Genomic DNA, 71488 nt, shown 5'->3' with positions numbered 1-71488 from the left:
GACTCCAGCATGCCAGGGGTGACAAGCAGCTATGTCTTCACTCATGACACCACTGGCCACATGGGTCTAACTCTCAGTCCTCAAAACTCTGACCCACCCACAGGACATTGTTTAAAATAATAAAACTGAGAAGTCATTGTTGATCTCTCCCAAAAGCTAGTGCTTGTCCTCCCACCCAATAGTTCAGCAGCCTGTGTAGATGGGACCCAGAGGATGGCCTGAGCGAGTCCAGGGCACTGAGGCCTCCATGCTGAATCCACCAGGCCTGCCCTAGAGAGACCGAGGGGCTGGTCAGTGGATCTTGGGCGGTGAGACAGGAGTGTGTTACTGAAATGGCCCTGGGTTTGAGATCCCCGCGGTAGCAGGTTCTGGGCATGTGTCCCTCATCACTATTCTCCAACGGAGAATAGTTTATTTTTTTCATGGCTGGTGGCAAGACAGCACCTGTGATAACCTCATTAGTCAGATCCAAGAGGTCCTCAGAGAGCGGTGAAAGCCTGCTGTTTAGCCAGGGTTTTTGGTCTGGGGCTGCTGGGTGTGGGCGACTAGGGAAACAGGCCAAGGGGTCAAAGATGCAGGGAGGTGATTGAAGTCTTCTCGTCCAAACCCACTCTGAGGTTAGAGAAGAGGAAATGTCTTGACTGGATTTCTGATTGCCTTAATAAGTCTTTAACTAAAAGGATCTTAGCTTCCGAGAGGCTTCTCAAAAATGACTGCTTCTCTAATGGGAAGCCATGGGGACAGGCTCAGATGATAACAAGTGATCCCATTCACTAGGCATCGGTTTTGTGCCTGGCATTGTGTCAAGGCCTTTTGATGCATCTCTTCAGTGGGGGCTGCTCGGCCAGGGGTATTCAGTCAGAACTACTGAATCAGCAAACATATGATGAGGGTGTGTTTTCTTATCCTCAACTGGAAAATGAAGGAACTGAGTCTCTGAGGAGTTACAGAATTGCTCAAGTTCATACGGCTTCTAAATAGAATCCAAACTCAGGTCTGTCTGACTCTGAAGACTATATAACAAGCACCCCCCACCCCCCCATATCTCTGGAGGTCACCAGATTGCATTTTTCCCCAGATGGAAAACCTACAAAGGTTTTGGGTCCAGCTGATTTGGAGTGAAATGAGCTTAGTGGGTGCTTCTCTGGGTCTTGGGCTCCATTTGGTAAATTGAAATTGACCAGTGAATCCCAAAACTTTGCCTGGTAAATTCCAGAAGACAAATTCCATCCTTCTTCCCATAACCTACCCCGCCACCCCAACACACACCCCCTTGGTGAGCTTGGAGTCTCCCAAAGAGGAAGATTCAGCAACTGCCCAGGCACTCCACCCTGCTCATTCTAGAAACCTCACCAGCAGCCGCCCCTGCACCCAGGCTGCTTGCCCAGTAGGCAGCTAAGTTCATCCTTTGTGGATCTAGAGGCTTTGGGGAAGGATGTGTCAAGACCCTAATAGGAAGATTTAGGATGCATGAAGCTTGAAACCCTTGTTCTAAGGCAAGTCTCCTGGCATCCTTTCCATGGCACCTGGTGATGAGGAACGGGTCTTACTTTCTAGACAGAGACACTAAAGCCATGGGCATGACCAGCCCTAAAGGATGTAGGGAAACATTCTCAGGGCAGGATACATTCTCAGTCCTTGGTACTTGAGAGCTGCTACGGTAGGAGACATCCTTGTGTGCTAACAATTAGATCAGTTCAGAGGAGTACTGAACTCCGAACTCTGAACTCTGTTATTGGACCAGCGGTGTTGGAGGCCAGACCTGGTTTGTACCTTAACTTGGGTCAGGGGCACAATGTAAGGTCAACAAGGGGTCAGATGGCCTGGGCTGGGTGCTCACCCTCTTGACTCAGAATCCATGCTGGTTGCTGAGCTCACTACTGCCTCAGTACAGCAGATCCCAGCCCGCATTTATTTTAAAAGCAAAAGAAAATGTTTAATTTTCTTTTATTTATTTAAAAAGTCTGGATAAAGGAGGAATAAATAGGGTTATTCTGTTTGTAATTTACTGAGATTTCCTGGAAAGCAAGCTTGGGAGGCCAGAGCCTATGTCAGAACACGAGAGACCAATGCCCTCTTGCATAAACAGAAGGAGCTGAGAGACTGACAGAGAGTTATGGAGATGGAAGCAGAATTTCCAGTTTGGTTTCAAGTCTTTTCAGGTCTTGATCTTTAGCCTAAAAGCCAGAAAGCCAATCTGATCTCCATGATGACTATGACTCAAGAAGAGATACACGGGGTGAGGAGAGAGGGCAAATGCTAAGTTTGCATGTTCCATGTTCATGGGGCCCAGGGAACTGACCGCCCCTCCACGGAGACCTAGAGCAAAGCCACTGGTCCCTGCTCGTCGTTGGCCTTGCCCATGATTTTAATCATTTTGAAAATGAAGGCCCAGCCTCAAAAGATAACCAAGGAGTCATCTCTCCTTTCAGTCTCGATGCTTCCACAGTGAAATGCAAAATTATTATTCTTGGGATTTTACTCTTTGTTCCTCTGATTTTTACTTAACAAGAATAAGAAGTCTGGTCCCGGGCTGGTCATAGCCAAAGGTTCTAAATCCCAGGCCGTGAGCCAGCGTTCCTATCTTTTACCCTTCACTCCACACCTTCCTCACAACTCAGTGCTGATCCCCCTCTGCCGCTTCCATCGCCCAGGGGCCTGGTCTTAGCCCTTCTGCCCACCAGCGGCCCAACCTCAGGATTCTTTGCTTGTTCTAGGCCTTGTTTCCTCTCAGAAAGAAAGAGTGAGGCTGGTCGCAGGGTGCACTTCCAGTTCTCCTCTCTGAAAAGAACGTGTTGGCGGCCCCCTCCTAGTCTCCTGCTACTGAGCTCAGCCTCTTTGCTAATCCAGTGATGCATCAGTCTCTCTGCCCTGCTTTCTGGCTCTGTGCTTGGGACCGTCTGGTGTTGCCTTCCTCCCTTTCTTGTCTCACTTGGAGACAAGAATGTGTTCTTGCCGAGAGTGAATTCTCCCAATGTGTGTTTCTCTCAGTAAGGGAGCTGCTCCCCACTTCATCGGAAAAATTCTCCTCCTTGTTTTACCTTCAGTATAGCCATTTCTAGAAACTGGACTCATGTCTAGAGGGACAGTGTGGGGTCCTTGCTTTTTCTGAAATCTGTCCTCCAATCTTGGTCTGAATAGGCCTGGATACAGAGTATCCAAACATCATGAATGCTCGTTAACAATACTAACGGTTACCATTTACTGATTGTCATTTGTGGACACATGCTAAGCTCCTTGTTGATTGCATGGCTTAGTAGCTTGCTCCAGCTGAGCCCAGGTCAGCCTGACTGCCGAGCCCACTCTCTGAACCACTATGTTAAAAGCTTCCTCTCTGCCTTCTCTCATTTCATCCTCTGAGACCCTTCCCCTCAGCACCCACTCACCCAGGCATAGCCAGCCTCTTGGGACCCACTTCATCAGACATTGCTTGGCCCCAGAGCCCATCACCAGCACACAAGCATCTCCACGCAAGATCCCCTACCTACGTAGCCTGGCTTTCATGCCCGCAGAGGGTCTCCCACTGCGTACGCCTTAAGTCTCATTGCCTGCTTTGCTAGCTGGAGCCTTGGGTGTCGGGACACCAAGATCTGCCATTTCCCTGAACACCTCCTCCATGTCCAGTGGAACAGGTGTGCAATCCATCTTAGAGCCATCAGTCATTCCCAAGTCTGTTCTTGATTTAGAAAATCTGCACCCAAAAAGAACCAGCCCTTGCTGTGAGTGATGTGACTGGACACTGAATGCTGAGCGTGGCTCCCCAGCATCACTGGTGAGTGGCAGAGAAGGTCCTCAGAGCTCCACCCTCAGACCTCTTCTCCATCATTATTCACTCCCCACATGATCTCATGCTGTCTCATAGCTTTACATGACATCCATCTCCTGGGAACTCCCAAGCTGAATCTCTGGCCTGGGCTCCTCCCCTCAATTCCAGAATGGCATGGCTAACTGCTGACTTGACATCGCTACTGGGATATCTATGGGGCATATTCAGATGAACATATCCAGAATCAAACTCCTGATGTTCCTGCCAACATGCTGCTCCCTCAGTCTCCCCATATCCGTAAAGGGTAATGCTATCCTTCCAATTGTTCAGGCCAAAAGTCTTGGAGTCATCCTTGCCTCCTCCAGGAATTTCACACCCCACATTGAAGCCATCAGCAAATCCTATTGACGATTCCTTCAAAATAACTTCAGACTCCAACAACCTCTTACCACCTGGATTGCTGCTCCACTGGGCAAAGCTACCATCACCTCTCACCTAGATTATTGCAAAGCCTCCACAGGCCTCCCTGCAATCGGTTCTCAACACTGCAGGTAGGGTGAACCATTTAAAACGTAAACCAATTATGTCCCGCCTCTGCTCCCAGCTCTCCTGGGGCTTCCAACCTCACTCAGAGTCCTTACAATGCCCCGTGTCCTTACAGTGACAGTACAGTGTCCTTACAATGCCCTACAAGGCCCCGACTGATATGGCCCCACCCCTCACCTCTTCTCAACTCCCGCTTTCTCTGCTCTGAGCACTGACTTCTACACTGTTCCTCCAACAGGATGGGCATGGTCCCACCTCAGGACCCTTGTCCTTGCTAATCCCTCTGCCCGGAATGCTCTATCCCCAAAGTCCTCATCAGAAAAGCCTTCCCTCACCTTCCTGTAGAAAAGAGCAACCTTGTCACCCCCCAAGCACTCTCTGTCCCCCTTACTTGCTTTATTTTTCTCTATAGCATTTATTGTCACCAGATATATTTGTGTTTATATGTTAATCATCTCGCTGTTAACATACACACACACACATAAAAGAATTTGTCTATTTTCTCCAAACCTATATCTCTCACACTTTGAAAAATGCCTTCCATGTAGTGGGTGCTCCATAAGTATCTATTGAATGAATGAATGAAATCAGACGTGTCCTCAGGAGTAGGTTCAAATCAGAGGGAATGTTGGGCATGCCTCCTGCTTTGGAGGACTTCATGCTGGCCCAGTGCTTGGGTCATTCCATCAGGCAATCTCCTGAAAAACCTCCTGCCCCTCCTGTGCTGGGGTGTGTGTCATCGGTACGTCCTCGAACATGTTACTGCCCAAGCAGCAGAAGGTGGTGATGGCTGTTGGAACTCGTTGCCAATGGAAGTGAAAGCAAAAATGAATAAAGTAATTTCTCCCCATGGGTAGTGTGACATGCCTTCACAGAGGTTTCAGAATCTAGCAGCCCACCTCATGCATTACCTGCTACACAATTAGTTAAAAACAAACACACAAAGCTTCACATCAGAGCCCCAGGTCCTGGATGTCTTTTGATGACCTCTCTCCTTGAAGGATACATCAGAAGAAGTAGGTCACAGGGTCATGAGGACCAAAATCCAGCAGGGAGTTCAGGGACGGTGGTCTGGATTTGGACATCGTGCCCCAAACCACATGCCTTCCAACACTTGGCAGATGGAGGGGGTGACAAGAGAAAGGAGGAGAGGAGAGTGCATTTGAGGGGTATCTAATAGATCTGTGTTTTGCCCTACCCACAACCTAGCTCTTGGAAACTGCTGGGGTATCCAGTGATCTGGGTCATAAGCTTGTCTTCCCTCCAGAGAGATTACCCTCGATTTCCCTTTGCACACATGGCCTCACTCACCTTGAAAATTCAAAGGTCTGGAGACAAGTCACTTTGGAGCTTCCCATGCAAGGAACCAGCCCCCAGTCTTCTGTTTTAAGACATTTGTCCAGCTGCTTCCAGATCGCCAAGCTCCCCCTTTCCCCGCCTCCAGCTGCCACCCACAGAGATATAGGCCCCCTCCAGAGTGAACCAGTGGAGGGACCTCTTAACTTAGCACTTGAACTTCTCAGACAATACACCAAAACAGCTCAGAGATTTCTTTTATTCCTGGAGCACAAGGACTTAAGCAGGTCTGTTAGATGAAAGGCATAGCACCGGCCTGGGCTTCTCTTTGACCGAGTCCTTGGAGCCAGGCTGGGGCTTTGTGTGGAGGGTAGCATTGCCAGATTTTGCAAATAAAAATAGAGAACATCCATTTAAATTTGAATTTCAGATAAACAATAAATACATTTTTAGTATAACTATGTTCCACAAAATATTTGGGACACACTTACAATGAAAAATTATTCTTTTTTTTTTTTAAAGATTGGCACCTGGGCTAACAACTGTTGCCAATCTTTTTTTTTTTTTTTTGCTTTTTTCTCCCCAACCCCCCCCGTACACAGTTGTATATCTTAGTTGCACGTCCTTCTAGTTGTGGGATGTGGGACGCCGCCTCAAGGTGGCCTGACGAGTGGTGCCGTGTCCGCGCCCAGGATCCAAACCCTGGGTCGCTGCAGCGGAGAGTGCGAACTTAACCACTCGGCCAATGGAGCTGGCCCAAAAAATTATTCTTTATTCGTCTAAAATCCCAGTTGCTTTGAATATTCTGTATTTCATCCAGCAGCCCTATTTGTATGGTTCCTAAATACACCAGCAACTCCCAAATCTACCTGGATAGAGCTGGACCTGCCATGTGGGGCACAACTTCTGACCCCAATTCCTGTTCCCACAGGCATCCCTTCCAAGGGGGCTGGCTGGCCCGGCCATCAGAGCACCCAAGAAAGAAAATGCAAGGGAGAAAATGTGCATGGCCACCTCTCCTGGCATCATGCCCTCCACAGTCAAGGGCAGAGGGATCCGTGAAGGGCCTTGTCGAGACAATCTGCCCAGGAGGAGGTGGGGGAGGCCCAGAAGGGGGTGGGAACAGGGAGCGGAGGCAGGAGAGAGGGGAAGGACCCAGCGGGGCCAGTGTGGAGCTCTGAAGGGGCCTTTGAAAGGTGCCATCCTGGGAGGCCCTGATTCCCTGCAGAGCAGCTGCTTGCCCTCCCCTCCCTGAGGCCTCTGCTGGCTCCCACTGTCCCAGGACAACGCAGGGCCTTGGTTCTGGGATCCTCTCATTTCCCTTTTTGATTTATCCCCTCTCCTTCCTCAGTCTCCTCCGTGTTCTGGAAGGCGGTTCTGGACATGATGCAAGCCACGTCAGGGAGGCCCTGCCGCTCTGCCCCACCTCCTCCCTGCTGCTCACAGACTGGCTGTGATCGGGCTGAAGCGTAGTGCTTAGCACACGTTGGTTTCCCAGGCTTCAAACCCCATCCCTTCCTTGTACCAACTGTGTGAACTTGGAACACTTGGTGCTCTGCCCCTCAGTCTCCATCTGCAAATGGGGACTCTCGTCAGGATGAAATGAGTTAACACATGGGAAGCACTTACAACAGTGGCCAACATAGGGATGACACTGTTATATACGTGGGTTACTTCCGCTGCTGCTCTTCCACTGAAAGACTCCCTCAGTCACCCCGCTCTTGCTGTCTTGAGCCCTCTGCCATCCCTGACACATACCTCCCACTGTCTTCCCTCGTGGCATCCATGATGCTGCACTCTTCCACATTTCTGCTCCCTTCTTTGGTGCCTCAGCTTCCTTCTCATGGTTATTTGCCTCTCTCGGCCTCTTCTAACCAGCCCATTTCCCCCAATGTTCTTTCTAGTTATGTCTCTGTGTTACCATCTCTTTATCTTTTTCCCCAGGAGATCTCAAGTAACAGACGGGGATGCCAAGCGGGTCTAGCCTTGGATATGCACAGACTATTTCTACGAGAGATACAAGCAGCGGGGTTTTAGTAGTCGCCTCTGGAGAAGGACAACTGGGGCTCAGGCAGGTGAGGGAGCTTCTGCTTTTCACTTTCTACCCCTCTTTGGATATTGAATCTTTTCCGTGAGCATCAGTTACTTTTATCATAGTAATGGCAATGATGATGTGGGTTCTTGAAGGAGGAGGGATGGCTCACGTCTGACTGGGCTCTCAGGCCTTCTCTATGGAGTAGTCCGCCTTTAAGATGGGGTGGGGAGGATGCTCAGAGTGTATCAGACAGTCTGAGCAAAGGCACGAAGTTGAGACCCAGAGACCACGTGGTGGGGAACGGGTACTTTGGCAAGCTGAGGAGATCTTTCAGGTTCCCTCAAAATTACTCAGGGGCCCACTCGGCCTTCCTGTAAGGCAGGCCCTGGACGCCCCCACACAGGATCCCAAGCCTCATGGGTCATCAAGGCCAAAGGGACACATTTGGGAGAGCGTCGTGCTCTCTGCTGGCCTGGACTCTGTTGCGCTGCCTCCTGGGACTGGCTGCGGGGAGGGGGATGGTTTGTCAAGGCCTTGGGTCCATTGGGTTTGCCCATCAGGTTTGCCTAGGGCAACTGCAGGCCTTCCAGGAGAGGATAAACTCTTCAGAGACCAGATGACCCTTAATAGTCATGTAAGTTGGAAGACAGGCTGTAAATGGGTTAGGAAATGTAGACCCACCCCCTAACATTTGGGGGTCCAGGTAAGAGTAGAAGGGAGACTGGCTTCCATATGTCTAAATATTTGAAAGTTACAAATCAAGCTAACAAACTATTAAATATTCTCTGACTTTGACAAATACACCTTCACGACACCCTGAAGGCCAAGTTTGAATTTAGAATTTGTGGACCCCTTGGAGTTCCACACTGGAACGTGTGGAGAGCCTGCCCTGGGCTAGCTTCATATGTGGCTCCATCTGGCACTAGGAGGGGCCTTGAGCACACATGTCCAAGTTCCACATCCACCCCCAGCAAAATCCACCCCCTGGCCTGGCATTGCTATGCACACCATGGCAGGGTCCACTCTTGTTGGCAGAACAGACTTAAGCTAGAGGCCCATACTGGCCTTGGGATTAAGCTCAGGGAATTGGACAGGTAGCTCCAGGATCCGAGTACCTGAAACAAGGTCCAGCAGTGGGGCGTGTGTGGGCTCTTGTTGGACATGGCCCTTGAACCCGTGGACGCCTGGCCCATGGCTGCTGGGCTGTGGTTGGAGGAGAGCCAGCTCAGACCCCTAATGTGCGGGCCACAGCAAGGGCCACTCCAATCACGGGACCAGCGCCAGTGCCTGGTGGGAGTAAGGGTGGCCAATGACAACTGGAAGGAGGAGTTTTGGAGTTTCCTAGAAGAGTCCTCAGGATGCCCAGGCACCTCTCTGTCCTGGGCTGGGAGTCTGCCCGACATCTCGTGCTTCAGGGTCATTCAGGTGTCACCATCTCAAGCTCCCGACACAGTAGGGAGCTTGTTCTCCTCCTCTCACACTCCTTGACTCTAATCCCCACCAGCCTGTGCCACTTGGCTGGCCTCCTTGGCAGAAAGGTGACAAAAGGATGTGTCTCTGGAGAGTCAGATCCCTCAGCCAGAACCCAAAGCCTCCTTGGGGCCATACAAGCCAATGATTAAGGGTCCTGACCTCCAGTTACTGACCTCGCATCCTCTCACCTCTCACTGCTCAGGTGTTAGTGGGAGTCACTCAAAGCAAGTTCATCCATCTTCAAAGAAGCAGGAGCTATCACACTGCTTAGAGCAGGCCTCTTTTCTTCTCTCCTACACTCACGCTCCTCCCCCACTGCCTGGACCAGCCTTCTCTATGGAACCTTACCTTCCAGTGTTTCCCAGCGTCTGCCTCAACTCCAGCCAGCTCACCTCCACCCCTCGGCTTCTCTCTGCTCCAACAACTCCTCATCTACCCTTGGCTCAATTCCCTCCTCATTTCTATCCAGACGCCTTTTACCCTTCATGGTACACTGTAAGTTTCACCTCCATGGAAGGGAGCCAATACTTCCATTAAGTCTCCTCCTGGTTTATTGCCTGTGCTGTTCACCACCTGGACCCCTCATGTGGCCCAGGAATTACATTCATGGTAGTACTTTTTACCATATGGCATTATTCTTCTTTCATTTCATTGTTACATAAAATTCATAGGAATAGAAGAGATCTTAAATACCACCTAACCCAACCCTCGTTTTTTGAAGATGAGGAAACCGAGAGAGAGAAAGGTTTCATCACTTACCCAGGCTGAACCTGCTGGAATTACATTCAACCCTCCTGACCCAACCCAGGACTTCCCCACAGCGCCTGCTGCCTCTCTCCGTGGAAGTCTGTGTCACCCGCAGAATGGGAGGCCATGAGGGCAAGCCCCTGATAGACGCATCGGTTGGGCAAATGGTGCCTCCCACCTACTAACAGGAGAGAACCCAGAGCTGCAGCCCACCTCTGTACACCCTGTTTTTCAAGTTCTTTGCTCTCCATTTTAATAACCACCCAGGAAAAAAGTGATTAGCAAAGGTCACCCAGATTTTCTCAGACCAGCTCTGATTCCCCAATGTATCCCCTTTAATTCAAGGAGAATAAGCCCAATTCCTGCTCCACTGTGGCAGGGCGCCAGCTCCTCCTGCTGCTTGTCCCCATGGTCCCTTGTATTTTCATTCTGGAAGCACAGAGAGCATCTTAGCAGTGTCCCCTCTGACTTTCCCAGGGGCCAACAAGAAGCCCCAGGTAGGAGGCTGGTGGGCCACAGAGTGCAGGAGGCTGAGTAGGCAGCCAAGGAGTAACCCAGCGGAGGGTCTAGGTTGGAGCCCAGCTTTAACAGAGGGAGGGAACAAGCAAAAAACAGACAGGGGGCCAAGGGGCTGGGAGTGACTAGGGACAGGGTGACCTGCTCAAAATAAGGCCCGTAAACTCCCCCATTCAAAAATCAGCCAGAATAAGGCAGAACAAACACTTTTTTCCCCTCCCTCCTTCTCTGGTCGCCCTGCTCACTGCAAGGAAGAAAAAGAGAATAATGAGCCACGTTGGAGAGTGTCACCCGAGCAGCTCCGGAAGGACGTGGGCAGACGCCTGGCTGGGCGGCTGATTTTCTCTGTTTCTGGTAGAGATTTTATAAATATTTGGGGAGTTTGATCTGAGGCTGGTGGTGGGGAGGCGAGGGGAGCAACAGAGAGGGGATAGCTCAGCCCACGGGGGCTCTCGGACCTCCCCCAAGGCCTGCTTTTCATTAGCGTCGCCAAGGCAACTGCTCATCTGCTGCAGATCCCATCACGCCTTGCAAAGCGTCCACAGCACGTTATGCGTTTCCTTTCATAGTGAATCAGCTGCAGTCGGCCTTCCTCCAAACCCTCTCCCCTCAGCCCATCACCTCCTAGCCCGGGGAAGGGAAGACGAATAAGGGGGAAAACAACTATGATCCCAGCCCTCTGCGGCTGGTGTGGAGAGACAGCCACGGTCATCCTGCTCCAAGGGCAGCGATTTGCCCCAGGACTGTTGGAGGCTGGGTGGTGCCAAGCCCTGAGTAACCAGACGGCAGCAGCACTCCAGTTCCAATTCCTCATCCGTTCTGCACACCCAGCCTTGACTCTTGCCTCCTCCCCATCTGACCTGACCTTTCCCCTCCATGCACACCTTTATTCTTGACCAAGGCAAAACATTTGCAGAATTCCCATGGAACGACCTCGCCAGTTGCTGTGCTGATAAGTTCCAGATGCCCACTGAAGCATAAGCCCGTGTGTGTCTCTGGTTTCACTAAGGTGTGCAGTGGGTTCTAAAAGGGTGGTGTCAGGGGAGGTGGAGGCTGGGAAGGGGAGAAAGGGAGACCAAAGGCAAGGCAGTGTGAGAGTGGGCGAGTCATCCCAAAGAGGTGATGGTTTTACCTTGGAGAAAAGAGAGCCAGGTTGCATGATCGGCAGGGGCAGGTAGGGAATCTGAGCCTGTAAGCCCAACATCGCAGGCACCGCCTTTCTCTGCATTTACTCCATGGAAGTCCAGTTATCTGTTTAAAAGTCAGCTCCCTCTAGCTGTGAGCTCTGTGGGGCCACAGCCAGGGAATCCTGGTCTCAGCTGCATGCCAGTGTCAGCACAGCACCTGCGCACAGGAGGCCCTCAGCAACGTTTGTTGGAAGAGGGAGAGTTGTCAGGGGGCCACAGGGCTGGGTTTTCTGGGTTGTCTTTCTAGCCCGTCTTTGTGTTCCTGAGCAAACCTGAGCCTGAGCCTCTCCCAGCCCCTCCTTTCTGTGGAATGCAGGTCACCCCAGCCCTCCTGAAGGATCTATGCTCAGAGCCCTCAAGCCAGCCACAGGGACCGCAACCAAAAAGCCAGCTACAAATGGAGCAGAACCAGGGACCCAAGTCGTCTGGGCTCAGACAAAGGCAGCTCCTGCCTTCTTGCTTTTTGCTCCTTTTCCCTCCAAGATTGGCCCTAGAGGAGCAAACCCCGAGTTCCTCTGCTGATCTGAGCAGGAAATGCCTGTCAGCTCATGGGAGAGGCCAACTGGGGGAGATTTCATCACATAGATTCTCCCCAAGATACAGAATCGTATCAAATCTTATCCCAGCCCTGGGGGAGCAGCCGTCCCCCGCCATCCGCTGTGGCCTCCCTGAAGCAGGCCGCTGCCAGCCTCTCTTACCCAAAGCTGATGCTGGGGTTTTCAACACTCAGCCAAGTCACAGGGAGGAGTTAACAATAATTAGATGCATAGCATAGCTGACTGGGCTGCGTGAGTGGTTTTTCAATCCGTCCTGGTGGCAAAGCTGTATCTGAGAGGAAGAGACATGCCAGCCCCAATGACACAGTTAAGCATGGGTTCAAGAAGGTAGTGGAGTGTAGACTCTCGCTCCTCAGAGTATCATCTTGGGGTCTGCAGCACGGCCATCACCCGGGAGCTGGGTACTGACACAGACTCTCAGGCCCCTGCTGAATTAGGGAACATGCTTTAGCAAGATGGCCTGGTGATCAGAGGCACATTAGAGTCGGAGACGCACTGGAGCACAGTTAAGAACATACGGGTGCTTCCTTGTGGATTCTAATTCCAGCTCTGTCACTCAGTAGCTGGTGATGTCAGGTAAGTTAAGCACCCTCTCTGAGCTTCAGTTTCCTCTCGGTTAAAGCGGAGGTGATATTGCCCATCATAAAGGGTGATATGAGGCATGGGCCCGGCACCCGTAGGCTCCCACCCTGGGAAATGTTAGCAGCACGGAGCTGCTTCCTTCCCAAGCAAGCTACCCAGGAGATGGGACTTCGGCCAGCCCTCTTGCTATTTCACTTTTGCATTTTCTGGGGGCATTTACAGACCCCTGGCTATGAACCCTGAAGCCAACAGTCGTTGCCTTTCATCCCCAGTCTCCTTACGTGGGAAATAAGGGTCCCGAGTGCCCTCCTGGGAGGGTGGAGCTGTGGGCACAGGAACTGAATGAGTGTGGACGGGCAGGGCCAGGTCGTGGGGCGGGGCTTCTAGGAAGAGGCGACACAGCATCTGACTGGTAGTGGAGCCTTATAAACGGCACTGTGACCGTTTCCCACAAGCAAGTAGTATGGAGTCTGGATTTCATTTCTTTTACCATTTCTGTGTTTCCTTGCCAGACGATAGGATTCCGTTGCCGTGGGGTTGGGGCACGAACCCCCTTCCCTTTGTTTTGTGTGGTGTGTTCTGTAGCTGTAGCTCCCTCTACTCTCCAGGGCTAATGTAACCAAGCACCGAGACAGACAAGCCACAGGTCTGTGGGGACCTCGTGGTCTCCACGATCGCTGGGCTTGTTTAGCAGAGCTGCTCTCCCAGCGGCGCTTGGCTGAGGCTGCTTTTCAAATTCGTTTTGGGGGAAAGAGGAGGGACAGCCCCTGGGTGTTCCTTGGAATGAGACGGCTGGTGACCTGGGCGAGTCGTTTAACCTCGCTAAGCCTCAGTTTCCTCCTAGGATCATAATACTAGTAGGAGAACCTCCCTGAAGATGCCACGCAAGTCTCTGCCCATTCTGGGGATGATGGGATGGCTGGAGGATTAAATGAGGTGGTACTTATAAGGAATGGGGTACAGAAAGTGGCATATGGCTGCCATTCTTGTGGTTGTCAGAAGAGATAGGCCTTAGACCATTGGCCTAAGTGGAAAATCACAAATAAGAGAGTGGCTCCATTTGCAAACAGCAAGCCCAGCCTCCCCGCTCCGGTGCAGGTCAGCAACTGACCCTCCCCTCCCCCACCTTCATTTTTTCTTGCTTTAGCTGCAGGAGTGGAGGCATGTGGCTCCCCAGGCTACCCCAGTGAGTTAAAGCTTTAAATAAACACGCGCTCCAACTTCTGTCACATCCCTGCCCCCAGCGTTGCTAGGGGCCCCTCCTGACCTGGGGACGTCTCTCCCGCCCTCTCCCTCTTTCCTCTCCTGCTGGAAGCCAGGCCCAGGCTGAGCCCTCGAGAAGGTGTCTCCTCCGCACGTATGCGGGTCCCGGGGGCCCTGCACAGGGCGGACGAGGCTCATCCTGATCCAGCACAGACTCTCCTCTTCCTGGGTTTGTTAGAAGCCTGACCAGGCCCTGAGTCTTATGACTTCAACAGATGTTTCTGCTTAAGCAGCCCTGGCATCTTTATGGCCTGTTTTTTCCATTCTTGCTTCTCTTCCTCTGTCCCCGCAGCCCTGAATGTAATTTGGACTTCATTTTCTTTCTAATGGTTACAGGGATAGAAAGGACTTCTTTTTTTCTTCTTTTGCATTTTTCCCCTTTTCCTTAGGTCTTCAAGTGACAAACCCACACACACACACACATATACATTCCATATGCATTCAGATTTGTGCTAATGGTGTGTATTTCTTCATGTTGCACTGGCAGTTATTTTTGCTTCAAAATTAGCCCCATTGCAAAGGCTCCCTCCCTGCCTCCACCCACATCCCACTTTCATCCCCTGCTTGTCCCCACACAGGTCACCCCAGGGCAACCGATTGACGTGTCCTCCTAGAGGCTGATTCTGAACACTCGTGCTGCCCTGGGTCTCCGGCCTGTCCCTCCAGTGAGACATGAAGAGCCTCACCATCAGGCTCTGTGGGTCTGGGAAGGGTTCTGCTTACTGATGGAGTGAGAGCTGAGGCTGCACTGGCCACGCATCTCTTCAAACTGCCTGGCCAGCCAGTCTCCCCAGGCTCAGGCGTGGCTGAGTCGACAGTTGTTGAAGAATGGAACGAGTTTTCCACGCATAAGTCTCAAGCTGGAAACCGGTCCGGCCACTCCTCACATCAACACCTATGATTCCACCCAGCTTGCTGGCATGGCGGGACCTTCCCATTTACCTCCCTGCAGGGTGTGGGGTCCCCTGTCTCAGAGTCAGCTTCCCAGGGCAAAGAAAGCCTGGAGACCTGAGGTCTTCAGCAGAAGATCTGTCCATATCAAAGGCACCTGGGACTCTGAACCCCTTACTGCCTCCCAAGACTGGGGAGTGGACCTGGATTCCTCCTCTGGGCTCCCACTGGGAGTACAGACACATCTACCCGGAATGCTGAATGTTGACACCACCTGGGGCCTTGCCTGGGGTTAGCGAAGGGCATCCAGGGCTCTGGCACCTTTCTACCTGAGTGTCGAATGATGCAGACTCATCTCTCAGGGTATGTTCACAACTGAGCTAACCGGCAACTACTGCAAACTGTAATGAGCCCCCCGGATGCTGACTGTGGGGGACGGTGGAGTCCTCAGAATGTCCCATCTTCAACACCCTCACCATGGAGGGGCCTTTCCAGAGGGATGGTGTGCAGACGGCTGAGCTAAGCCCCATGGAGTCCTCACTAGGCGACTACCCCCAACTGAGAAGGGCCAGGCAGCCACTGTCCCCTTCTCTCCCCATTATGGTATATTGCCATGTACATCTCACTCGTGACCCTTCTCCTCCCTCATTCCTACTGAAACAAGTTAAAACCCTGGTTCTGGTTTGTTCATGTTTTGGAGGCTGGGTCATGACATCCTCCCCTCGGTGGATTAAGGGAGGCGGCTCGGAGAAGTCAGCAACGGTGGAATGAGCTTGGGTTCCAACATAGGCTGACACACACAAGGACAACGGGAAATGGAGGTGGGAAGAAGACGTGGAAGTAGGAGCGAGAAGAATGAGGTCCTCCACGCACCTTCTGCCAGGGGAGCTGGGCTTGCTGAACAGCAGCCACACTCTTGGAGCAGAGTGTGCAGGATGCCCCTTTCTGTCGGCTTCCCTTGTCACACGTTCACCTATAAAGAGGAATAGGGGAGCTGTCTCCTTGGCTTTTCCATCCATTAATCCCTCCAGAATACCTCTCCAACATGGACACTTCCACAGAAACAACTATGTGGTGATGTCATAACCAGACATCCCTCTGATGGTTAAGACCAAATCAACACCAACAGTCCCGTTGGTCTCACGTTCTCCTTCCCTGGGTGTTTGCCCCTGGCTGGTGCCAGGCCCTCTTTGTTCATGTGGATGAGTGGGGGGTGACTGGGGAAGATGGGGAGTTGCTTGCTTCAGTTTTGCTGCTCCCCAGGGTCCCGCACACCCAGCTGCAACAAGCAGCTCTGCTCCGGTTGCCAGGGAGCACTGTGTTCCTGCCACCATGTGGGGCTCTGGCTCTGCCTGGGGGTCTTTCAGGATCTCACACAGCCATTGGACTTGCAATCCTGAGCCCTTGGGATGTGGAAGTGATTGGCCAGCCACCCGGATGCCCAACACAGTCAGTCCTCCAGTCACTCTCCTTTGCTCCTTTTCTCCCTAGTGATTCACGCTGCAGGAATGGAGGCCTGGGAAACTGCCTGCCACCTTAGGACTGTGCACAGCCAGGCACAGACGCAGGCGCCAGATGACTTTCAAATGTCAAAGGGAAGCTCGCTCTCCCTGTCCTCTGAAGGTCCCATTCCCTGAGGGAACCGGCCAAGTCCTTCCTTCGAGATGACCATGATGTCGTGTCCCCTCCACACCAGGAGTGAGGACATGGGTGCTTTCTAGGACCTCAAAAACCAAAGCTCATTCCTGCACAGGGCTGACAGGGGAACAACAGCCCGACACCTGGCAGGCCTTCATTGCATCAGAAACATGAAGGCAGAGGTGCAGTGGCATGTGTGTATATGTGTGTGTGTGTGTGTGTGTGTGTGTGTGCAGTGTGTGTGGGGGGGTGTGTGTTCAAAGGAAGGGTGAGGGGAGGGAGGAGGTCTTTCTTGAGTATCAAAGGGAGGCATCTGTCACAAGAAGAGGACTGAGTGACCCCAAATGCTTTAAACACATGCGTTCCAGTTTGAAAATAATCACAACAGGGGCCAGCCTGGTGGCATAGAGGTTAAGTTCACGCGCTTTGCATCAGGGGCCCAGGGTTCGCTGGTTCGGATCCCAGATGCAGACCTATGCATCGCTTGTCAAGGCATGCTGTGGCAGACATCCCACATATAAAATAGAGGAAGATGGGCACAGTTAGCTCAGGGCCAGTCTTCCTCAGCAAAAAGAGGGGGATTGGCAGTGGATGTTAGCTCAGGGCTAATCTTCCTCAAAAAAAAAAAATCACAACAGTAATACTAATCATTTCTTTGCTGTTATTTAGTGAGATCTTTCTCCATGCCAGGCACTTAGTATATATTATCTCATTTAATTCTCAAAAAACTCTGTGAGGTACAAGTATTATTATGTAATTTTTCAAACAGGAAAACAAGCTTTGAAAAGTTAGGTCGGGGGGGAGAGGGGGGCGAAAGGGGTGACAGGGCACATGTGTGGGGTGACAGACGGTAATGAGTCTTTCGGTGGTGAACATGATGTAATCTACACAGAAATTGAAATACAATGATGTACAGCTGGAATTTATATAATGTTACATACCACTGTTACCTCAATAAAAAAATTTTAAAAATTAAATAGCCAAAAAAAGAGAACTATTTCTAAGTCAAAGAAGCTAAATGATAACTTAAAAGATAACACACACATTTAAAAACTTTTCAAGTTAGGTCAATTGCCAAAGGTCACAGATCTGAGAGGTGGCACAGCCAGGATTAGAATCCCGGCTTCTGACCCAGGGCTCAAAGTCTCCCCCAGGATGCTCCTCCACCCATGAGCAGTAACGACAATAGTAACTACACTGATAATAATGACTGCCTTCGCTTACAGTGCACTTGCCATGTGCCAGACACCGTTCCAAGTGCGTTACACAGATTCGCTGAATTCATTCTCCCATAACTCTACTTTCTATTATCTTTTTGTACAGATGAGGAAACTGAGGCACAGAGCACTGGGACACTGATTTCCTTCAACAAGTGTAAGTTGAACCGCTCTGTGTGTTGTGCACTGCACTAGGGGACCCAGAGGCGAGGAAGACGTTGATCTTATCGTCTGGGATCGTCAGCAGGGTCCATGGCCACGATCAGCAGAATGGGCTCAGGGTGGGATTCCAGAACTTGAAATGGGGGATGATAAGAATCGGGCATCCTAGGGTATCCTAGAGAGATGAGCACACTGGGAGGTCACAGCAGGAACCCAAACACAGGAGCAAGACAGCATCCTATGGTCAGACTGAGACCCGAGGTCAGATACGGGCCAGCAGCAGGACAGACAGAACCAGAGCCATGTTACTCCACCTGCAGTGCGGCCTTAAGTGCAAGACTCCAGAGCCAAGCTGCCAGATTCAAATCCTCGCTCTACCTCGCTTTAGCTGTGTGGCCTTGGGCAAGTTAATGGACCTCTCTGGGCCTCAGTATCCTCATCTGGAAAATGGAGATAATAACAGTGCCCACATCATAGTGAGTTAATATGAGTTAAATGAGTTAATACATGAGACACCCTTAGACCAGGGCCTGGCCCATGTTTTGCTCTCTGGGTTGGCTCTCAAGCTCTCATCAGCCTATGATCACATTGGGTCCTTCATGCTGAGACAGGCAGAGGCTGCAAGAGGGGCTGAGTTGTCCTTGTGGCAGGAAGAAGAAAACTAGAAGAAACCAGTTAGGGCCTGTCCCTGTTGGCTTCAAGGGGAAGGAGAGGTGAACGCCGGTGGGACAGAGAGGGAATTCACATCCTTGGTATGAAAGGTCAGCAAACGGGCCTGGGGCTCTTCCTCCTTAACCTCCTGAGGCCAAGATGCAGGTGCCTGGCACTGGGAAGTGGAGAATTTCTCTGGACTGGCATTTACAGTGGCGCCACTGTTGTCCAATTACGGGCATGAAGAGGGGCTCCGCTGCCTTCGCACAGCTCCTCAATCATCCAGGACAGGAATATTGATCTATTCCCAGCATCCTCTCTATAAACTTCCCCAACCTCAGTCTCCGGCTTGGAAGCAAGACAGAGGTGGCCGGGGGCGGTGGTGGAAGGCAGCCATGTTCTGTTGCAGTAAATCTTTCCTAGAAGCCCTGCCTGCTTTCCTAGAAGAGGAGACAGCTGAGCTCATCAGCCAGGGCTGGATCAGCCCAGAAAGAGTCCCTTCCAACCCCTAGAAGATCCCTCAGCGGCTTGGGAAAGGAACAGCTCACTGGGGTGCCTTGTTTGTGGACGTGGGACCGTCAGACTGAGCAGAGGTGTCTCGTGACACATTAGAGCAGCTGAGAAAGAAGGCCGGCCTTTTGGAGGTGGGACAAACATGTTTGCCTGGGAGGAATTTTGTGATTCGCCCAGCTCCCCACCCCCACTCTCTTTGGAGAGCTCGCGCCAAGACTTTTCATAAGCATTGGAGACCACAGTTTCCTCTCCCACAAGCCCCATTAAACTGTGAGTGAACGTGTGTGTGTGAATGCGTGTGCATGCAAGTGTGCATGCGCCAGCGTTCCTTCCCCACCTATTTTTAATCTCTCCAACTCTTGTGCACATTTTGACCATCATGTGCATTCCCACACCCTTCTCCTCAAACGCATTCTCCTTGTCTTCCTCTACCAGCCTCTTCCGGAAGCCTAGGGCCCCAGAAGATGGCAAGAGGGTCTAGAATTTGCCTTGAAATGAGAATTTCTTGCTTCATGATCTCATCATCCATCAGCGGCTAAAGATGAGTGTGGGGCCACTGGGATGAGAAGGGGGTGATGGCGTGGGAGGTGACTGGTTTATCTGCCCCACCCAGACCCAACCTCCCAGGCGGGCAACACCTGCCCCTCACCTTGGAGCACATTTCCTTTCTGGCTTCCTGCTGAGCATAAATGGCCAGCAAAATGGACACAGAAGGTGTCTAAGGCACGCCCAAGTGGCAGCTTGAGTTTCTTGAAGTTGAGCTGAACTGGGAACCAACGGCCTAGATTTTGTCCCAGATTCTCAGCTGGGAGTTTGCTCAGTGCCTAAGCCTTTCCCCCTCTGGCCAAGCCAACCACAGTGTTTCTGTAAACTCCTCGGTGTGCTGGGAGCCCCAGCCTTTATTCTACTACCCTCACAGTGATCTACTCTAATGGAGCAGAACGGTGACACCGAAAACACTAAACATGGAAGATGACTCAAAATGACAGATGATTCACTCCAGAACTCACGCTTCCAGTTGCCTCTCCGGATTTACCTTGCTAATTCCAAGCTTCCACTGCTATTATAATAACCTTGCCTTCCTTGTTGACAAGATGACCAGGGACAAAGGGGAACCAGTCAAGAGACCTCGTTTTGTCTAAAATAATACATCCATGAATGAATGAATTGAGCACAACTGTCCTTTAACATTGATGGAAGATTCTATGGAATTAAGAGAACTTTCAGGGCTGCCACTAGCATGGGTAGATTAAGTTTGTCCTTGTGTTCTGAGCAAGGGTTGTGAAGTCAACTGTGATGCAGTTTCTTTGGCCCGCAAAATGACCAATGGCTTTTGAGGAAGGACTAAGTGACTTATGACCAAGACAAAGGATCAGGCTGGGTCCATCTCCCCAGTGTGTACATTATGTTGTTTATAATAGGAAAAAATAGACGCAACCTAAATATTCGCCCATAGGGTATTAGCTAATGAACATCTGTATGATAGAACACTAGGCAGTCATTAGAATTATGTGCTAGAAGACGAGTTAATCTCATGGGAAAATGTTCACAACATATCATTAAAGGGAAAAAGCAGATTATAAACCAGTATGTGCAATGTTTTATGTAGCAGTTTTATAAGAAAAAAGCATTGTGTACATTTTCTAACTGGAAGAACACGTATAAAAATGTTAACTGTGTTATCTCTGGGTAATAAGATTTGGCTTAATGTTTATTTTCTTTTTTGGATCTGTCTCTTTTTTAAAAAAAATTTTCTCCCATGGACATATATTATTCCAAAATCAGGAAAAAAATTCTGTTAAAAAAAAGATTATCTGAGGGATCAGCAGATGTGCTGCCTGTTTCTTACCCCATGTCTATTCTCCATTTTATTTTGGAGATTCAAATTCCTCAGCCCTTCCTACAACAAATGCTCACGGAGCAAGAGGCCTCGAGTGGCTGATGTCCTAAATAGCATGACCAAGGTGAATTACTCACCATTCAGCTAACAGCTTTGGAGAGGTTTCCTTTCCACCTGACACTGGGAATTAATCGTACCAAAACCATTTTTTTCCCTAATCGGGAATGAGCTTCTCCAAGGGATCTTAAATAAGAGGGTAGGAGCTCACAGAGGACAGCTATAAAGCGCAACAGCTGCTCCTGGGTATTCAAAGACGAGGGTGATTCATCCCTTCTCCTAGCCTTTTCACAGCATCCTATCCCTTGCAGTTTTCAAAATCTGCTGTCTCGATAAGAAGGAAAGGGACTGGGGGAACCATGGCCCTTCTCCTCTCATGGAAGGATGGCGAAGGGAGTTGGAGAGAACAAAACCAAGGAGCTGAGAGAATTCGGCTTTGTTTGTCTAGTTCATAGGACAGTGTCCACGGAGAGGAGTGCCCAGGGAGCACATGAAGGGAGTAATGATTGAGTTCACAGACGGAAACAGTTGGGCCACTGTAAACTCTGCTGCAGAACAGAGACAAGCCTGGGTACACACCATTCCTGTCACAGATTTTCAAGAACCCATCCAGCTTTCAGCTGCTCCCCAGCACCACCTCCTCCCAAAGCAGAACGGTCAAGATCATCTCCCTTCTCACCAGAGGAAATGGCACTACAAGTGTTCCAGCTGTCCTGAAGTCACCATTCCTGCCCGTGGCAGATCTTGGTGACACACCTGGAAGGTAGGGGAGAAGGTCTTCCTGGTCCTCCATTCCAGCTGGTCAACTCTGCCCCTCCAGGGGGTGCCACATCACCTTACTGGTGCATAGTCAGATGGGGCTTTTCTCAGTCAGCCTGTCCTTGGAAAACTCATTCCCCTATTGTATTGGAAAATTCCTCTTGTGCCTGTCATTGTACACATCAGGAGACCAAGGTTTCCATTTTCTCAGAAGTAATTAACCAGTTACTATCAGTGAGACCAAGCTTGTTCCTGGAATTTTTTACTCATCCTTTGAAAGCCATAATCCAACCCCAAGAGACAAGGTTGGAAGCAGGGACCTGAGTTCTCCCAAAGCAGAGAATTCAGCTGAGGCTAGGCTGGGCTGTGCACTGAGTCTGGGGTCCACATCCACTCAGCCTCACCGCCCAGGAGGAGGGCACTCAGGGAAAGTGGGAAATTACCAGATTTTATGGCTGGAGCCTAAAGCAAGATACAAAGAATAAGCCATGGGAGGACAAAGACGCATGCTGCTCACTCTACCCACAGATTCTGGGAGCTCTTCACAGTAAAGGAGACCTGTAAGTGGGGGTTGAAGATGACTAGGGTTTCCCAGGCAATTGAACTGATGTTTTCATTGTACACATGAATGTGTTTCACTGCATCTTAGCTCCAGGGAGTTGAGACACAGCAACTGTGACAGTAGGTGACAACCTTACGTACACCACCATCCAACAGGAACTGCTGTGCTCTTCAACAGTGAGCCCACCAGGCTAGTGGCCTGAAGCACACCTTAATGTTTGATGCACCCAGAAAACATCTCGGACCAGGGTCCTGAAGCCAGTGACGTGTTCATCCAGGGACGGCTCCTTCTCAGGACAATGAGGGTCCAGCTCTACTTAAGCATGTAGGCAAAATGCCCGGACAAAGAAGATGAAGAGGGCTCGCACAGGGTGGATCCAAACTTGCCATGTGTCTGGTTCTTTGGTGATGTCCCTCATTCCCTCTGCCTGCCATATCCGCCCCCTCGCCCCAGAGCATCTGCTAAACGTGCCCTCAAGGTTCAAGACTCAGCTCAAAAGCCATCTCATCCAAGACGACTTTCCCAACACTCTTGGATGGAAAAGTCATCTCCTTTCTTATCCCACCCACCCCCTTGACATATGTTCCAGCTCACCTGTATCAGAAGGCACTCATTTATTTACATATCTGTCTCCCCGAGGGCAGGAAGTGGGTCTTTCTCACCTCTATAATCCCAGTACCTAACTAGGTGCCCAGTGAACTTCCATCGAATGGATGCAGGCTGCACTTGTGCCCTTAGCCTGCCCTAGAGTCTTCTAATAGCAAAAGATAGTCTCTTGCAAATCATGGTGTCCAATACTCCTGTTTCACATATAAAGAAACTTAAGTGTGAAGGGAGGTAAGTCTAGAATTTAGTTTGTGGCAGATCCAGGAGTGTAAATCCCAACCAGGACTGTGCTGAACCCAAAATTCTTTGGAGCCCCTGGACCACTTCAAATCAGATGAAATTCTAAACAAGCCAGAGCCTCACTGAACAGTTCCACAGTGCTGGGCTCCAGCGTGTTCTGGAAGGTTCTCCTGGGCTCTGCCTCCAGAAGGCTGGGGCTGGGAGAAGCCCCACAGGCCCCATGCAGTGTCAGGTTCCCCCTTTTCTGTCAGCAGGCATGGAAGAGCCTTTAAGAAAATGGAGTATTATGATTTGTTTGTTTTTACAGTGACTCATCTGTCGTAACTGGGTTAAAGTCCACTTAGAGAAAGGAGAACAAAAGACCTCCTGTTAGTGCTGGAAGTTTGCCTCTTAAGATATCACTGAGAGGAACTGGGAAGAAAAAACCCCAGCAGGGCAGAGGAAGCTGCAGGCCTTCAGGAACACGGCGGCTTTCATCTTCAGGGCCCTATCTGAGCCGGCCGCTCCCTCTGCGCTGTTTTGTGACCCACTGTAGTGCTGACCATCGGACACAGGCCAGGGCCCTATTCCCACACTCTTTGAACATAGCGAGGCTGCCAGGAGCTGTGGCAGTGTGGGCAAGTCTCCATATCCAGCCAACTGCAGGCTGAGAATGATGATGATGATGATGGTACTAATATATGGAACCCACTGTGTGCCAGACATTATTCTAACATTATATATCATAACTCATTTCATAAACACCCAGGAGGCTAGCATGCTACCTCCCCAGCTACAGCAAAAGCGGGATGCCATGAGGCAGAAATCTGGCCTTGCCCTCTTTGGGAAACTTGCTGGCCCAGTGCAGGTAGAGGAATCACAGGGCTTGTAGGCTCCCAAGTGGAGTGGGACCAGATTTCCAAGTGGCATTTTTCAGGGTGCACCCTCAGGCCATCTGACTCCAAGACCCGAGGACTTAGCCTTTACTCTCTTCAAATGAAAAAAGAAAGTCAGAGGAAGACAAAACTTTACAGTTTTCTTCCCACAATCTTCCATCCGATCAGCCCCAGCTACGTTAAAGGCGCGCCCGTGTCCTTTAGCAATCAGCTCCATGGAAACGTTATCCTAACCCTTAGCCACCCACACCAGGAGGCTGGTCTGTACCATGATTGCCCATTCTGGTGTTGGCCCACTTCACATTAATCGTAAGAAGCTAGAATTTCTCTGCTCCAGGCTATGAAAGAGGGATGAGGACAAGAAGAAGAAGACAGAAATTCCCTGAAAGTCCCAGGTCCTTGCTCCATTCAGAAGCTCTTCACATCACCCTCTTCCTTCCCAGGGGTCTGCTGGTCCCCCAGAGATTCGGGAGGTCCTTGGCTGTGGGTCCCAGGCCTCCACCCTGCAGGGTGGCCAGGCCTTCTGAGTCTCCCAATTCAAATAGTCAACCCTAATCATTCCATTTCCTGAACAAGACGTATTTTTGGTAGTTTCTGACCAAACATCAAGGATTCTTCAACAGAAACCCCAAAATGAGAGTGTGATTGTGCCCATCTATCCTCTCTTTCCTCATGAATATCCATGTTCCACGGCACGCAGCAGACAGGGGTGGGAACAACCACATGCGTGCTAGGCGCCATAGTTAAGCTGCTCCAGTGCAGGGCTGGTCCTCTGATTTTCTGTATGCTGCTCTGTGACTTTGAGGGGATTACTCCTACTAACAAGCAATGCCTCCTCAAACAATGGGTTTAGGGGAAGACTCAAAAGAAGCCGATCCAATGCTCTTCAGGATGCTTCCCCCTTTGGCTGGCCTCAGGGGGATCAGGCCCCTGGTGGAATCAGTGGAGACTGAGGGCTTAATTAAACCCTGGCTTTAGGCCAACATGCCGGTGGCCCCTTGAATTTCCCAGGTCCGCCCAAGTGGCATAAACACTGGACGGGGAATTTGAACCGCTTAGCTGATCCCACAAGAGCCTGTCCTCATTAGCTAAGAGCCTGAGTATCGCCAGCTCACAGGGCTCAGCAGGCGTTGGCAGCCCCAATCCTGCAAGTACAGCCGAACTTTAAGTTAATGTTCCCTACGTCTGCACTCTTTGGGACCACAGCTGGGGGACTTTGCAGACCACATCCCCTATGGAGACTTTTGGGATTGCCTTCCTTTCTTGGCCTGATGAAGCCCAGGCTTACCACCAGAGGCAACCAGATCATCTGCTTAGTGGGCTGTCCCTGATTATTCTTTGCATTTAGAGATCATTTTTCTCTTGAGCAAATGGTAGCATCTTACACATTCCAAAGCATAAGGATTGAGGTATTTCCCAAGTTCTTGTACGAGGGCACCCAAAAAACACAAACACAGCGAGCGCATGCTTTCTTGAGTCTGGCAATTGTGTTGTTGCTTGGACTCAGCATTTGCTTGTGACCCTTAAGGACTCAGCAGAGTAAGCTGCTTAGGTCCCCACGTGGTCCAGGACTGAGCAAACTAAAGATCCATTCCCCCAGCCCCACTCTTGGCTGGCCCGGGGATCCCTCTGAGATGATCCTGCAGCCACCCTCTGAAGCATCGGACCCTGCAACTGGTCTCATAACCAAGCCTTGCCAGTAATTTAGGGGTAGTGGCAAGATGCAGACGATTTAGGAATGGCCTGGCAGTGGAGAGCCAAGTGCGACACTTCCCACCCTGACTAGCTTCCTGACCTGGCTTGGCAGCGTCATTCTCATCTCAGCTACAGTTTCTGTGCCTATAAACATAATGATGATACCTGCCACCAACTTTTCCCTAATGGAGGCTGCGAGAGAGAATTAATGAACGTTTATTGAGTACTTGGAGTTCTTTGGAGAAAGGCCTTTATAAATATGAGTCATGATTAAAGGATATCCAGTTTGCTAACTCTCAGAGGAAGTGCTTAATGGGATCAGGGCTGAATATCTTGATGGCTGAGTTTCAATCTTTTTTCAAATATGCACAGGGCTCTCATCACTCAACTCAGCTGTCCACTCATGTTATTGTCTTAAAGTTTTTTCCTTTCCATACATCATGGGAGGGTCCCATAGATGCCACCTTCCTGCCATGTTCACCCACTGCCTCCCTTCCCTTCTACCAGCTTCCATCCCCTCCACTGAGGTGACCAAGACCACCTAATTGTCAAACCCAATGGCTTTTCTCATTCCTCATTTTCCTTGTCCTTTCTAGAGCATGACACTTGTCACTACCCCCTACTCACCTTTGAAAGTCTGATTCTGTGGTTGCCTCAACCTCAACAGGTCTACACTGAAGCGCTCATCATCCCCAACCACTTCCCTGCTCTATTTCCCTTCACCATCCTCATGGGGCCCAGTCTCCAGATCTCCCTGTCCACTGCCACCCCTCAGTACAGGCCCTTATTGTCCCAACCAGCTTGGTCCTTGCAAAAACCTGTTCCTGGCCCATGAAACCTCCAGACTCCAGGCAGGCATGTCATGTGTAGGTCCCTGAACTGCCCCACAGACCTCTCTGTACCATCTGGACCTCTGGCCATCCTGTTCCCCAAATCCAGCCAGGTCTCCTGCTCCCTTCCTGTGCGCTGCTCCTGCTCCACAAACCACGGGACCTGCTTTCCTGCTTGTCCACCTCCTGCCTGGTTCCCAGACCAGCATGCACTCTTGCTCCCAGTAAGCTGTCTGAACTGACTGAAAATCCAGCAACAGAGGTCCTTTTCTAGGGCACCATGACAGTCTCATCCCCTGCCCATATCCCCCTGACAGACACAAAGACATGCATACGCACTCACGCGGACACATCGGGGGCACACAAACATACAAAGAGAAGCAGGTACACGCACAGGCACAAGTAAATAGGTACGCACACAGACTCACATACACAGATCCACACTCATGTAAACAAACACACAGATACTCAGATATAGACACAGGCATAAATACTCACATAAACAAACAAACACAGACTGATACACACCGAGGCACACATATCCAGATACACACAGACAGACACATAGACACACACACTCACATAGGCATACACATACTGACACACGCAAAGGCACAAACATATACACGTAACATTGTTCCTGCCTTCCAGCATCTTGACAAGCTGAACTGGTCTCCCTCCCCTGTTCTAAGTAGCCAGTTCTCCCTACTTCTGTCTTTCTCCATCTCCATCTCTCTTAGTCAGGGTTCTCCAGAGAAACAGAACCAATAGGAGACAGAGAGACAGAGAGAGAGAGAGAGAGAGAAAAAAGCGCCAACGAGAGAGAGGGAGATTTTAAGGAGTTGGCTAATGCAATTGTGGGGCTGGCAAGTCTGAATCTGCAGGGCAGGCCAGCAGGCTGGAGACCCAGGGAAGACTCAAGGTTGCAGCTGAGTCTGAAAGCAGTCTGGAGGCAGAATTCCCTCTTCCTCAGGAGACTCCAGTCTTTTTCTTTTAAGGCCTTCCACTGATTGGATGAGGCCCACCCACATTACGGATGGTCATCTGCTCTACTCAAAGTCTACTGACTTAAATGCTAATCTCATCTAAGAAATACCTTCACGGCAACATCTAGATGTGTTTCGCCAACTCTCTGAGTCCCATGGCCTAGCCAGGTTGACACATAAATTAACCATCACACCATCCATCTGGTAAGCCAGTAAACATAAATCTCCTTAAACGTTGCTCTCATTCCAATGGTTCCAGCTCCAAAACCTAAACACCTTCCTCTGACTCATTTAAGCACAAGGTAAATATTTGTTGAGTGAATGAGTAACGCATAGCCTTTGTGATGGGCACCACTCAGCTCAACGAGGCAAACCCTTTTGGGGTTCCATGGTGAGCTCTTCCAGGAGGCAAGGATGCAAATATCAAAAGCTACTCTCCGTGTCACTTATCTTGTCCTTCTACCTTCTTGAGGCCAGGGGCTGTGCTGCAGATGAACTAACACCCCAGGGGACCTAATGGCATGCCTTACTCAGAACAGGCCCTCAACTGCTTATAGATCAATTAATTTGATTCTTTTTACTGATCCCTATGTCAAAGTTATCCGACATATAACAGATTTTAGGGCCTTATTTATGAAATTATGAATTGTAGTGTCAAAGTCTGTTTCCATTTTTATTTCTAAGGTACAGATGTTATGAGAGATTTTCATATTCGGGAAGGATACGTATCCCCCAAAACACTGACAGTGGTCTCCGGGGGTGGGATTGTGAGTGGCTTCTGTTTCATTTCTTTTACTTTGCTGTACCCTCCAAATTGTCCTCTGTGACCGTCTGTTACTTCTATAACTGTAAATCACAGTATGTGTTTTTTCTTCATTTTGTTTATGAGTATGAGGCGTTTCGGGGTTCCCCTCTTTCTTGGGGCTCTCAGCATATCTCTTGGCTTCCCTTTGAAAAGCAGCCATTCTGGGATGTCCTTGTAAAAGTCTGTGAGGTCTTAAAAGGTAAAGTCAACTGCAAAGGTTGTTCTGTCTTAATTATGTTCAATTGTCGGGTAACATGGGACTGTTAATAAAAGCGTCTGGGGAGCTAACAGTCAGGGCTGTTGTGCAACTGTGGCCGGGAAGGAGCAGGGAGGCCTGTAAGCCGTGTCTGGCCTCGGGCAGCTCCTCCAGTCCGCTGGCCCTGTCGCTGCTCCTGGGCCACCCGTCAGCATGTTGTCAGGCTGTGTCTGTGCCAGACGAACGCCACCCAGCCACAGTGGAAGCGACCGTTCCTTGACCTTCGCTTCAGACCCCGCCTGCAGGGGTCTCCGGAGGGAAGCGTTCACCTCTAGCCCAAATGAAATGGAGCTTCAGACAAACCACAGCCAAGGCAGCAGCGGCTTCAGGCCCCGAACTTTGCATTTCTTAGTCGGCCAGATGCCCAGCTGCTGAGCACCGTGGAACTGCCAAAAATGCCAAGAAGGAGAAGCCAAAGAGCCAAAGGAACACAGACATCTTGTGGCTGGGGTGTCTGTCTCAGAGTTGCCTTGCATGGTGCGGCCAGGTGTGCTGGGGAGTGGCTGGAGCCCTGGGAGAAGGTGGGGCAAATGGGAACAAGGAGGCCAGGCCCACTCTGAGGCTGAAATCCCAAGCAGCTCACCCTGCATGAGGCCAAGTTTGTGAAATCTCCCTCATTCTGGAAAGGATCCTACACAAATTGCTGGGGTTTCCAGTGTGCTATTTGATAAGTGCAAATGGGCTGAAAATATTCTTGAGATGTTTCAGTTTTGTACAATTAGTGGTGGCCGCTGAGGCCCGTCTCGCCGCAGATAGTGTCCCGCCAGTGGCTGCACTGGTCAGGCAGGGCCAGCATTTGTCCCCGACAGTGTACATCACCACCTGTGCCTGTAGAGGAAATTAGGGGTCCAGCTCCACGTCCTCATGGGCTCGCATCCCCTATAGCCCCTCCTTGGCCTTGTCCAGGCAGAGAGACAGCAGTGGCCCCCAAAAATGCCCTGGTGGCAGCGTGATGGCCCCCAGCCAGATCACCCTTTTTCTCCCTTTTAGTCACCAAATGTCAGAGCTGGAAGAAATCTTAATGCTCATGGACCCAACCTCCTGGTTGATGAGCATGAACCCCTCAGGCTCAAGCTTCCTGAGGGCAGGGCAGGCTGGTTCTTGTCTCTGGACTTTGTGTTCCCAGGGCCAGGCACATAGTAGGGCTCCCTAAGTAAGAGGTGAGTGAGTGAATGAATGAATGAATCAACTGACTCCTTTGTCCTTGTCTTACCTTCAGATTGACACTTTGGACAGGTCCCATTTTACTCTGCCCCCTCAGCTTTTCAGTAGAATGAGCCCACCCTGGGGTTGTTACCTTCCAGCCTCACGGAATCCTAGGCACAAAGCCAGCCACACTGCAGCTCCTCAGACACGGGCCCCGCTCCGTGTGGCTGAGGGCAGGGGCCTCAGTTCCTCTCTCAAGTGTCTCTGGAGGAGCATCTACAGCAAGAATTTCCTAACATCAGCCTCTGTATCAGTTCCCTGGGGCTGCTCTAACAAGGTACCACAAGCTTGGCCAAGCTTCGCTTAAAACAACAACAAAGTATTCCCTCACTGTTCCAGAGGATAGAGGTCCAAAAGCAAGGCATGGGTAGGGCTGGTGCCTTCTGCAGGCTCTGAGGCAGAAGCTGTTCCGGACCCCTCTCCCAGCTCCTGGTGGCTGCCTGCAATCCTTGGCCTTTAGATTCATCATCATGCCAGTCTCGGCCTCCATCTTTACGGGGTGGTCTCCCTGTGTCTCTCTCTTCCTCCTACAAGGACACAGTCACGTTAGAGCAGAGACTCACCCTGCCCAGTGTGACCTCATCTTAACTAATTACATCTGCAATGACCCCATTTTCCAAATAAGGTAGTGTTCTGAGATTCTAGGAAGGACATAAATTTTAGGGGGACACTAACCAAATGCATAGAGCCCTCCTGCCCCCACCACACAAAGTTACATCTTGTTCTCCACCTCCCCCCAATCTTACCCCCTTTCCTTTAGGTGGAGGTATGGGCTTCTGGAATGCAGTCTCATCTGCCCACCAGTCTAAGCAGGAGTCAGGAGGTAGAGGGTAGGGAGCTGTCTGTCTGTACTGCTTCCCCTCCATGGCCATGGACACCCTGGGGCTCCCTGAACTCCAAGTCTGAACTGTAAGTCAGCGCGCCCCGCCCGTGCTGCATATCAGCATCACCCAGGGAGCTCTTCGAACATGTGGAGCCCTAACCACACTGCCAGGAATTCTGTTGCACTTGGTCAGGGTGGGACCTGGTGTGGGTGTGTTTCAAATGTTCATCAGGTGACTCTTATCTGAAGCCTGGGATGAAAACAACTGTGTCAGATGCCATGAAAACAACTCTCTCCTTAGGAAAGGGAATGCAGCCCCTCTCCCCTCCACCCACCCTCCCCACATTCGCCAGGCGTATGGGTTTCTGCCTGGTGGGTCTCAATCGCGCATTAGAGAACCCTCCCACCTAGTTCCCAGGCTGCAGGAGAGAGCAAAGACATACTTGGGGGACCTGAAACAGCAGCAAGCACAAAATGCCTTGAAGTTTCCCATTTCACTTTCAAAGTTTGAATTTTACATCCTCTTCTATAGCATAACCATCTTGCTTTACAACAATTTTTTAAAAGACTGGGGTTTTTTCCTCCAGAAATATCTAAGTGTAAAAATGAGGCTTCAAAAAGATGTGCCATGTTCAAACTGTGGTTTTGTATACTCCTTGACACACCATTAGGTTCCCCTAAGGTTCCTGACTTTGAAAAGCCTGGCCACAAAGAGATGGGGTGACAGCTGATTTGTTTAACCTTTGGAAGGATTTACATCTTATAGAGGAAAGCCTATGCTCAGAGAGATTAAGTAACTCGCCCAGCATCACACAGCTCATTATTAACTGAGTGGGAACTGTGCCTCAGGATCCACCTTTTCCACTGCACTCAACTAGGTCAGCTGCTGGTTTGCTGTGCGACCTTGGACAGGTCTCTTTACCTCTCTGTGTCAGTTTTCTAGCCCATAAAATGCTGATGATATCTGTTCTGCCTCAGAGGATCTGTGTGGAAGCACTTTAAAATTATATGAAAAGGTAATAATACATCGTGATTGTGGTCATTGCAGCCTGACACTTCTAGGTGAGGCATGGAGAGTCCAGCAAGAGTAAACCCTCCAGGGTCAGGCCGAGCTGGCCACTGTCTGAGGGAGGACCAGCATGGCGCACACACCCTGCTCCTTGAGCCAGCTGAGAGGTCCAGGTGAACTCCCTGATGCTCCATGCCCAGGGAAAGCTGCGGCCACACTCCACCTGCCTCCACTGCTCTGAGCTTTTGTCTGCTGGGCCTCAGGCACGGTAACAGGCTAAGAAAGCATTTCCCCCAAAACAACCTTTCTGTCCCCCTCCGAGAGTATGGCAAACAATAGCAGTGCCAGCACCTCCCTTCTGCTTTAACGAGGCCGCACAGACCTTTCCCCACCAGCCATCCCCTCCAGAGGAAGTGGGCGGCCAGCCTGCTCCAGACCCCTCCCTGCCTGCCAGCAGCCTGAGCTGGGCTCCTTGCCCCACATTCGTCTGCTCTTCTCTGTTTACACTGGGAGGGGAGCTTCTGCGGAGCTTAAGTGCAGTTCTGGCCCTTTTGTTTGTTTTCAAGTCAAGTTACAACTTTGCTCCTGGATTTATTGCAAATTCCATTTATCTTCTTCTGCCCAGGGTCTCTGCACAAATCCTTTAGAGCTTCCCTCCCCCACTGCGGACAAATAACCAGGGGCACGGGGAAGGGAGGAGCAGACAGACAGACGGACAGACGGATGTGGAGGAGGCACACACCAGGAAGGGGGGCCAGAGGCTGTCCCAGGTGGCGCTGGGGAGAAAGAGCGGGGCTGGCAATGCAGGAGCAGCCATAGATCACCCAGGGAGGACAAGGCCAAAGGAAGGTCAGCCGCCCTACCTCCAGCCCCCTTCTTGCAAAGACCTCCATAGGGAGGAAGAGGAGGCTGACAGGCAAGGAAATCCCAGGCCTTAGCGGAGGGAACAGAGAAGGGACGCTTCTGATTTGGAGGGAAGGAGCTCATGGCGGCTTCTGGCAGGGAGTGGTATGAGATCAGCAGTCCCAAGGGGCCTAGAAAGGCCACCACGTGGGGTTGTCTGACAAGGGCTGCGGGTCTGAGGGTTGAGCATGGGCATGTGCCCAGGGAGGCCACCCCGGGCACAGCTGGGCACCAGCACAGCATCTGAGTTCCCTCTGTCCTCTTTCCTCCCCAAACACCGCTGTTTCCATAAACTGCTGATGAAGAGCAGACAGCTATAAGCCGGAGCTCACCAGGGAGAGAAAGAGAATCAAGCTGAGCTGGACAAACCGAGAGCCGGGTGTCCAGCTGTGCTGCTGGCTCGTCCTCCTAAGCAGGAAGTGCCGACGGCCTGGCCTCTGTCCCTCGCAGAGTTCCCTGGCTTGGGGGTGTGCAACGGACAGTCACCAGCTTCAAAAGGGGTCTCCCAGTTTGGAGAGGGGGTGGTCTCAGGGGCTGGGAAAGCGGAAACTGCTGGAATCTCAGCACCTAAGGGCTTGACCTCAGAATGGGGTTTTAACCGACCTTGGCCCCGGAGGCAGCTGCAAGTGGCTGGGGTGACCGCAGAGTGCCCCTGAGCAGGCTGCAGGGCAGTGAGCCGGCCACAGAAGGAGTCACTTCTCATGCCCCGCCTCCATGTCCCAGTCAAAGACCTGGAACTCAGGGCTCAGAACGGCAGCCGGGACCTCGCTCAGGGAGCCTCCAGAAGTGGAGCTGAGTGAAGAGAACCGGGCAGGCCCCCTCTGCCTCCAGGAGCCGTCCCGGCTTCCAACAGGTGCTGCTGCGAACGGGTAGAAGGACGGTGCCCAGGCCAGGCCCCAGGCTCCACCCCTTCTTGGCGCCGTTGGGTCCTCCATCTCTCATCACTCTGCCTCGAGACCAGCCTCCCGCTCCGCCGCGCTGTGGCCCTCCTCGGGCCTCCTCATCTCTCTGGCCTCCGCTCTGCTGTCCCAATTCCTGATCGGCCTGGCCCGGGGCGCAACCTCCAATGGCTCTCCTCTCTCACCTGCCCTCCGCCCCACACCGTCCCTTCAAGAGCTTCCCTTTCAACCAAGGCCCCTCAGGGCCCTCAGCCCTTGACCTTCTTTCCCCAGGCCCAGCCTGAGGGACCCAGCAGGGTCCACAGCCCGTTCACTCTGCAGCTTCCAGGCCCTGCAGGGGACAGCCCCACACTGCCGACCCAAATCATGCCTCCGCAGCACAGCCGAGCCCCGCCCTGCCCTCAGGCGGCAGTCAGCCAGGCCGCTGTCCCTGAGGCTTTCACTCGCCCCAGACCCCCTAGACTCCCCGTCTCCTTCCACCTGCAGATCGCTCACCACCCACCTGACGGAGAAGGTCCAGGCCTCTTCACAGGGACTCCTCACATCTCCTCTTCCGCCTCACAGTCCCTCCACATCACCCTTTCATTTCCCTTCCCTCGGCGAGAGCAGATGACACCCCCGCCTCCTTTGCAAGACACTTGGCCCAAGATGGCGGTGGCTCTGGCCTCTTCCACGCCGGCTCGTCCCCCGTCCTCATTCCTGGGTCAGAAGCTGCATGCTCACAGGATTCCCTGCGATCCGAAGCACATTCACAGTCGAGAAGCACGACCCCAAAGCGTGGCCACGTCTTCCTTATCCTAAAGTGGCTTCCCTTGGCCCGCTTTCTCTCGGTTCACCATCGTTTTGCTCTCGTTCCCTCTGTACAAACCTCTTTATACGGTCCTTTACGCCTTGTTCTCCTTCCTATCCTCTGGGGCAGCCCTTGGCTGCTGCTCGGGGCCATTTCACAGGCCCTCCTCACAACAGCGGCCTGCAAGGCAACCCCAGGCCTCCTCACACGGCTCAGCCCCTCCCACCACTCGACCTCCTTCCCTGGGATCCGCTGGTTACTTCCAGCCTGGCTCCATTCTCTTCTCCGTCCAAATGCTCTTCACCTGCTCCTCTGCCCGGCTGGCCTCTCCTCCCAGTGCATCTCCTCTATCTCATCCACCTCCGCATCTTCAACCATCACTTCCATGAGCCCCAAATCTCTAGCTACCAAAATTTCCACATTCCTGCCTGCCTGCTGGCAATCTCTACAGAGACTCCTTGTAGACACCGCAAAGCCTTTCTGCACAAAATTAAGATCTGAACACACCTCTCTTCTTGAGGTTGCCGATTTGTTTACGAATCTCCACCCTCCCCATTGCTCAGGCTCAAAACCCTCAGAAGTGTCTTCATCTCCTTCTCCCTCTCCTTGCACATCTGACTAGCCTGCAGAATCTTCTTTTGCATTATCTTTTATATCCCTCCCCACCCCAGTGTTGCTGTCTAAATTCAAGCCATTGTCATCTCTCCCCTGGACCTTTCAGCCTTTGGGCCTCCTCTGCCATGGTCCACTTGCCCTTGGACACAGAGCCCATCATAGTGGTCCACCTCCCTTTCAGAAACCCATGTGGATTCCATGCTGCTTATGGGTCCCCGGCCAGGGAGAGGCCCTGACTGCCCTTCCAGCCCAATCCTCACTGCTGCCATCATCTATTGACTGAGGACCTGCTATGTGATGTGTACCTGTGCTCGGATCACAGCCACCTACTCTACTCCCAGAGCTTGCCACCCTGCACTCACCCAGTTGCTGGTTCCTCTTTTGGTTCACTCGTTTTATCCACCATAGATGCCTCCTCTTCTTTGTTCCCATATCTACCTGTCAGCACCTCATCCAACCGTACCCAAGGCCTCGCTCATAGCCCACCTCCTCCGAGTAACCTGTGGGAGTCCAAAGGTAGACTCAATCGCTCCCCTTCCTCGTTCTCCCTTAGAGTAGTGTTTGTTTCCTATCACAACTGTGTCCGAATATGTGTGAGTGTGTGTATCTCATCTCCCCAGTGTGTGGTCCTGCAGACCGCAGAACAGTTCTTATTCAATTTTGTTGCCTACAAGTATTTAGTAAGAGTTTGTTGCATTTGAATCAGGTCCTGTTACCTCAATTCACGGATGATAAAACTGTGGCCAGAATGGCCTCAGTCTTAAATGCTAGCTGGCAGCAGAATCACATGCCAGCCCTAGTCTCCTGGTTGCTAGTATAGCACTTGGGAAATAAGGAATCCCAGGCTCACTTGCCCATTGTCTGATCGCACGTGCCCTCCACAGATGTACTCAGCTGTCCTCGACTCTTCTCTTCCTCCCACAAACTGGGCAGACTAGAACCAGAACAGAGAGACACTGGACGAGCAGCCAGAGGTCACCCAGCCTATTTTTCCACCACCACCCCCAGGTCTACACTGAATAGCCAACAGCGAGTTTAATCCTATTTTCTGAACCTCCTGGGAAATTGCTTCCTTGCCTTTTTCAGCAAAAGATGTCATCATCTTCCAACGTCTCCAGGGAAAAATCTTCCACTTTCCTCTCCTCTAAATCTTCCTTCTAACCCTCCAACCCTTGACACCCGCCATAAATCTTGTTTTCTCTAGCTGGGTCTTCTGCAGAGGTGGGAAGAGCTTCTCCTGCCCTCCTCACAGCATCATCTTTATTGCAAGAGGATTTCTGAGGCTTGTTAAGGCTTGTAGCTCCCAGGAGGGAATGTACCTTATAAAAATAAACAAATTAGTGTGTAAAAGTCAAATAGGATACCACCACACTGGGTAGTCACATGGAAGTCATATACAGGAATTTAGAGAAAGCTAAGCTTTTTCACTTAGTGAAGGTTTACATATAGTCTGTGCCTGGGCACCCAGAGCACAGAATGTGCTCAGCCCCGCCAGCAGCTCTGGCCTGGGACATCGCAGCACCTGTTAGATCTACCCTTGCTTTCAGAGCTCCCTGCTTCCAGTCTAGCTGGGGCCTTACGTCAAATCTAGTGAAAGATTCTGTTTTTTAATTTCGGAAGGAATTGGTTCATTCACCTTCACAAAAGCCAGTGGGAGGGTCATGCATGAGACTCAAATCCTTATCATGAATTTCAAAGAACTGGGCTGAGTAAATACAATTGTCACGCCAACCCGAGATGGCACAGATTGCATCAATTGCTCTCAGGAGCAACCGTAGACATTTTGAAAGTCCTCCACACGGCATTCTGTACGACTTGGAACAGAAAAATAGTTATTTCTTTGAAGGAGCTCGTGTACTCCTTCAAGGGCAAGCTGGAGCAGGCTGCCCCAGGAGAGGGCCCTCACAGTTGAGTGCTCTCGCTTGCGTGGGAAGTCCAGCTGTCTCAATGGGGCCCAGGAGACAGACTGACGAGGGGAGAATTCCTGTGTTTGGGACCGGGCTTGAAAAGTCTTCTGTTTGTTACACCCGACTTGCAGAAGAGCAGAAAGAATTTCCAGCTGTCGTTGGGGTGGGAGAGCCCCCTGATGCTGACGGGGGCTGTTTTTGTGCTCTGCACTCTCCTATCCCTTCTCCTGGGCTGGTCACCCCATCAAACACCTGGTCCCATGGGCCAGCTCTGGAATCAGATGACCCTTTGCCACCAACAAACACAAGTGGCAAAAGGACAAATACTCTTTGATTCTGCTTATATGAGGAACCTAAAGTAGTCAATTCATAGAGACAGAAAGTAGAACAGTGGCTGCCGGGGGCTGGTTGGGGGATGGGGAGTTAGTGTTTAATGGATATGGAGTTTCAGTTTGAGAAGATGAAGTTCTGGACATAGACGGGGAACAAAGTGAATGTATTTCATGTCTCAGGATAGTATACTTAAAACTGGTTTAACGGTACATTTTATGTTATGTATATGTTACCACAATAAAAAAAGAAATGCAAGTGGGAGCTCAGCCCTGGTCATAGCACTGCTGAGAGAAGGCCTCCTGGGTGTGTGTGTCTGTGTGTGTTCATGCTCGAACATGTTGTGGGTGTATGTGGCCCTGAAGGAGTGAAAATTGATCCACAAACAATAAGATCCACAACAACTGGACCGAACCATTTAATCTCTGGGCTCTCCCCATGACTAATTCGGGGGTCAGTCTGCATAACTCAGTCCAATGGGAGATAGTCAGTGGAAGCTGTCGTTTAAATGCTAAAGAGCCTGCATGACATCCTTGGAGGGCCACAGGAGAGGCCTCTTCTCTATGACCTGTTCCAAAATGCATGTCGGTTGTTCTAAGAAAGACTAGATTTTTGGAGTCAGAGAAATTGGAGCTAGAGTTCAGGGCCTGTGCTGCGCAGGGGCCAGTCATAATGCCCCCACTTAAACTGAAATGCCTCAGATCGAAAGAGCGATGAATGTGAAAACGTTTTTCATAAACTTTAAAGTGCCTCTTATCGCCTTTTAACCTTGCAAGTAAGCCTGGCTATGGGAGCAAGTTAGCAATGGACTTTAAAAAGAATTCATGCTGCAGGAAAGTCCTAGAATACAATTCACCCGCCCTGCCTGCTACAGGCTTCTTCAGGCGTTGGAGGCGGCCCAGTAGCAACCACAGCTGAGAATAAAATCAAAAGTCCGAAGAGCTAGACTTTTTGAGAAAATAGCTTCTGTACCTTTGGGGAGAGATTGGCCTGAGTTAAATCAGATATTCCTATGAAGATTGGCACATTAAGCCTTTATCTGTTATCAATACTGGGGCATAAAGTCATCTCTATCAGATCCTTATTTATTTATTTATTTGTTAGGAAGATTCTCACTGAGCTAACATCTGTTCCAATCTTCCTCTATTTTATGTGGGATGCTGCCACAGCATGGTGTGATGAGCAGTGTGTAGGTCCACGCCCAGGATCCAAACCTGTGAAGTCGGGGCTGCCAAAGCGGAGTGCACGAACTTAACCACTATGCCACCGGGCTGGCCTCGGATCCTTAATTTTAATTCACATACCATAAAATTCACCATTTTAAAGTGTATAACTCAGCGCTTTTTTAGTGCAATCACAAAGTTGTATAACTACCACTACTATCTAATTCAGAATATTTTCATCACCCTAGAAAGAAATCTCATATCTATTAGCAGTCACTCCCCATTCATCCCTTCTCCCACCCCTGGCAACCACTAATCTACTGTCTGTCTCCAGATCTGCCTATTCTGGACATTTTGTATAAATGGAATACACAATATGTGACCTTTCGTGTCTGGTTTCTTTCACTTAGCATAATGTTCTCAAGGTTCATTCATGTTGTAGCATGTATCAGAATTTCATTCCTTGTTGTGGCTGAATAATATTCCATTATATGGATATACCACATTTTGTTTATCCATTCATCAGCTGATGCACATTTGGGTTGTTTCTGCTTTTTGGCTACTATGAATAATGCTGCTATGAACATTCATGTATAAGTGTATGTGGACACATATTTTCAATTCTCTTGGGTACATATCTAGTAGTGGAATTGCCGGTCAAATGGTAACTCTGTGTTTAACTTTTTGAGGAACTGTCAAATTGTTTTCCAAAGCAGCTGCACCATTTTGCGTTCCCACCAGTAGTATATGAGGGTTCTAATCTCGTCACATTCTTGCAACACTTGTCATTGTCTGTCTTTTTTATTATAGCCATACTAGTAGGTGTGAAGCAGTATCTAACTGTGATTTTGATTTGCATTTTCCTAATGACTAAAAAGGTTGTGCATCTTTTCATGCACTTATTGGCCATTTGTACGTCTTTGTTGGAGAAATGTCTATTCAAATACTTTGCCTATTTTTAAAATTTGGAATGTTTGTCTTTTTATGGTTGCATTGTAGGTGTTCTTTATATACTCTGGGTACAAATCTCTTATCATATATGTGATTTGCAAATATTTTTCCCATTCCAAGGGTTGTCTTTTCACTTTCTTGATAGCATCCTTTTGCACAAACGTTTTTAATTTGGATGAAGTCCAATTTATTTTTTCTTTTGTTGCTTGTGCTTTTGCAGTCATGGCCAAGAAACCATTGCCTAATACCAGGCCACAAAGATTTATACCTGTGTTTTCTTATAAGAGTTTTGTATATTTAGCTCTCACTTTTAGGTCTTCGATCCATTTTGAGTTAATTTTTGTATGTGGTGTAAGGTAGGGGTCCAACTTTATTCTTTCACATATAGATACCCATTTGTCTTGGCACCTTTTGTTGAAAAGACTATTGTATCACTATTGAATTGTCTTGGTAACTATGTCAGAAATGGACCATTCTCTTTTTTAATGTAAGCATTTAAAACTTTAAAATTCCAACCAAATGCTAAGTGAAAGAAGCCAGACACAAAAAGCTACATAGTGTAAGATTCCACGTATATGAAATGTCCAGAATGGGCAAATCCATAGAAACAGAATGTAGATTAATGCTTTCCAGGAGATAGGGGGAGGAGGAATGTTCTGTAATTAGGGGTGATTGTTGCAAGATACAATGAATACCATAAAAACCACTAAATTGCACATTTTAAAATGGTGAATTTTATGTTATCTGAATTATATCTCAATTGTTTAAATATTAAGCTGGTTGTGTGGGTTGAAGAAGAAAAGTTGGCAATTGTTACTTTATTGCACTTGCAATGTAACAGTTTCTGAGGCACTGTAAGAAAATAATTCAGATTGTGGTGATGGCTGCATGACTGTAAATTTACTTACAATAATTGAGTTGTGTGCACTTGAAACAGGTGAATTTTTAATATGTAAATTATACCTCAGCAAATATGTTTTTTAATAAGATTTTTAAAAATTCCATTCAACCTCTGCTTTAGCTGAATCTTAGACATTTTGATATGTTATGCCTTCATTTTCACTCCATTCAAGATAATTTTAAATTATTTTTGCATTGTCTTCTCTGACCCTTGGGTTATTTAAAATGTAATGTTTAACTTCTAAACATTTAAACATTTTCCAAACATCTTCCTGGTTTTTATTCTAATATAATTATTTTGTGATGAGATTTCAAACTTTAAAAACTTGTTTAGTCTTTTCTTTATGGCCCAAATTGTAGTCTATCCTGATGACTATTCCATGGGAACTTGAAAAGAAATCCGTATTCTGCCATTGTTGAGGGGAGTTTTCTAAAAACGTCAGTTAGGTCAAGTCAGTTGACAGTGTTATTCAACTCTTCTATTTTTTCTGCCTATTTGTTCTCAGTTCCTGAGAGAGCAGTAATGAAATACCAAACTATAATTGTGGATTTGTCTAGTTCTTCTTTCAGTTTGGTCAGTTTTTGTCTCTTTAAAAACTTTTATTTTTCTCATTATGAAACTGCCCGTCTTTATCGCTGGTAATATTCCTTGTCCTCAAGTCTGCTTTTGCTGTTATTAACACAGTCATCTAGCTTTCTCAGGGTGAGTGTCACACAGTATCTTTTTCTATTTTTCTGTTAAATTATTTGTGTTTTTACATTTAAAATAGGTTTCATTTACAATGCTTTTTATCCAGTTTCATAATCTCTGCCTTTTAGTTGGGCTATTTGGACCATTTGCACTTAATTATAAGAGCATATAATGTACTTACAATATGTTTGGTTTAGGTATACTGTCTTACTGTTTGTTTTCTATTTGTCCCATGTGTTCTGTGTTCTCTTTTTCATCTTTCCCTGCCTTTTTTTTATATTCAGGGTACTTTTTTATGATTTCATTTTATCTACAACATTAATTTATTAGCTACGCTCTTATGTTCAACGCGCTATTGTTGTAAAATGTTATACATTTTACTTCTACATATGTTATAAACTTCACAGTACTTTCTTCTTAATTTTGCTTTAATATTTTAAAGAGTTTTTTTAAATGGCAACTAAGTCTTTTATATTTACCCTCTTGTTTACCGTCTGGCATTCTTCCTTCTTTTGTATAGATCCTAGTACTCTTTTTCTTTTGTTCTTTCTAAAGTTCTTTGTTCTTTCTAAAGAACTTTAACATTTCTTGTAATGAAGATCTGCTGGTGATGAATTCTTCTAAGATTTTATTTGTCTCAAATAGTATTTTGCCCTTGTTTTTAAAGTATATTTTCATTGGATACAGAATTCTAGATCAGTTTTTTCTTCCAGCGTGTTAAAGGTATTATTCCATTGTCTTCTGGCTTGCATAGTTTTGATCAAAAGTCTGCAGTTTTCTTATCTTTGTGCCTCTATAAACTATGTCTCAGGCTGCTTTTAAGATTTTTCTCTTTATCACTAATTTTTAGCAATTTGATTTTCTTTGTTGGTTTTCTTTATCTATCTTGCTTGGACTTCATTGTGATTCTTGAGTCTCTAGTATTCCCAGTTTTTGTCAAATTTGAAAAACTTTTGGCCATCATTTCAGCAAAAATTTGTTCTCTTCCTTATCTCCTTTCCAATCCCATGTTAGACCACTAGATAATGCCCCAGGTTACTGAGACTCTCTTCATTTTTTTATGTTTTGTTTTGGCTTGTCTTTTTCCTCTCTGTGCTTCATTTTGGATAATTTCTATTGCTATGCTTACAGCTTCATTTGGTTTTCTTCTGAAGTGTCCAGTTTGCTTTAAATTCCATCCACTGACTTTTCATTTCAGATATTGTTTTTTTTTTCATTTCTAGAAGTTTCATTTGGTTCTTTTTTTATGTCTTTCATTCCTTCCTCATTCCATTCCTGACTGTCTTTAAATCCTTGAGCACATTTTGCTTACTTACAATAGCTGTTTTGAGGTGCCTCCATGCTCACTCTTTCAATTCTATCGTTTTCAAGTCTGCTTCTACTGACTGAGTTTTCTCTTGGTTATGGGTCACATTTTCTTGCTACCTTGTGAGTCTAGTGATTTTTGATTGAATGTTGGATATTTTAAAAATTACATTATTGATTGTGTTTTGTTATCTTCCTTTAAAGAGTGTTGGGCTTTTCTCTGGCAGGCATTTAGGTTAGTTATGGATAAGGTTGACCTTTTAGGGGCTTATTTTAAACTTTGTTAGAGTGGGTCTAAAGTTTCTTTTTCTTTGGGGATAGTTTAGTTCTACTAGTAGGGCAGAACCCTTATGGGGTCTCTACTAAATGCCCTGGGTGATCAAGCTGGTTGACATTTGAATATTTCTCAGTCCCATGTGAACTGTGAATTATCCAGCTTATAGCTCCTGGCCGTTCCTTGCCCAGTCTTATGGAGCTTCACTTTGTGTATACACTTAGTATTAAGAAAATACTCAAGAGGACCCTTATGCAGATTTCTGGGGCTCTTTCCACATAGCCCCCTCTTTTCTAGAACTCTGCCCCACGACTTCCATCTAAAATCTCCTTGACCTTCAATTTCGGTCTTTCAGCTCCACAAGACCACCATACTCTGCTTGGGATTCCTTTTCCTGCTCTATAGTCCAGAATGTGTCTCCAGTCAGACACGGAGGTGATCAGAGGGCTTACCTCATTTCTTTCCTTTATCTCAGGGATCACAATCCTGCGCTGCCTGTTGCACAGTATCTGAAGCCATCAGTATATTTATCTTGTTTAGTTTACTAGAGTTTATGGTGTGAGGGTAAATCTGGATGCTGTTGCTCTGTCATGGCCAGGAGCAGACAACTTAAGAACTGATTTTGATAAAGAAATAGTGGTGAGAGAGGGCATGCCCCAAAACTAGACACTGATGACTCACCTGGGGGTCCCAGAGTATAGGGAAACAACAGAAAAAGCAAATGTGGAGGCTCTAAAAACAAACCTCACCTGTGTTCCCAGGGGGCTAGATATCTTCCACTTGCTCCTCTAGGTCTACACTCCACACTTCACTCTGCCCTGTACCCCAGAGGACTGACCTGTCTATACTGCATCAGTGGGGCTCCTTTGACCTCTGGTTTCTAGCTGTGCTCAGGCAAAGGGAGGGACCAGCAGGAAACTGGAAGGCAGGAGGATTACTTATTCTCCTAGTTCCTTCCCTGCCCAATCACTGTGGGCTAGTTTTGTCTTTCCACCAAAGGTCACAGGTCCTATCAGGCAGCCCTCTCCTTATAGGTACTCTCTCTGGGTTCTAGTAACTATTCCTTCCTCTTGACCCTTCCGATTTAGTGATGGTAATGCCTCCTCAATGTTATTAAACCTAAAGTATCACACCATCCTTTGTTGGTTCCCCTAATCCCTGACCAAACCTTGCTAAATAATTCCCTTCATTAAATTCTCCTGTCTCTAGGCCACCATAACCCTGACTGATAGTGCAGAATTGTTGATGCTGCCCCTAACTGTGAACAATCTACTGCCCACTAATTTTATGTCCTTAGGCAGGTGACTTTACTGACTTCATCCTCAGTTTGCCCTTGTCATAGCCTTGACTATTTGGGGCCTTATAAATCGGAAGCTCAAATCCAGGAGGCTGCACCACAGCAGCAGCCCTGGGGCAAGTAGTACCCTCTCCCCATCTCTTACCTTTTTTTCTGTCTCCTACTCCCACACTGGAATTCCTGGCTTAGCTGCTCTGCTTCATAGGGTAATCCCAGTGTCTCTCTCCAGATCTTAGCAACAGATACAGCCTGCTGAGGGCTAAGAGAGCAGCAGGCCAGATGAAGACCACTTACATGGGGACAACTATCACTTTGGGATCATAGTCAAGGTCAAGTTCATACACGCTACTCAGCTTTTAGCCCTGATCAGTAGGACTCAACACACAAGCTTTTTTCTGTCCCTCCTGATACAAACTCCCTGAAGAAGATTTATTTTTATTTTTTAACTATAGAGACAGATGAATAGTGTGAGTAAAGAAAAATGTTAAAAGATCAGGATTTTAAATAATAGAGAGGGAAAAGTCACGAGTTTTGAAAGGTTAGTGTTACATAGAGATAATCCTGAGGTCAAGAAAGCCAGTTAGAGCTGGGCACTGCAGCCTCCCCCAGGCTGAAACAGATTTAGAAATGGAAGACAGGTATGGTGGAAGAAATCCACGAGCAAGAAGAACCACAGAGTTAGTGGCAGTCTACTCGGAAAGATGTTAGGCCAAGCGAAGACCATAAATGAGAACACATAACCTCTCGGGCCAGCATCCCCAGCCCCCTGCCCGGAGAGAAGGAAGATGAAATGGTCCTCCACCCTCTGTGAAAGCCCATGAGACCTCCTTGCCTTCCTGGGGAGGTTATTTCTACAGAGTGCAGCTTCTGTGTCTTCTCCTTGACCAAAGGACACTGAAGGCCCCTTTGAGGTTTCTAGCATGACAAGCTAGTCACTCTCCAGGGCGGACGGTTTTCCTAGAGTTTCACTTGACCATTGCCCCAAATGTAATGCACCTTCCCCTGCCCATGCTGGGACTCAATGCCAAAGCCTCCGGGGCCACTGCTCCTGGGTCAACACCTCTCTTGCCATCTCCCTCTAAGGCTCCTTCCAAGATTTCGGGTAAGGTTTACACTTCTCTGGGAATCACGCCTTCTCACCTTTACTCTTACATAGCCTTGAACATGACATTGCATCTTTTTTAGAGAAAAGGCCAGTGTTTTCCTGTTATTTGTTGACATTGAAGGCAACCCAGACGTCCCTGAGAATGCACCCAGGCAGGTTGTTGGACTGGATCTACTCAGGAGCCCTGGGGTTCCTGACAGAGTCAGCAGGCCCCTGAGGTGGCAGAGCCCTAAGAATAGCACCCCTTCCCTATGGCCTCTACATGACACCCCTTCTGACCTGCCCCCACCCGGGGAGCTGTTGTAATCTGATTCGCTGTTCCCTCTGTTACGGCTCTGGTTTCTGATAAGGACCTTCCATGAAAGAAGCCTTGCTCACACCTGTGCCAGCTGCCCACACTATTGGTTCAACGCTTGGAGGGTATAACCCTTTGACCCCTAACCCTTGACCCTGACCCTAATGAACTATTCCCACTGGGCCTTCCTGCGAATAAACCTATACTTAACATTTTTTGGCTGAAGGGAGAGAAGAGACAATTCACTCGATGATTTGCCATGATTAGAGTAATTAATACTCCAAATCCCAGAGTAGGAGGGGCTGAAAGGCTTAAGGCTCTTGAACGCTTCCTTTTCTCAAACTAATCTGAACCTTCTTTCCCTGCCTCCTCTAATCACATTTCAGGCCCTCACCTGTCTGTCCACAGCTAATTCACTTGGTCTGGGAAGGGATGCGGCAAGAGTAGATACAATGCCTTGCAGCTGACCGGTGGCAGCTATGGAGTTTCCGTAATGAGGGCCTAGAGGTGGACAGCTGGCTGAGGCAGAGGCTAGGGGATTTTTCTTCAGGCTGTTTGTATAGGAAACATATTTTTCACTTAGAGTGCATGTTTATTTAGGACGGCGATTGGCGGGGAGGGGAGAAGGCCCTCCCTAAACCACGACTTGGCACCAACATTGCAGTTGACTGTCCTGCGAAACTGGCTTCACCCCGTCAGTAGATTTTCTCACTCTTCACTCTTTCTCCCCCTTTTTGCTCACTCAGTCCCTGGCAAATCCTATCCCACTGGTTTTCGTCCTATTCATTCATCTGTCCGTCTGTCCACTCATCCACCCATCCATGATGGCAGCGCCTCCCCAACGGGAAGCAGAAGCCCCTCGCCAGAGAGACACTCGTATTTTTCACGCGGGTCTGTGGGGTCATCCCAATTTGGCTTCATATCCCAAGAGCTGCCCAAGGCTGCTGACTGCAGCTCTCCACAGCACCTTTCTCCTCTTCTCATCCCCTCCCATCCCCTTCTCTTCTCCTCTGAGCGTCCTTTTCTGATTCCCCTCCTTTTTCTTTCTCTGCTCCCCATGCTCTAGGCCTACCCAAGGCAGCCACCACGGATATTTTGTAGCCATTGAAACTAAAGAGGAGCAGCTGAGCCCAATCCTCAAAAAGCTGACTGCCCCCTTCCCACAGGTCCCCCGCCACCCCAGTCACCCCCAGTTTGCCCAGAGCAGAGCGAAGCTGGCCTTTTCCTCCTGGGTCTGGATTTTAAGGCCTCCCTGGGGCGCCCAGGACATCAACCCTCCATGTGGGGGCATTGGGCTGGTGATAGCCCCTCCTACAGGGGAAAAACGAAGCTCCTAACACAGAGAAAACTGCTTTTCCTCCTGTTGCTATTGACAACAGAACAACAGAGCCAGGATTTAGTGGCCCAGCAAGAATAAAACAGTGCTGTCAGCAGCCAGGGCCCAGCTCATCTCCTTCCAGCGGTGGCCTGGGTTCTGTGCACAGTGACAGTGATTGTAACCAGACCCAGAGCGCTGAGGTGCAGGAGGCAGGCCCACAGCCACGGCACCACCCTCCTGTCCCTGTCTTCTCCTGCCTCTGGCAGGCCCGCCAGGGGTCTTTCGCCCCACCAGGAGCACGGTCGGCGTTGGGCCCACAGAGGGCTCTGCTTTCAGATCTGCACTCTCAGCCCACATCTTCCTTACTCTCCTAACGAGGGGCCGGGCCCGGAGCCTGGGCACCCAGAATGGTTCTGCAGCCACGCCTCTAACCTGGCCCGCACCCATCTCTGGTCCCCCTTCCACTGTCCAGGCCTCCAGAGCCCCATCGGTCCTAAAATCGCTGGCTTGAGGCTGGAGGGACCTTGGCGATCATCTGGTCCCAACTCTCTCAGAGCAGATGAATCCCTGCTAGGAATTAGACTCTGCACAGGGCTGGGTCCCCTAAACACAGGCGTATCACAGACGGGGAGCCCTTCAGACTTCGGGACACGAGGTGGGGAGCAAATGGCTCCAGTCCCCCCCTATTATTTGGGGCCCCACTGGGCCAGGGTTGGTGCAGATACATTTTGATGAATGTAGACATGGTCCCTCTCCTCCTGAAGCTGTCTAGTGGGGCAAACAGAAAAGGGATCAAGTACAGGGTGATGCTGTTTCCTGCATCCTTGGGACAGGGGTCCCATGTCTGGGGAGGGGCAGTCAGAGAAGGCCTGCCCAAGGAAATGGCATTTAAATGGAAGGCAGGAGTATATTTTTCTCATCAGCCTCTTCACCCAGAGCCCAGCACAGGGCTGGCACATGGTAGATACTCAGTAAGTGTTTGTTGAATGAATGCATCAGGAAATGAACAAACCTCTCAACATTTCCTGAGAGCCCCTGTTTGCTTACAAGATTTGGGGCTGGGTCTATTAACGTATCCGTTTCCTAAAAACCTAACAAAACTCAAAGTCAGGTGGCCTCATGAGGGCTATTCGTGCTATGGACAGGCCACATGCTGTTCATTCCGTTTTAGAGGGGAGCGTGCTGAGTCACGGCCGGGGAAGACGAGACCCCTGAGATCCCAGGGGGAGTCTTCCAGATGCACCCCAGCCCCCATGGATCACACCATGGAGGATTCCGTAAATGGACTCATCAAAGCGGGGAAGGCCAGTCCCCTGACAGGTGACTGGATTTAGATCTGAAAGCAGAGATGGGCTAAAACTCCCTGCGCCCAGATGTCCTAACCACAGACCGAAGCTCAAGAGGAGGCGAGGGGAGACTGGTGCCATGGTGGTAAGAGGTTCTTGGAAATTCCCGTGAAACATCCAGATGAGCCAATCCAGGGCAGTTTCCAGCAGGACTGTGGGTAGACTGACCGGCTGTTCCATCCCCAAGGACTGTCTTCACTTCAAAGACTAGATTCTCCGTCCCAGGAAAAGTTGGCCCTGCTGTGAAATGCCCCAAACTCTCACAGACCTCAAAACACACCCACATTAAGGTGTTGCTCTTGGGCCTCCAGGAACCTGTCTCTAACGTACAGCAACAAGCATCCTCTCCCTTCTCCCTCTCCAGCAAGCACCTCTCTAAGAAGAGAAACTGGAGCTAGTGACATTGGGTGGAGGCAAGGCCACCATGTACAGTTGTGTAGGCTGTTCACTGTACAAGAGGGTGGGTGGGGGCTGAAATCCAGTCCTCACTCTGCATGCCAAGCTGTGGCCCCTGGTATGGCTGCATCCACACAGAGGAAGGGGGCCTTTTTCTGATTTGCACATAGGTGCCATATGGGCTAGCAGTGACCCTGGGTGGAGAGCCCAAAGAATTACATCTGGGGAGAAAAATAAGCCAATCCTTCTGCTGCCACCACCTAAATAGTCTAACCAGGTGTTCCTCAAATGATCACATATGCTAATAGGGCAGACTTCTCAGCAGGTAATAGAATGTGATGGATAAAACAGTAGGCCCAGGAAGGCTTTATGTTTTGTTTTTCTGTCTTGAGTTCAGATGACAGTGAAAATTGAACTACTGAGATGCACTAAGGAAGGATCAAATGTCTTCTTCTGTTAAACTGCTTGAGGGAGAGTAAAGATTTACACTATGTATGACTCCTTTGGGGTGCAACCCCAGGGCTTTGGAACCTTTCCCAGACACTTACCTTCGGCCTTTCGGTCAGGAAGAGGGCCCCTGAAAGATGAGGTGAAGTAGGCATTCTCTCTGGAAGATGACCCTCCCCATGGGGGGCCAGGCTTCTCACCGGAGGACACTCCATCCTCAGAGTGACTAGTTGACCGTGCCTCCATTTGGTGACATCACACGACGTGCTGCTTGGAAAAGGAAGTGGGATTCTAGCAAACACTGGACGGATGCAGAAGGAAGGGCTGTGGTCCCCTTGCTGGGTGCTCTGCTTTGCAGGGGCATGTGGCAAAGGTAACTCACACCCATGGGCAGGGCAGCTGCCCGCCCACAGAACTGCTTCCTCAGTATGAGATCCTCTGCTATCTGCCCATCTGTCCAGTCTTCCTGGAGGTCAAAAAACAAGCCACGGGGTGAGGGGCGGCCCCATGGCCGAGTGGTTGGGTTCACGGGCTCTGCTTCGGTGGCCCAGGGTTTGCTAGTTCCGATCGTGGGTGCAGACCTGGCACCCCTCATCAGGCCATGCTGAGGCGGCGTCCCATATAGCACAACCAGAAGGACCTACAACTAGAATATACAGCTATGTACTGGAGGCTTTGGGGGGAAGAAGAAAAAGAAAACACACAAGCCACGGCTGGGGAAGCTGAGCGGAAAGATGAGCAAGGAGCAGGGCCTGCAGATCGCAGCTCTCCTGGCGCTCCGGGCACCTCCACGGGCCGGAGTGTGAAGCGGGGCCAAGGGACGGAACTGAAATGCTCCCTGAGGCCCTGGAGATGCCCTGAGCTCAGTTCCCTGCCCGCATAGCCCCAGTACTCTGGCTCCTGGACCAGGCAATTACCTGTGCACGACCCCCAGCGGGCCGATCTATCCCAGGTTTCAGGAAGGGGAACCTGCGTTCCCCGGGCCGTGGGAACTCCGAGGACACAGGGGCTGGGACGCATGTGAGCAGCCTGGCCAGGAAAATCAGCCCAACGTCATAAGGATCCTGTGTGATGCTCTCAGGAAGCAGGTGAATGGAGCAGCCAGGACCTCGGGCAATTTCATTCCCAAGTGAGACTTCCTCCTCTTCCCTCATTGTCCCTTTTGTTTTTTCTAAGCAAAAGCTACTGGTACTACCGCACTCAGGACCTTGCAGACAGTTTCATATCTAGAGCCTTCCTATACCTTATGGAGAGCGCATACGATACCCACATACAACCCTGAGATGAAGCACTGTTACTATTCCTATTCTTACTGGTAAGGAACTAAAGGTTCACAGAGGTTAAGCAACTTACCCAGGATCACACAGTTAATAAGTGGTGAAGCCAGGACTTGAACACAGATCATGTGGCTTTAATGGTCACACCCATTACCACCTCACAGCACAGGGACTTTCAGATCTTTAATGAAGTCGGGAGCCTGAGCTGTAATGAGGAGAGAAGATCAGCTTGATGGATCTGCCAGGGCCAGGGAGGGTAGGAATCAAGTAAGACAGGGCCCCATCCTCAGGATGTCCACCATCGCGTTGAGGAGATGAGTGTGCATGAACAATGAGCGGCACTACAAAGGCTGTGCACTGTGCCCCAGCCATGGCTCACAAAGGAGGGGTGGTTTGGGGGTACACAGGGGGACGGAAAAGACTGAAAGCCCCTCAAAGTGACTGAGAGGGCAGGCGTTCTCTCCTCTCTTCACTCCCCATCCAGCATTTCATTTCTGCTCAGTTACCTATTGCTACATAACAGACCGCCCTAAAACTCCGTGGCCTAAACTGATTTCTTATTCTCTCTTACACCTCTGCTGACTGGGCTCAGATAGCGGGTTCTCCTTTCAGGATCTCCTGCAGTGACCAGCAAGTGGCAGCCAGGGCTGGAGTCATCCGAAGGTTCTAACGAGCTGGACAGCCAGGTGGATGTAGCTCGTTCACAAGACTGGCAGTGTTGGTGGAGAGCTCAGCTAGCGTTCTTAACAAGAGCACCTATTTCTAGCCTCTCTTTGTGGCTTGGACTTCTGGCTGGTTTCTAGAGCGCATGTCCCAGGAGTGACGGTTTTAAGAGACCCAGACAGATACCAGAAAGCTTCTTGTACCCACGCCTTGCAAGTTCCAGGATGTCACTCCCATCATATTCTGCTGGTCAAGCAAGCAAGTCACTCTGGCTAGCCCAGACTCCAGAGGCAAGAAGCAGCACACAGACCCCAGGAGGGGAAGATTGAGACTGCCCACCACAACTTTCTCTATACAAAGATAAAATTCCTGTAGTGAGCTGGGACAGGGAGAGGAAATGTGCTGTGGGCTGGGGAAGCCGAGAGGAAAGAGACTTTGTCCCTGTGTCTAGAAGAAGGTACTGCTCCAACTCTCTCCCCACACTGTTCTCTTACCTCACACGCCGAGATACATTCTTAGACTATGTCCTAGGCCCAGAATTCTGGGCCAGAGTGTGGAAGAGAGTGGAAAAAAACCACTTACGTCATCCTGAGTAACCAGCCCTTATTTGAGAATGAGTTTGCTACATGACTGTTGTCGCAAAATTGTTTATCTGCCCTTGCTGCAGCGTGGCCTTTCAGGGACATGATCTGGTGCCAGTGACGTCCCAGCAGCAGTTGCCTTGGAGACCTGGAGGTCAAGGATGGTAAGTGAGCTTCTTGCCAAGATGACCTCACATAGAAATCTCTTTGCTTTTATAACCACCTGGTAATTGAGCTACGAAAGAAAAAGAGCGAGCCATAAATTCCTCAGATGTGTGTCCACCGGCAGAGCAGAGTGGACTCATGCACAGAGTCCTAACATCCAAGTCACAAGATGTCCGTTTGATTCCTTCCACGCCCCTCACGGCCTCTGAGGGGGGCAGTCCATCTAACTTCGCTGGACTTGGGCCCAGGAGCCTTGTTTGGAAGGCTCTGGCTCGCCTGGTGGTTTGAGACTGCCCTTCCCATCCATCTAGAAAATTCAAGCATAATAACTCACTTCTAAGTCTGCAGCTGGCTTTCCCCAGCCTCTGCCTGGCCCTCATCCATTACCTACTGGGGGGCAATCATTGCCAGTACAAAGTAGGATGGGGTACTTTGCACAGCCCATCCCCACAAGTCACTTCAAGCTTCTCCCCCAGCAACAACCAAAAGTGTTTCATAACTAATTTCCTTCCTCCCTTTCTTCCTTCCTTCCTCCCTCCCTCCCTCCCTTCCTCTCTCTCTCTTTCTGTAAGAAACTCTAGTGCATAGACTGGATTAATTGAATTCCCCGGTTCATGACCCAATCTCATCTTTGTACCATACACACTCCACTTCCATTTAGTTATTTTTAAAAAATAAATAAACACCGTCCAGCCGACAACCCCAAACAAAAGCCAGGACCTTGACAATAACCAACGTATCTTCCAAACCCCAAGTGACAGTAAACAGGAAAACGAAGCAGCCAGTCACCGGGCACACACAAGACAGAAGCTAGTCCTTTCAAAACGGTTTCACCAGCGTCCGAAAAAGGCGTCTTTTCGAAATGCCTCGATTTTTACACGGCCCAAGTGTCCCATTAAATCCCCATCATTTAAAACCCCGGTTCCCAATTGGTATATCATTTTATTTAAATGACCTGTGCTTCCTACAGAAACATGGACAGCAAGTATTTCTTTTTTCAATTAAACATGTACCGGCCGACAGATGAAAGCCAGCTTGTCTGTCGGCCGACCCCGGGGAGCGGCGGGGGAAGGGGTTAACGGAGCCCCGCAGACCCGGGGAGGAACGCTCGGGAGCCCAGCGCGCCCGGCCGGCCGCGCGCATGCGCCGGGCATCTCTCCGCGCGGCCGCCGGCTCCGCGCTCGCGCCGTCCTCGGTGTACAAAGGCGGGCTTTGTTCCCTCGGCTCTGTTTTAAATATCTGACGGCGAGTCCCCCCATCCCTGCGCCAAATCCCCCGGCCTGGCTGCAGGCGCGGCACAAGGGCGCATTGTGGGGCCGACCGAGGGGCGAGGGGGCTGGGGCGGCCGGGCCGTCGGGGACGCTCCTGTTTCGCCCACTTGACTCAGCCATTTGGGTCACCCGAGTGGGCGTGGGCGCAGAGGCTGGGGTGGGGGTGGGGGTGGGGGTGGGGGTGGGGGGGTTCTCATCGTCCTTTTTTTTGCCAGTCCCCAAAGTAAAAATTGGGAAACGGGGCCTCTGCAGGGCTGCACGGAGGTGCCGAGGTTCTGCCGCTCACAAGGCGGGCGCCGGCCGGCCTGAGCCCCCGCTGCCGGTGGGGCGCGAACCCGCGAGGCCAGAGGCGTAGTTTCTTATCGGTCAGTCGCCGTACATATTTAGAAAGTGCCTGTCACTCAGACGCTTTGAAAAGCGTGGCATTCCAGCGCAAACCAACCCGAATGGGGCGGAGGGGGGAGGATCCTTCCTTCCCTCAAGTTCGGGGCCCGAGAGATGCTGCAGAGAGGGCATCAGCGGGGTTTTTCTGCACCCCAGCTTTCAGGCCTCGCGGAGCCGGGCTTCGCCTTAGGAGTGGCCCCCGCTTCCAAGGGTGGGTGGGTGAAGACTGGGATGCGGTTCTAACACAAGTAGGCTTCAGCTCGCTGGCATGCTGGCCCTGCCCCCTCCCCCCTTGTCCTGCTGGCACTCCCTGCAGATGACCAGGTAGTTTTCCTCCCGAGCTCAGGTGTCTGTTTACCTGCGGAGGAGGAGGAGCTCTTGCACTCCGGGAGGGTTTGCAAATAAGAATCACAAAACCCGCCTCTCTTTCCCATTTTCTTCTTTAAAGGTAGAGAAAAGGGAAAAGGCCTTCAGATTAGGCCTTGGAAACTTAAAGCAAAACACAAAATGTGGGTCTTAGCAACTCAGAAAAGTGTGATTGGGCTAAAGTTTAAACAAAAGGAGTTTTTCCTGCTCCGACTTGTGACCCACGTCCCCGTACCCCTCAGAATCTTGAAGGGAAATTGTGACCCTTCACCCGGGGCCGGTGAAGGAGGACGAAGTGGCTTGGCAGGATTTGATTCAGAAGCAAAGGCCTTGTAGTTGTGTAGTGGTTGTTCTGGGCCTGATGGGGAGCCCCTCCTGGTTTGTTACAAATCTCAGGGTCAGACTTACCTTGCCTTGGTGACATTTCTCAGCTGTGAAGACCATAAATATTTCCTGAGATATGTTTTTTAAAATCATGCTTTATAACTTTCACATTTCACGTGTTGTCTCATTTCACCAATACTCTGAGTATCAGAGCTGAGAGCTCATATAGAACAACCCTCTTATTTTGCAAATGAGAGGATTTGTCCAGAGCGGCTCAGAAAGACAGGGCAGAGGAGGCCTGGAGGCCAAGTCTCCGACACCCGTGGTTGAATTCTTTCTCCTCTAACATGCTGATTAGTTGTAGACTAAAAGACCAGGTTTACACCTACCACTTACTCACAAAATCCTTTCCTCATAAAGGATTCAGACCCAAAGTAGGAAGCTCTGGGGAAAAGTTCTTGGTATCCAGGCAGCTCTGAGGAGAGCCTAGGAGCGTCTTCCCAGCATAGACCCTAGAATTGCTGAGTGTGCAAGGACCACACCAGCTACCAGCTTAGCAACATGAGTCACGTTCCGCTGCCAGGGTTGCTAAGTGGCAGAGAAATCCTGGGTGTCTGTTTCCAGGCACTCTTCAGTCTCCTGAGGAATTTCCGCGAGCAACACTAAGTGTCCTTTCACCAGGCGGTTGGCCGGTAAGCCCCCTATCTCTGGAGATGATAGCAGCCCCCAGCCCCCTGCCAGCGGATCTGCCTGCAGCCAAGTAGTATGTGAAAGTGTGACCTAGAACTTGACTTCTCTGTGAGGAGTGTGCAGAATCTCCCCAGCTGTAAAATAGGGTGGTGGTCCCTGCGACCCTCTCCCCTCACACACCTGCAGATGCGGAGATGTTGGAAGGTCTCCTGGAGCATGTCTGTGACGCAGTATACGCTGCTTGGAGAAAAGCCATCACCAGCAGCTTCCTTGCACATCTGTGCCTACCCATTTAGGCAGGAGGAGGCAGGATTTATGCCCCACTTCGGAGCTTCATAGGGTGGGCTCGTTCTAGACGACCTTCAGCTTGTGCACTGCACTTTGGCACACCTTCCTTTTTTATGCATTCTCTGTTGACCAACACCACTGCCACCACCTCGACCCCTTGAGTCAACCACTGGTTTCAAGCCCTCCCAGGCTGGCGGGTGAACTCGCATTTCCAGCCATGATGTGGGAACCCTGCCTGGTGGCCAAGAGTTCCATTTCAGCAGCGTCACCTTCTGACTGTTCAACAATGTTTGTGCAAGTATTTGAATATTTTATTGCATTTTGACCTTATTATTTTATAAGAATGAGTGGAAAATGGAAAAATGAAGTGCTGATGCTTGTGATAAGAAGGGCAGGTCTCGTAAACCTAACAGAATTGAGACAAAGATGGAAATCATTAGGCGTGCCGAAAGTGGGGGAATATTTAGCCTCAATCAAATGCTCGCTGGATTTAAGCCAGTGGACTGTGTGTTCAATTATGAAGGAAAAGAATAAAGCTGGAGAGCGTCTATGAAATGCTGGACATCCATGGTCAAAGACTGGGTCCAAAGAGTGGGGTGTGGTTAGGGATCTTGTTCCTTCAGTTCTCCAGCTGCCTTGGTTTCATAACAGTTCTTTAGAGGTGGGGTGAGGGAGATGCTGTGAGACTAGAAGTCAAGAAAATACAGTGATGGTATTGCTTAGCGTCCTGGGAACAGAACCATCCCTTACAACTTGCAAGTCTGCTGCTCGCCTCTTGCGTGTCAGACCAGCGGACTTTTAGGAAAGCGTTAGGTATGAAAGGAGAGGGTGTCCCAAAGACACATTCTCCGTGGGGGCCACCCCAGCACCAAAGCCGGGGACAGGCCTTTAATTAATGTGCCAGAAGGGATGGACCTTAACTCAGCAGAGGTCCTCGTACCAGGAAGTTTTCACAGCCCGCATGTGCCCAGCTGACAGAAAATCATGAGCGTCAAAGCCAGGAATGTGGGGCTGGCCTTTTCCTCTTTGGGTACCAGCTCATCTCACAGCCATTGTCTCAGCTGTCCCTCAGGGTGGGGAGGGGGGCAGGCTTTCCCTCTCAGCTTTTACACGGTTCATGCCCTCTGCCGGGATTAGCTGTCCTTCCTCTGGGGCTGCCTGGCTGACTCCAGCTCATCTGGGAGACTCAGCTCCACTTCCCCCTCCCCAGGCTCGTGTTCCTGCACTCCACTGCCCACTGGCGGCCCACCCTCTGTCCTGGCTCTTTCCGCACCGTGGAACCATCTCTGGCTTGCCTGGGAGAGCTTTGCGGGCACGGAGGTTTCTTAGGCTTCTTTACATCCTCAGCATCCAGGCTTGGCAGCCCTCGGTAAGTGTCTGCTAAGTGACTGAGGGCCTGAAGGAGCAATGGACCCTCAGGAAGACCTCTTCAGCTCGAGGCTGTTGATCAGCACTTGCAGGGGTGACCTAGCACCGCCATTTTGAACTTCTTAGACACTAACAAAACCCTTTCTTTATTCTCCAGAAGCCAAACCATCTGTCTCTATATTCCTCTCTCTTTGCCCCCAAGGGTCCCCTCATCTGGCGACCTTCTTGCCCACACTAGCGTCTTCAGTCTCAGCCCTGCAACGCTGCCCTTCACACGTCCTGGACGGTTCTTTACAAACACTTTTATTAAGTAAATCCACTGAGTTTTCCTTCAACCGTGGGATTCTTGCTGAATTCTTACCACTTTCCTCAGGCAAAAACAACCCAGAAGTGCTGTCTGATCCAAAGCATTTCCCAGGGAGGGCGGCCAAGTGAGAGCGAGGACCTCCCGGCCGTCTGGGACTGTGATGTGATGTCTGGACGGCCTCTTTAGAAACACTCCAGCCTTTTCCAGAGATGCCATCCAGATGGGGACACTCTGTGTCAGCCCCTCACAGTGGGCTAGGGGTCCTGGGGGTAGGAATTTAGCTGCCTGGGCCTCGGCTGGCATCACTGGGTCAGTTGTGAATGAGAAGAGGGTCTGAGCTCCGGTTTGCACCCCTCTACCCACTGACTCTTTCTCAGCCCAGCATGCCCTGCCCTGCTGCCCTTGGCTGTGATGATGGGAAGTGGCTGTCTGAAAAGCCTGGGGGTGGAGGGGCAGCTCGGAGAAGCCCACCATTGGCCCCCCCCGCAAGCCGCCCAGCATGATGCCCAGGGGGCCTCTTTCTGAGGGCACCACCGCCCTCTCCACCACTGGCTAAACTGCTCCTAGCACCACTTAGTCCTGCTTACTCTCCTGGTCCTTTGGAGGGTGAGCTTTCTGGGGCCGCGCCCGGAGTCCACTCGACAGAAAGCTGATTCTTTTCCTGTGGGGCACACAGCTCTGATCAGACGTGTCTGTCACGGGGCGGTCTGGCAGAGCTACAATCCCCAGGCTCGGATGCATCTTTTCTGTGTGATTTCCCAAAATTCAGGCGGGGAAAACATGCCTTCCCCCTGAGCACCCGCTCCCGCACCGGCATTTGCATCCCCCGGCCATCTAGAAGAGGAGCCAGGAGCCGGCCCCCAGTGAGGACAAGGCCGCGATTCAGCCAGGCTCCAGTGACATCCCAACCGTGAGAGTGCAGCTGGGCAGTTTATGAACAGTGCCGAGGCCCCGGGGGAAGTCGGCCCTGTCCTCCAGCCCACAAGCGTCTATTGTTCGCTTTCTTGTTTTCCTCCAAATGTTTAGATGTGCTCAGAGCACAGAAAGGCCTCAAACCGAGGCCATCAGCCAGGGCCAGCCTGAGGCAGGAACTCTGTGGGACCCCGCTGCCCCCCAGTTGTTCCCACCTCTCTCTAAGGTGTGACCGTGCTAAGGCTGAGGGAGTGGCTTCTTCTTGGCCAGGGCGGTTTGGACAACAGGGAGCTTGGGTTGTTGCCCCCAGCAAGGTGTGAGGCCACAACCCAGGCTCACTTGGTTGGCATCCAGGCTCAACTGCCCACATTCGCGTGACCTTCGGGCTGAACAAAATGTGGGCAGGAGAGTGTCTGCTAATTGCTTGTCACTGACCAAGGCTGCTGAAGTCTGATAGGAATAATTGTGTCCTGGGCTGCTGTCGGCATCAAGAACTTGGGCTTCAAGGTTCAGCCTCTTGAGTTTGATTCCTGGTTCCAGCTCCTACTAGCTGTGCAACCTTGGGCAAGTGAATCAGCTCTCTGAACCTCAGTTTCCTCCTTGGTAAAATAACACCTACCTTGTAGAGCTATCATGGATTTAATGAGATAATCGAGGTAGGCAGTGGCACAAAATGAGCCCCCAGTAAATACCGGTTAGTTTTGGATTATTCTTTTCAGTGACCGTGATCACGCCATCCTGAAGCCACCCTCTCTGCTTGGAGCACTCACTTTCCCACCTAAACGGAATGCCTTCGACAGGCTTCAGTTGTGGCTCTGAGAACAGCTGTGCAGGACCGGCAGTGCCAGAGGAATGAAGGATGAAGTGTCTTGTGATGCAGGGGAGGAGAGAACGTGCTCAAAAGCCCATCGCCTCCGCTCCCCCACCCCTCCACCCCAGATCCCTTTCTCCAGGGCTCGTATTACCTGCCCTCCCCCACAGCTGGCGATTCTCTGCCCTGCCACGTGGCCCCGAGTCCCAGAGTCCCAGCAGCCCCACTGAAACCCCCACCCTGCCAGGAAAGCCCCTCTCCCGTGTACCCACCCTGGGGATGGGGCGGGCAGAGGTGGTGTCTCTGGAAATTTTGCCAGAGCAAGGGGGTAGGGAATCGGATCCCAAACTCCAGACTCCACAGAGCTGCGATGCTGAATACTGTTTGGAGATTGGGGTCCGTTTACACCGCCCAAAGGGCTTTGCCGTGAAGGGGGACGGACAGCTAGGAGAGGCGGCGAGCCAGGACAGGCAAGAGTGGGCTCTGAGGGCGAGTCCTCCAGGCCTGGGGACAGCTCACATCTCTATTTGGGGCCTTGGGGCTTCTGCCTCCTCAAAAGACAGAGCTGAGATGACCCCCTTTAGATTCATTAATCCTTTCAAGAATAGGGCCCTGGGGCCGCCTGACAGGGCCATATGGTTTACTTATCTTCCTTATCTCCCAGCACTCACCTTCCATTTGGAATGTTTATCCCAAGATAACGATCAGATTCCACTTAGGGTGATTGAATGGGGGCCTCTTCGGAGTATTTTCCCCACAATTTCAAATGAATGGAAGATGCAGTCCAGTAAAAAATGAGCCAGACCAGGCTTCTGACAATGGATAGGGGTCCTCCACACTCCCAGCGCCCCTCCCGGGACCCCCAACCTCCTCTCCCTGCATGTGTCCCCCTCTTCCACCTGAACTGCTCCATCGTCATCTGCTTTCTGTAGTGGAGTAGTGGGTACGATTCCCGCTGAACACGGTGTAACTGCCTTAATGTGTTAAAAAGCAGAGATCTGTTACCAACCAGCATTTTTCCGTGGAAATGTAATGCAAGGCCATATGCAATTGTATATTTTCTAACAGCCACATTAAAGAGGTAAAAATGAACAAGTGAAGTTAATTTTAAGAATACATTTCATTTATAATTATTATTACTTGTATAATATTTGTCTATTATAGTTAATATAATAGTACATTTTACTTAGTCCAAAAATATCGTTTCAACATAAGCAGTATAAAAATTGCTGATGTGGTAGTTACATTCACTTTTTTGTGCTCAGTCTTCAAAGTCCGGTATGTGTTTTATGCTCGGAGAACACGTCAGTTCAGACTAGCCACATTCCTAGCGCTGTGCAGTCTGCTGTGGCTGCGGGCTGCTGTATTGGGCAGGGAGGGTCTAGCTGGACCACACTAAGACACCGGGGACACAGACGATTATTATGGGCAGCGTGGCCGTCACTCGTGAGCTGGCTACCAGCAAGCCTCTGTGAAAAGACGAGCAGTCCACAGCTTTGTTCCCATCTAGACGGAGACCAGACTTCATCTTCCTATCCCTCCAAGCCTTTCCCCTCCCAGGAAGGAAAACACCCACAGAGACAACAATTTGTTTTCAGAGTGGTAGCAGTTTTTATTGCTGCTAATTCAATGTTAGTCATTTCACTTGCTAATAAACTTGTTAATCGGAGCTTCTATCTCTGATGCTCTTCCCGTCGGCTGTTTACAAGTGAAGACAGCGCTGATGGGCATCGAGCATCCATGCAGTGGGCTGCCCTGCACTTTGCCTGAAGAGGGGGAGGCCTGGCTGGAGTCGACAGAACCAGATTTGGGTCCCCGATTCCAGGACAGGGAGACACAATTCGGACGTTGACAGGACACTCTGGCCGAGCTCTCAGTGGTCATTCAGACACCGTATTTAGATGAGCATCTGTGTTCTGGATGGGGAGATGGAAGAGGACCGGGTCTGTGCTTAGTGATTTGAGGGCGTGCGCCTGGTTCCTTCTGCCATAGGGAGTCCTCGAGTTCATAGCGGCAGGTCTCCCATTGCATCACAGTCGTGCCTGGTGCCTCCCCGCTCTTAAGATCAGGGTAAACATGGTACAAACCAAGCGAAGGATGGAGGGGAGGCCTCTGGCAGAGCAGAAGGATGTTAGAGATGCAGGCCCTGAGCCCTGATGTTGGGAAGGTGGGGAGCAGCTCCAGGCCTCCCTTCGGCCTCTCTCTGTGTGAGAGTCGCCCACCGGCCCTTCTCACTGCTTTCTTTTTCTTCACAGTCCTCACAATTCTTGACACGCTGTTGTATTTTTCTTTGTTGACTGCTGTCCTCAGTTTTGTTTCTTGCTGCACTCCAGTGCCTAGAAGAGTGCCTGTCACTCTTAATAAACATTTGCTGATGGAATAAATAGTACTAGGAGGTTGTGCCAGGAATGCTGGGCAGGCCCCAAAGAGCTGCCATCTTAAGACCAGCAAGAGGCTGAGAACGAGCCCAGCTGGTAGGAAAGGCAGAGAGAGATGGAGTGGGGCTGGGGAGGGGGCTGTGAAGAAGCAGAGAGAGATGGTGGTCTGTGTGTGTGATTCCCCTAGTAATGGGAGACAGAGAAGAATTTGAAAAAGTGGAGGAATGTGATTGCAGCACAAAGGCAGTGAGATTATTTTGTCAGCAACATTTGGATCCCATTGGTGATGAGAGACATGTGGGCCCGGCAAGGAGACAATTGTGGTAGTCAGGACAGGATGTGAATAAGACATAAAGAAGTGTTTCATCAGTGAGGATGGAAAAGAACCAGGGCTGCGGGAGCCAAGTCAAGGAGTCCGAGGGGTCGGCCCCAGCGTGCCCAGGTGCTGCTTCTCATATCCCCTCAGTGTGCTGTACACACACACGTGCACACACAGACGCAAACACACATGCATGCACAATCACACACTTGCACACATGCATGCACATGCTCATGCACAGGCTGTGCACTAGGAGCATTCATTCAAAGGCCCCCATCACACTTTCTAGCACAATGGCCAGTCCGCTTTCTGCTTCAGTCTTTGGTCTCTGTCTTCTGTTTCCTTCTTCCTGAAGCCATGAAGGCAGCCTTGAGGGGAAAGGGCAGTGCAGGACCCAGAAACTCTAGAGGAGGCTGTATCGCCTCCATTAACAAGGTTTACCTCTGGCTAGTTTGGGAGGGAAGAGGCCTTGAAGAAGATCACAAGGTCCCCGGGACAGAAAGGAGAGAAAAGCCCCTGAGGAGGGTGGCCCGAAACAGGAGAGAAACCCTGCTTTGAACCGGGCCAGAGAGGGCAACCGTTCGCTGACATCCTAACACACATTCGCACATGTGGGGGCCACGTGAAGGGTCTGTAACTAAGACTGGGGACCCGGAGGAGGCGAACGAGCTTGTTAGCAGTAGGTGGGGACAGGCTTGGGGATCCAGCTGAAACAGGACTTTATTTTTAAAGAGCCTGAGATTGATGTCTCTGCTAGCCTAAATATAACTGAGCAGCCAACTTCTTCCCAGCCAGGCCAGGTCTCCGAGCAAGCTCCAAGACCCTGTGTTTCAAAAGAAAAAGAGAGAGAGCGGGGGAGGAATCCACAGATGCAAAAGGTCACCCAGTCAGCCCTCTGAGTGTTGGGAGGAGGAAGATGGATGAGCTGGGTGTGTACACTGTAATCCCCTGGCCTCACCCTCCAGGAAGAAAGATGGAGGATTGTTGGGTGACGGGGAAGGGAAGCTGGCACCCACTTTGTACCTGGCCTCTGCCTGGCCCGGAGGGGACAAGTGAGACCCAGGCTTGTGCTCAGGGAGCCAACAGTGCAGTGGGAGGGAAGGAGGGCTGAGCAAGTGTACATCGTTGTAGTGCAAGGCAGCAACTGGTAGATCCCATGGGAGAGAGAAGAGGGGGCTGTGACGCTCTGAGAGGAGCCATTCCATATGGCTGGAGGAGCCAAAAGTCCATCTTGAAGAAGGAAGGATTTTAAATGGGGGATTTTGACAAAGATAGAAAACAACAAGAAGCAGAGACGAGAGTGAGCAGGATACATCTGGGCAACTCTAGGCATTCAGATTTGACAGGAGTGCAAGAATGTGAAAGAGTAAGCGGTGGGCAGGGGGCTTGGAGCATGGGGTCTTCATGCCTCTCTCAGAAGCTTGTTCTTGAGTCTGTAGATAAAGGGGAGCTGTTGAAGACTTGAGGGGAAGGCAGCAATGTGACCCAGATAGATTGAAGGAAGGTTGATTTGGCAAGAAGGTATGGAGGAGAGTGGAACGGGAGGCCTCCTGTGGGGTGGGGAGAGCCCAGGAGCTCGATGGTCATGAGGTCGGAGTTAGGTAAGGCATACAGGCTGCTCAAACAGACTGCCAAACCTCTGAGCCACAATAGAAGTTTACTTCCTGCTCACAGAAAGCTAATTTAGCACAGGGCTGAGGGCTGGGGCTCTGCTCCTACAGTAATTCAAGGATCCCGTCATCTTTAGCATGTGGATCTGGGGGTCAACCTGCAACTGACATCCTTCTGGCACAGGAGAATGTGGAGGATCCGGTAAGAGGATTTCGTGAGCCAGGCATTCCACTGGCCAGAACTCCGTCACACCGCCCCACCCACATGCAGGCACCCAGATGGGTAGTCCCTGCCTGGCCATGCATCTCTGGGGGCATGACAATCTGGTGGTCATCTCTGCCACAAGGACAGGACAGGGCTGAGCTCTGAAGATGTGTGTCAGCCACAGAAGTGAAAAATGGGGAAGCAGGGAGAGCGTCTAGATTCAGGAGTTAGGAGGGGGAGAAGTCAGAGAAGGAAAGCCAAAGGAGGCAGCCTGAGGGGAAAGAGAGAATCGGTCAGAACTGCAGAGGCTTCAGGGAAGGGGGCGGTGGGAAAGAGCCCTTCAATCTGACCCCCGCAGGGCCTGTGGAAGAGGTGGGGCGGAGCCAGGTTTCAAGGCTTCAAGAAGCAGCCAGCAATGATTCCCTAATACTTTACATACGGCATCCCTGAACTAGGTGTGCATGACCCCCTGGTAGGACGTTAACTCCCCTTAATGACCCACTATGGTGCAGCGGCAGGAATATGGGCTATGGAGTCAGAAGATCTGGGTTTGAATCCAGACTTAGCCACCTTGACCTTGAGCAAACGACTTAACCTGTCTCAGCTTCAGTTTCCTCACCTGTTAGCTGGGCATATGGGTACCTCCTTTCCAAGCTTGTTGTAAGGGTTAGAAGCAATCTGCTTTGTAAAGTGTTTTACTTGTTACTAGTACATAGTGATTCGTGCAAACAAACATTTATTATGCACCTACTGAGGACCAGGCGCCTTATTGGGTGTTGGGTGTGGTATTCAAAGGAGCTTCCCTCCTCGAAGGCCTCCCTCCAACAGGATAGCATCCGGTCTCAGCCTCCCCACCCGCCCTCCCTCACCGTCTCTCAGCTTCTGCCTCTCCCAGTGGTGGTGCTCTCCCAATGCCTCCTCTAGTCACTAGCCTTTCCCAAGGCTGCCTGCCCTTTGTTGTGAGGGCGCTCTGCCACTCACCTGCCTCCATCTGTTCCCTCCTCCTCTGCCCCATGTTTCCCTGTTTTCCCTTCCTCTTCCTGGGCCTTATGGGCTTGCCCTGGGCATCGCTGGCATCGTGATTCATGCGACAAGCATTCTCCTCTTCATTGTAATTCATTCGCTAAACCTACTTAGTGCTCAGGCATGAAGGTTGCCCCTGAGGTCTCCGGGACGGGGGAGGGTTGTTCAGGGCCGTGTTGTCTGGCCCCTTCCCAGCCCAGAACCCTTGCTGCAGGGCCCGCTCCTGGTCACACGGTCACAGGACCGACCTCTTTCTGCCCCTTCTCTGTCCTTCTGTGAGACCGTCTTAAGGACCATCTGCAGCATCTCTTCTCTGAGGCCTCGAAGCCGTCCTGGGGACCTGCCTGGAAACAGGGCCCGTGTCCAGTGCTGCGTTTTGAAACCCCCCTGAGGGTTGTCCTACTTCCTGAATCTCTGCCTAAAGAGCAGGGATGCATTAGAAGAGGCGTCACCTCTAATCCATTCTCCCCACCTTGGAATGTCATTTGCTGGGACCCTTCTAGACACATCATCAAATGTCAATAGTACAGGTTTTGACCACACCCTGGTTTGTTTTTGTTTTATTTTCTTAATTCACTCCAGCCCCACTAAACAGCTTTATGCGCTTGTGACAGAGAATTTAGAATATACTGAACTACATCGCAAAGAGAATAAAAATAACCCATGATGTCAGTGCTCAGGGAGAGCCACTGTTGGCTTTTGTTACTCTCCTGTGTATGCTGTTTCATGTACTTAGGGTCATAGCTTTGATCTCGCTTTAAAAAAAGTTTATTTTCATTGTGATGAAATACACATAAGATTTACCATCTAAACCATTTTTTAATGTACAGTTCAGTGATTTTAAGTACATTCACGTTTTTGTGCTACCAAGCATCCATCTTCAGATCTCTGCATCTTGCAGACCTGAAACTCTGTACCCGGTAGACACTAACTCCCCATGCCTCCCTCCCCCGAGCCCCTGGAGACCGCCATTCTACTTTCTGTCTCTACGGTTTTGACCACTCAAGTGTTTCATGTGAGGGGAATCATGCAGTATTTGTCTTTTTGTGACTGACTTATTTCACTTAGCATAATCTCCTCAAGGATCATTCATGTTGTAGCATATGTCAGTATTTCATTCCTTTTCAGGGCTGAATAATATTCCATGGCAAGTGTATGCTACATTTTACTTATCCATTCATCCATCAATAGACATTTGGGTTGCTTCCATGTTTTAGGTATTGTGAATAGCATGGCTTCAAGACCCTGCTATCAATTCTTTGGGGTATTTACCCAGAAGTGGAAATGCTGGATCATATGGTAATTCTATTTTTAATTTTTTGAGGAACCTCCATACTGTTTTCCACAGCAGCTATACTATTTTACATTCCTACCAACAGCACACGAGAGTTCCAATGCTTCTTCTTATCCTATCCAATACCTGTTACTTTCTGGGTTTTTTGATAGCAGTCATCCAAATGGGTGTGAGATACCTGCTTGTTTTTTAACTTTACCTTATATTGTAAGTATTGTCATTAAAAACTTCAGACACAAACCCCCTCCCATTTTCCTATTGTTGGAAATTTAGGATTTTTTCTTTCAATGTTTTTGCTATTATCAATAAAATTGCAACAAGATTTGTGCATAAATCCTTGCTGCATTTTAGATTATTTCCATAAGCAAGGATTGATAGATAAAATGCAGGATGCCCAGTTAAATTTGAATTTCAGAGAAACAATAAATAATTTCTTAGTATAAATTGCTCAAAATATCGCCAGGAATGAACTTAGTCTCAAAACGTATTCATTGTATACCTGAAATTCAGATTTAACTGGGCATCCTATATTTTTATTTGCTAAATCTAGCAACCTTCCCATAGGTAGAATTCCCAGGAGTAGAATTAATTTAAAAATAAATGCTTATTTCCCAGTTGTAAATAGAAAATATGCAAACTGTTTCTTTCTGTATTATTTTTCTCACTCTGGCTGTCTTAGTCATCACCTGCAAACAGGGGACTTCTGATGCCTTGAGCACATATTTGTTGAAGTAAGAGGATGAGTGTTTTAAAGGCTGTGACAGTGTGGAATCTGTTCTTGGCTTTCTTAGGTTGAAACTGTCAGCAGTGGAAACAAGGGGACGTTTATCCACATAATCCCTTCTCAATTCCTTTAGCAGAAATTGTATGTACTTTAAAAGATGGGAAATATAATTAGAATAAGAATTGTAATTCTTGTAGTTAGAATTTATTTTATATTTCAATTTATATTAAAGCCACTTTAGATGGAGCACAAAGGAATTTTAGGGCAGTGAGACTATTCTGTATCAAACTGTAAGGGTGGATACATGTCATTATACATTTGTCAAAATCCGTAGATGGGGCCAGCCCGGTGGCACAGTGGTTAAGTTCGCATGTTCTGCTTCGGCGGCCCGGGGTTGGCCGGTTCGAATCCCGGGTCAGACATGGCACCGCTTGGCAAGCCATGCTGTGGTAGGTGTCTCACATATAAAGTAGAGGAAGATGGGCACGGATGTGAGCTCAGGGCCAGTCTTCCTCAGCAAAAAGAGGATTGGCAGATGTTAGCTCAGGGCTAATCTTCCTAAAAAAAAAAAAATCCATAGAATATACACCACCAAGAGTGAAACCGAAGGTAAATTATGGACTTTGAGTGATAATGATGTGTCAAGGTAGGTTCATCAATTGTAACAAATGTGCCACTGTGTGGGGGATGTTAATAGTGAGAAAGGCTATGCATTTGTGGGGGTGGGGTATATGGGAGCTCTGGACTTGTCACTCAATTTTGCTGTGAGCCTAAAACTACTCTAAAAAAAATAAAGCCCATTAAAAATAAACAAAACATTCCTTCTTGGATAGGTGGAAAGTGATCATTCACAAAGCTTTGACTTTCTATGACCCTGACCCTTCCTTTCCAAAGGCTGGTCTGTTGCACTTCCTTTGATGTAAACTGTGTGTTCCTGACTTTCTTCATTTATCTTTTTGTTTTTCTTGTCAAACTGTATGAACTCTTACAGGATAATAACCTGTGTCTCTCACATTTTGTTGCAAATTTCTCTCCCACCTCGTTGTTTGTCTTTTAATTAGGCTTCTATTATTTTCCAAAGTAAAAGCCTTTAAACACTTTATGTGGTCAGATCTTCTCGTTCTTTCCTGGTTCTCCCCTTGCTTTCAGTCTAGAATTTCCCCTCATCTGGAGATTAAGGATATCTTGCCATCTATACATTCTTCTAGAAATCTGTGTAGCTTCTTTTAATTTTATTTTTTTACATTTAACTCTTTAAACCAATGGAGTTTATTTGGAAATGGTGTGCCAGGAGTTTCTAAATTAATTTTTCTCTCAAATCTCTAAGTTGTCCCAAAAATCTCTTTGGAACTTGCTGAATAAAATCCTTCCCTTCTCAGTGATTTGTGGAGCCTCTTAGTCTTATACATAAAGAAAAAATCATTTTTCTTTAAAGTGACCCTACTCATGTCATTTAATTATTCATGTATTCAACAAATATTTTCTGAGCATCTTCTGTGGGTCGGGTACATATTTAAGATTTCTTTCAGTATTAAAATTCTAAATATAAAGGGACTTCTGTCTATTTTCAGATCGTTGGAGGAAATTGACGTAATTTGCTTCTCTTGTTGGTTTTTATTTATGTCTCCTACATTAATCTATTTTACTGAAACTTAATTTTATTCACCTCCTTTCCAGGAGTTTTACTTCTTATTGCTGTATTGTGTCTTATTGCATTGGAAGAAATTTCAAAATGATTGTTATATGATAAACCTATATAGTAAAAGTGATAGCTGGCACCCTTATTTTATCTCTACTTTTAAGGAGAATGCCTCTAATGTTGTGCCATTAAGAATAACATTGGCTTTTAATTTAAGATAAAAAGCATTTTCATGTTAAGAAAGTAATCATCTCTTCTAAGAGGTTTTGCTTTTGTTTCATTTTCGGTGAGGAAGAGTTGCTCTGAACTAACACCATTGCCAACATTCCTTTTTTTTTTTTTTTTTTGCTTGAGGAAGATTAGCCCTGAAGATCTGTGCCAATCTTCCTCTATTTTGTATGTGGGTCGCCCCCACATCATGGCTGCCACCAAGTGGTGTAGGTCCACACCCGGGATTCAAACCAGCGAACCCAGGCTGCCGAGGCAGAGCATGCCAGATTTAACCACTACACCACAGGGCCAGCCCCGAAGAGGTGTTTTTAAAAAAAGAAAAATCAAGATGGATTGATTAATTTTATTAAATGCATTTTGCAGAACTGATTAAGATTATTGTACCATTTTTTTCTTTACAAGTTTCCATTTTGAGGTACAAGTACTACTGGCTTGGTGAGATTGCATGAGGCAGAATTAGGATAAGTACACATAATGCCCACCACGTTATGTTACATGGCACTTTGGTGAACAGAAACTCTAACTTAAAAGTTTAAGTTCTGACTTGTGTTAAAGTCTCGATTGCAGGGTGGGGGGTGGGCACAAAGGGTGAAGTGGGGCACCTACAACATGACTGACAAACATTAATGTACAAATGAAATTTCACAAGATTGTAAACTATCATGAACTCAATAAAAAAAAAGTCTCGATTGCACATGCCTATGTGCAAAAGAATTTGAGGACCCCCAAATATATATATTTGTTGTGTTTTACAATGTGTGTGTTAGAGTAAATATACATATACTTTACATGCATATGTCTGCATATTCACTGCAACATATACATTGTAAAATACTAGGAATTAAAATTTCAAAAAATAGACATTCCAATCTTTTTGTCTTAACCCAATAAATCAGCTTGCACATAATCTACTTGGGACACCAGTCGTCTGAAAGATGAGTATTACTGGGATATTTGTAGGTTCATTCTACCCTGAGAATATACAGAGTTCTGTGAAACGTCTGCCCACTTATTTCTATCAGTCACCTAGGATCACAAATAATGTATGTGAATTTGAATATGCACAATTCAAAATGCCCTCTGAAGCTCAAAGAAGAATTTTTAAACTAGTAGGATAAAACTCAATAATGGCAAAAGCGCGCGCACACACACACACACACACACACAAGATGAAGGAAAAGCGAGTTATTCAACTTTGCCTGACCTTGGGCAAGTTATGTAGCCTCTTTGGGACTCAGTTTCCTCATTACTGAAATGACAGGGTTGGGCTAGATGACCGCCATGCCCCTTCCTGCACTGACATTTTGTAACAGGGATGACCCTGGGGGGGTATCGGATTAGGGGAGAAGCAGATCTGTGTGTCAGTCATTAAGACAGCTCTGTCATTAGGAAATCAAGCAGAGAGCAGTCCTGGGGTAGATGACCAGGAGCGCAGTGTGCACTAAAATCAATCCTGCCCGTCCCCAGGGGCAACCCTGGCACCAGTCACAGCAATGGAACATGAAGGATTTGGAAATCTTTAGGAGAGATCAGAGAAAGATAACATAAGGATTAAAGCCTTGGAAAAGGGGTCCTCTGAGGAAAAGTTAAAGATGTGGAATTCCTCAGGCTGCAAAAGGACATATTAAGATGGATCTAGCCTGGAGCTCCTAGCATTTGAGCAACTATTTTATAGAGATCACGGCAGTCTCAGATGATGGTTTTTTTTTTTTTTTTTTTTTTGCAAAGAATAGAGACCTGCTCAAGCTAGCTCATAGAAACCCACAGCCAGAAACGCAAGCATAACCAGAACTCATGGGGACAGACAAGCTGTGGGGAACCCAGACATCTCTCTTTTAGTGGCTTTATGTTCTGCATGTTCTCTGAACCTCTGCTCTCCACTTCTTACTCCCACTTTCCACTTCGCCATAAAGTCAGCTTCCACACAGACATCATGGCCCCCACCCCACAACTCCATTTCCAACTTCAGTGTACATTGCCAATCGACTCAGCCTTTCCATTTTCAATTCAAGATTCCCCTGAAAGGATTTATTTACCCTAGCTCATATTTTTGAGCCAGGCTACCCCAATCACTGATCACCATTGGTGGGTCACCAATAAGTGGGTCACCCTTAGATGAAGTGACCACCCCTTGTCCAATCATGTGAGGAATGCAGATGGAGCACGTGCTCCAGAACGTGGCTCTTTAGGGCAAATTTCCTCAGAGCAGTGTGTGGGCAGACTGGCCATGATGAACATCATCAGCAAAGTGACCAACTGTCTTTTAACCTGATACTGATAGGACAACAAAGAAGTCTGACACTGAGCTCTTCTATAGGAGCAAGTTATAATAGCGCTTCTCGACAGCCTTTGAGATAATGTGAGACTCCTCCTGCCTCGAGGTGTGCTGGCCGAGCGCTGCCCCGAGGTGCTGGTCTGGCCTGCAGGGCCTCTGACGGTCACCTCTTGGCTTGTTGGCCTGTGAGAATATAAAGTCACTTCCCCTGCTGGAGCCTAATTTCTCCATCACCAATGTCTGATCTTTGCTGATGAGAGAGCCACTGTTTGGGGCCTTTACAAAGCACCAAATTTGATGAACCACAGAAAGGGTTTCACTGCTTAACTAGAAGATAGCAAGCACAGCCCAAGGACCTTTAGGCCCTCCCAGGTTGGTTTGATCGGTTTTCATCCATTTTGAATACACAGTTTCTACTCACTTCCCTGAACCAACACCCAACCCAATACCTTTGGGTCACTCTCCTCTCATTTTTTGATGCTCCATGTGGCTCTTCTGCTCTGCATTCTGCCCGGAAATCCCCATCATCTTCCAGGACATAGAAAATGAGACATTAATGAACAAGTGGGCAGGGTCATTGTTTACAGTCTTTTTCCTGTGCTGGTTTTAATCATACTACCGGCCTCAAATACAGGCAGAAAAAAAATCCAGTTACCTCAAAGGCAAGGGCCTTGAGAACATACACTTCAAATTAGAGTAAGGCTTCATCCACCCAAAACACAACTACCCAGACACCTCCCTATCGAAAATCAGACCAGAAGCTGGAGGTGAGCCAAGTGACGTCTAAGCAGCCAAAATTATCTGCATAGGCTCATATTGGTTTATTTAAAGTAGCATATAATTCAAAGCAACTGTCCCCAGAGGCCTAGATGAAGTATTACCCTCTAAGAAAGACTGGATGGATCCTTAAAGAATAGAAAAGGCTAAGTTCCTCACTCATAATCTATTTACTTTTTGCTTACACAGAATTTTAATGAGTTTGCGTATCTGGTTTCTCAGTCTGGAAGAGACTAAAGGAAGTTAGGTCGTGAGGTCACTACAGGTAAGGTGGCACGCTCCCTGAGCAGACTGAGGAACCCCGTAAAGCACAGCCGTATGAAGTGACTTGGAATAGAGACAAATGGTCACACATACTGGAATGACAGCCCAGTATCTGAAGTTTATAAAAATGACCCTAAGCAGAACAAAAATGTTAAATTAAGATCAGTATATCCTATCTTAAAACCTGGGAAGTATGTGGCTTTTTTCTAGAAAGACTTCCATCCAAAATGATTAAATTTTTACATGTGATATTTCAAAGGGCAGACCTTTAGCTCCTGGAAACCACACCGTCCAGAACGACAGATTTCTTTCTGGAGAACTGAGGCTTCACGATAGCTCCATTTGAACCCTCTCTTCCCTCAAGGACAACAGGGCACCTAGTCAGCCAGGGAAATGCAGTTGCTTTGACTTATATGCTCTTTGGAATAAACCAACAGGGGCTTAGGGAGATTTTACTGTATTTGGTTTGCAGGCTTTGCTCAGCACCATCTCTTTAAAAGGCTGCCTGCCTTTGAACTAATCCTCTATTTATAATCCAGCTGGAGAAAGGCCCCGGCAATGTATACAAATGCCTAGGATTTACAGAGTGCGGCTCACGTAGCCCTGAGCCCCCATGCAGAGCCCCTGCCTCGGCCCTCACTTCTCCAGAAAGTTCCCTGCCTGCATCACCGCCGGGGACAGGTCTTGGTGCTGGGGCGGCTGGGTGGCTGGCATGCCCAGGAACTCACTGCACTCTTGGTGGGGAGCCCGGCGCCCGTATGGGGAGGGGGCGTGAGCTGGATTAGGCTCAGTAAACACCATCACTCACTCTTGACGTTCCC

General features: G+C 49.3%; 1 long non-coding RNA gene across 3 annotated transcripts; it reads right to left on the bottom strand.

Moving 5' to 3' along the window:
* Positions 1-28765: 28765 nt before the first annotated feature.
* On the bottom strand, positions 28766-50005 carry LOC124233767 (uncharacterized). 3 transcript variants are annotated; one of them, XR_006887134.1, is made up of 4 exons: positions 49875-50005; positions 48623-48791; positions 33894-34122; positions 28766-30284 (listed from the first exon to the last, which is right to left on the bottom strand). It is a non-coding gene; the product is annotated as an uncharacterized LOC124233767 (long non-coding RNA). The 3 variants fall into 3 exon arrangements; XR_006887135.1 differs by having other exon boundaries at positions 48623-48788; XR_006887136.1 differs by lacking the exons at positions 28766-30284; positions 33894-34122 and adding an exon at positions 37969-38005.
* Positions 50006-71488: the final 21483 nt, after the last annotated feature.

Source organism: Equus quagga, unplaced genomic scaffold, assembly GCF_021613505.1.
Source record: "Equus quagga isolate Etosha38 unplaced genomic scaffold, UCLA_HA_Equagga_1.0 220_RagTag, whole genome shotgun sequence".
In the NCBI taxonomy this organism is placed as follows: Eukaryota; Metazoa; Chordata; class Mammalia; order Perissodactyla; family Equidae; genus Equus; species Equus quagga.
Note: the sequence above shows the minus strand (reverse complement) of the source record. Positions and strands in the feature narration are given on the sequence as shown.